At 45.7% G+C, this 69,553-nt stretch overlaps 2 protein-coding genes across 2 annotated transcripts; both read left to right on the top strand.

The window, feature by feature from the left end:
• The first annotated feature begins 17,530 nt into the window (after positions 1–17,530).
• On the top strand, positions 17,531–28,214 carry LOC135290102 (trichohyalin-like). Its single transcript, XM_064403997.1, has 9 exons — positions 17,531–17,563; positions 20,899–21,039; positions 21,100–21,234; positions 21,520–21,651; positions 24,473–24,607; positions 25,079–25,222; positions 25,665–25,832; positions 26,137–26,314; positions 27,917–28,214. The coding sequence occupies exons 1-9, from the start codon at positions 17,531–17,533 to the stop codon at positions 27,982–27,984; spliced, it is 1,134 nt and encodes a 377-aa protein (XP_064260067.1). The 3' UTR covers positions 27,985–28,214.
• Positions 28,215–28,279: 65 nt separating this feature from the next.
• LOC135290816 (serine/threonine-protein kinase PAK 3-like) lies at positions 28,280–53,185 on the top strand. The gene is made up of 7 exons (XM_064404787.1): positions 28,280–28,318; positions 29,082–29,194; positions 29,860–29,977; positions 30,805–30,904; positions 31,958–32,154; positions 51,503–51,640; positions 53,006–53,185. Exons 2-7 carry the CDS (start codon positions 29,145–29,147, stop codon positions 53,090–53,092), a joined length of 690 nt encoding a protein of 229 aa, XP_064260857.1. The 5' UTR covers positions 28,280–28,318; positions 29,082–29,144; the 3' UTR covers positions 53,093–53,185.
• Positions 53,186–69,553: the final 16,368 nt, after the last annotated feature.

Genomic DNA, 69,553 nt, shown 5'->3' with positions numbered 1-69,553 from the left:
GGAAAAAGCTGAGCCTGATGGCAGCTCCCAGTCACTTGCTCTGCATTTGTGTGTATAGAACATCAAGTCAGAGCCACAAGCAGAGCTGCCCGAAGCTCAGAGTGCCATCATGGCAGTGAAGAGGAGGAAGAAGGAAGACATGAGAAGAATTCAAGAGGAGATTCATCTCCACCAGCACAGGGGCGATCAACAAAAACATGTAAGTGAAAGAGTGGCAGCCACTCCACCCATGAAACAGCGTGTTTATTCTTGGTTACAGACCATCAAGGAAGATGTGCAGGCGGAGCTGCAGGAATCTGAGGATAGGAACAAGGAAAGGGTGAGGAGGCTGGAGGAAGAAATGAAAATCATCAGAGAGAAACTTAACCGCTTCCCTTGGGCTCTGAAAAAGCAAGTGAGTGAAGGATGGATAGCCACTGCAGACACCTCTCAAGAAATAAACTCTCCGTTTTGCAGAGACAAGGTTGCTTGCTGATAGCAGACAAGAAGGAAAATCAAATTTGTAGCTATATAGTGTTGTGTTGAATTGGCCAATTTTAATGGGGTTGGAGTGACTGAGAATCCCACTGCTAACACAGTTGACGGGTTCTCCTTACAAGATGTAGTTGTAAATGCCAGGAGAAATGAGGTTAGAAATGGTAGATAACGGCCTGTCTCTCATGCTTCTCTTTTGCCACAGGTGACAAAAGCAACAGCCATCTCTCCCCTGACTCCCTCTGCTCCTGGAGAAGACGCCAAAAAGGAGCAAAATGAGCAGGATAACCACGACACTCCAGCCGTGGTTACAGCCCAGCCTGATCATCCCAAGAGAGTAAGTGCCAGTTGTGGGTGGCGCTGTCTTTAGTGCAAGGCAGAGGTGCAAGCTGCTGAGCAGCCAGCACTTGCTGTTGCTGGCCGAGGAGGCAGAGTGCTGGAGTCCTGCAGGACGCAGCCATTTCCTGCAGGCAGTGACAGCTGGAAATTGGCCTTTGGCCTGTCATGTTGAGGCACTGAAGAGCTGGGGGCTCTGGGTGAGCTTTTGGCTGCCTGGCTGAGTGCAGCTCTATGTCTGGGCTTCTGCAGTGCATTGGCCAAGGGCACACGTGGTGGTGCTGGCAGTCCCAGGGCTTTGTTCCTTTGATTTTGCCTCGTGGAAAGGTGTGTTTGGCTTGTGGAAGCGTTCTGCAGTTTTCTTGAGCAGTTCTTCATTTGTACAGCCTCTTTTGGCCCAGCTGTCTGTTGGCTTTTGATAAGCTGCAGGGCGATGAGTGTGCTGTGCGTGAAGCTGTGGGGGGCCATTCTTGTCCCCTGTGGCCAAAGAAAGGAAGCGCGTAGTTGTGAAGGCTTCTTGTGAGGCAAAAGGCAGAAGCGGGGAGTTTCTGTGGCTCCCTTTTGCGGTGAAGTCTGCAGCTTTGGCAAGTGCACTGGAGCCTGGAGTGTGGGTGAAGCTGCAAGTCCTTGAGTGCTGTCTTGCGTTGTAGAGAAGAGGAAGGAGATGTTGAAATGGAGGATGCAGTATTTGAAGTCAGATGGGCAAGAGTGTGGCTGGCGAGCTGCGTGGGCCAAAAGGAGGCAGGGCTGCTGGTGGTGAAGAGCAGCTGCACGTGAGGCAGCGTGTGGGCAGGCGGCCAAGAAGGACAAGGGCATGGTGGGCTGTGTCAGCAGCAGAGGGGCAGCAGGAGCAGGGCAGTGAGCGTCGGGCTGTGCTGGGCAGCGCTGCGGCCGCAGCTGCAGTGAGTGCTGTGTGCAGATGTGGGCCCTGTGAAGCAGCAAGTCCTTGAGGGGCTGGAGCGTGTGCACAGAAGGAGACGGGAGGTGGGCAAGGGTGTGGAGCATAAGGCCAGGGAGGAGGTGCTGAGGGAGCTTTAGCCTGGACAAGGGGAGTCTCATGAGGAACCTTCAGCTTTTCCTCAGTGCTTCCAAATGTTTTAGTCACTTTCAGGTGTGACTTTTTGCCTCTTTTTTTTTTTAATTTCTTTTTTTTTTTTTTGCTTGTAATACGAGTCTTTTCTCATGTTCTTTTTCTCCCCTCTAAGGCACTTTTCCTCATTATTTCTTGCTCTTTTATTGTACTGGGACTGTGTCTGCTAGAATTCTGATTTCCTAGGTGTCACTTTTGGAGCATAGAATGTTTTTGCTTGTGACATCATCCTTCGGTGCAGGCACCTTGGTGCAGAAGAAGCTGTTGTGCTTCCAGGGTAGACAGTATGGCATTACAGACCACTTTGAGGTTATCAGTGCCTGTGCCTTTTTGCAGCCCAGTGAATCAGTGTGTGTTGTTTTTGGGAATTTAGCAGGATATCAATGCCTTTGAATTCCAGCTGGTCCTCAGAAATCAGAGGAGCTGGAAGCGGCTGGGCTTTATGTCTTATTACAGCCACTTTAGAATTGTCAGTGTGGTCGAGTCCAAGAGAAGAACTTGCTCCGGCACAGATGCACAAGGAATGCAGCTCCCAGTGCAATGCTCTGGATCAGATAACTTTCCATAAGGACGTACGCACTCCAGATTCCCCAAGAGTGTGGTTTATTGAAGCAACACAACAGCAATCTCAGGATTGCTGCTGAGCAGGGCACTGGCTACCAAGTGTTGATGTGTGCAGCAGCAGAGAGGACAGTAAAGAGAGATTGTATCAGTGAGATCTATATGTTTATGTTTCTGTGTTTCTGTCTGTCTATCTATGTAACATTTACATAATTGAATTTTCCCAGCTCTGGCACAAAGGAGTTGGAGGCGCAAAGCTCACCTAAAGCATCCCTTTTGGGAGAGGATTAGAGACATGTTCTCTTGACCAATTCCCAGCAGGCAGAGATGTTTCCCCCTCCGGATACGGTGGTTTTTTTCCCCTCAGAGCTGTTTTCCTCCTCTGGCCTCTTCGGCCCAGAAGTCCCCAGTTAAATCTTCAAATTTCTGCCTGTCCTAGAGAGGTGGAACAATTCCATGGTTCAGTGGTGTTTGGTGACTCTGCTCATACATGCATTACATGACACATGGTTTCCTTCACTGGCATCCCCAGGGGTGTGTAAGTGCATTCGTTATTGGGGCCTTATGAGAGTCTCTGTTACTGCTGGTCAGAATTCTCAGCTGACAAAAGAGGGAGAAGAAACACTTTGATCCTCTTCCATATAACTGAGGTGGCCATAGAGGCTCTTTGACATCCATCAGAGGATCTTTGCATGCATCCTTATCTCCTGAATGACCAGGATTTCTAACAAGAGTGTAGATGTCAGAAAGGCAGGAATGCTGGTGCAGGCCTGAGGAGAACGTGAACTGCAGAAGTGTCTCTCCCAAGGGGTGAGCTCAGCCAGGAAGCCACCTGCAGAGCCAGGATGGAGCTGTGGGACAGGTCTGGGTGTCAGTCACTACTGAAAGACAAAGAGGACACGGCAGAAGCAGAGGGAGGCCCTCACCAGAGCCTTGAGGAATGCCACACCTTCCCTGTTAGCTGCCTGACAGGCTGTTGGAGCTTCAGTGCCAGATGGCCCCTGATTGTAGTGCCAGGCTCACTTTGGAATCTGTGCCTCCCCATGGGCAGAGAGTGACCCAGGAGATAAGCACAGAGCTTTGGGAATGTGTGAGCCCATCAGCCTTTGAGTCTTGGCCCTCAAATATCGTATGGCAAGTCAAAACCCATCTTCTCTTGCTTTCTGTGCAGGTCCTTGTAGAGAAAGAGCAGGAGCAGATTGCTTTATCAGAGATACCATGCCAGGCTCAGGGAGAGCTGTTCCCAGCCCGAGAGCAGGAAGAGCAGCTCAGGCAGCAGGTGGAAGAGCCACAGCAGAATGGCCAGGTAAGCCTGACTGGCCAGGTGCCAGAGGGAAGGGCAGGAAGAGGGGCATAAAACAGAGCTCTTGGGCCTGAGGAGGCCAGGAGTCCCACAGGCACTGAAAGCACAGAGCCTTGGAATCTGCAGAGATCAGCACAGGGACAGGAGGTTTGCAGTGGAAGCAGAGGTGGGTAGGGAAGCAGAAAGAAGTGACTGAATAGATGTGCTTTTGAAGCTGCAAGAGGAAAAAGCTGAGCCTGATGGCAGCTCCCAGTCACTTGCTGTGCATTTGTGTGTATAGAACATCAAGGCAGAGCCCCAAGCAGAGCTGCCCGAAGCTCAGAGTGCCATCATGGCAGTGGAGAGGAGGAAGAAGGAAGACATGAGAAGAATTCAAGAGGAGATTCATCTCCATCAGCACAGGGGCGATCAACAAAACCAGAAATAGTGGCAGCCACTCCACTCATGAGACATCCTCTCTCTTGTTCTCTACAGAACATTTACAAACAGATGCCGGCAGAGCTGCAGGAAACTGAGGCTAGGAACAAGGCAAGGAAGAAGAGGCCAGAAGAAATTCTTGAAATCATCATAAAGAAATTTAAACTCCTCCTTCAGGAGAAAATGGCTCTAGATGCGAAAGTGAGTGAAATAGCAATAGCCTCTGCAGTCACCAAACTGGTGCTTCCTGCCATTCTTGCCTTTCCTCTGCCCAGCAGGGGAGGGGTGGGGTGATGCCTCTTAAATGCCACCCTGCTGAGGCCTCTATCACAGCTGCTCTGAAGGACACTTCCTGGTCTGCTGAATCTCAGCTGTTGACTTGGACAGTGGGATTAGTCCTTTTTACATCTTGCTCAGAAGTCATCCAAAAAAAGTCCTGGTGACTTCTTCCAGGTCCCCTTGTTTCTTGGGTTTTTGCAGGTGTACATGGCCACTCAGATAGATTTGGAATACAAGCCACAGGCTATCTGTATCCCTTGTGAATCTGCTCCTGTCCTGTTCTTTCCCTTTCCTCACAGTGGATGACTCCTGGCTGACAGGGAGAAGCTGTAGTCTCTGACTGCTTTGTTCTGTTTGACTTGAGGTGCATGTGTTGACATCCTACCTGGAAGCCTTTGAAGAGTTCCAGCAAATGACAGGAGACCAAGAGACCCAAGACTGGAGTGAGGCCCAGGAACCAAACCAACCAGAGATGCTGCAGGATAAGCACATCCCCAGGATGGTGCAGGAAAAGACAAATCAAGACCGGGAGGTAAAAACATTAGAACGAGGAGCTGCAATGTGCCTGCAGCCTAAGAGGGGGAAAGGAGTCCTTGGGAGGATGTAGAGCGGTCATTGTTTCAGTCATCCTTCCGAACATGAAACTGGCCATGAACTCGAGTTAAACCAACCTTTGGTTTTGACCATTTGGTTTCACAAGCGGACAGCCAAACCAATCCAGTTGAAGAGCTCTGCATGTGGCTGACAGCACTTTCCTAAGGGCTTGCATTTGAAATGGGATCTCAGGGAAATCTCTGCCAGCCACTTTCCTGAGACAAACTCATTTCTTGTCTCAGATCTGCAGTGGCCTTCTCACTGAAGCAGCTGCTTCAGCAGCAGCAGCAGCAGCACCATCCCAAGGAGCCTTTGCTCTCCAGCTGGAGAAGTGGAGCTGGGGCACTTGGTTCACCTCCTGTGCTGACCCAGCTGCCGCTCAGCAACAGCGGATCGAGGATGACTCCCTGCAGCAATGGAGTACGTCTTCTGTCTTGTCTGAGCAACAGTGTATTGTGTGCACGTGTCAGCATAGCTGTACCAAAGGGTCCTCCTCAGTTTGGTGTCACAAGGACATTTAGGACTGCCCACGGGAAGTGCTGGCAGTGCTCTGAGGCAGCGAGAGAGCGCCTGGCTGTTCCTGCTGCCTCTGAGGGCAGCTTAGACTGGGCTTCCCTCTGGACTGAAGACAGAAGCAGGGATTGTTCCTGCATCAGCAGAAGGCTGTGACTGCTTGAGTGACTAGCCATTGGCCCAAGCCCTGCTCAGATCAGTCTCTCGGAAAACACATCAAGTCCTTTGTGATTCTGCAGCACAAGGCATTTAATCTGCTTCTTGTCCATAACAGCTGCCAGTGCTGTGCTCTCAGATAAGACCTGGTGGGGCTGAGAGCAGAGCCCAGTGGATTCAGGGTCTACTATCACCTGTTGGGACAAAAAGGCCATTGATCTGCACCTCGCTGTGTCTGATCTCAAAGCCCATCCTGTTGTGTCCTGAATGGGGGCAACAGCTTGTACAGGGCTCAGGCTGCCTGTGGCTTCTTCCCACTGCTTGTCAGTGCTCCTGCTTGGGCTTTGCCAGCCTTGTTGTGGTAGCTGCCCTGTCCCTGAGGGCTGGTGGGACTGCAGAGGCTGGAACCTTCCTTAGCTGGGAGAGTCCTGCTGCTGCCCAGCACTGCAGCACGGAGCTGCCTGGGGCAGCAGCCCCTCGTCTGGGCCGGCTTCTGCATCGCACGGCCTGGCCTCAGGAGAGGGTCAGCATCTCCTCTGGCAGCTGTCTGTGTCACGCTGGCGCCTCAGGAGCACTGCTGTCCTCTCTGCCCGTGCCCGCCGTGCCGAGCTGGGAAGATGGGGATGTGTGCAGTGCCGAGAGGGGGAGTGCAATGGGAGCGACTGATCCGCGCTGTCAGGGTGAAGAGAAGCAGTGTGGTTCTTCACAGGGGCACAGGCCAGGGCGATTTTGAGCTCAGCCTGCTCATAAAGGGTGAGGGTGCTGATGCTGAAAGTCCCATCGGGATTGGTTATAGCACGAGCTGCTCTGGTTTACAAACACAGAGGCATTCTTCTGGTAAACTGCTGCAAGGTGGAAAAGATGAGAACACTTGCAATATTCCTCCTGTTCTGAAATTGGCATCTGTTCAGAGGAATTGATTCTAGATGTCAAGGTGCATTTAATCTTAGCAAGTAGGAAATCTTTTGTTGAACCTCACAGTGCTTTTTCTCAAGCAAACAAAGGCACTATTAGTTCAAAGTCTCCTTAATGTTTGTAGATGACAAACTTTCTTGCCTTGGTATCAGTTTTCTTCTGGTCTCTGTCTCCTCTGAATCTGTCTCCCTGTGCTTCCCTGTGTGTCCGCTATCAAGAGGTCTCTCTCTTCAAAGGATGCTAGAAAATCAGTGTCTGTGCCAGCCACTTGTGCTGCAGAACATCTGCTTTCTTGTTGTTGTTCCTGTTCCTGTTCTTGTTAGCCTTTATTAAGAAGAATCAGCTCAGGTGGGGAGAAATCGACGGGTTGCGCCCACACCGCCGTTGCTCCCAGGCGTGGCACGGAGAAGGAGGATGATGATGCAGCTTTGTCCACTGGTCTGCAGACAGAGCTGGGGACTCTGTCCTCACGGGAGAGTTGTGGAGTCCTTACTTGTTTGTTTAACACTCCAGGATGTCTTCTTAATCAGTATCTTTTCAGGTTAGGGTGAGAAGCAAAAAGGTTCAAGCAGGTACGGGACTATGCTCCCATCCTTAGACGTTACTTAAGTCACTTTTTGGCTTGTGATTTTAGGGGTTCTTCTTGTAAAAACTGTAAAACTGTAAAAAAGCCAGGGTGCAATGCGTTTCTCATTTGCATGTTGGCTTTGGTGTCACTGGCCATTCTCTTTACCCTGGAGGGTTTCTCTTGGTGTCTTCTTGGCAAGCGGCCAGCATCAGGGAAACAATAGTTAATTACTGGCCATTAACGGGTGATTAAAGACTTTTTCTTTGCCAGCACACCCAAAGAAGTCTGACCTGGTTTGACTTGGTTTTTTTTTTTAACTCTGAAACTTAAAAAAAATTACAACTTTCTATTCATAACACCAAGCAGCCGCGGCCATGGAGACACAGGCGGGAGCTCTGCCCGAGGCCGGCAGCGGCCAGGCCCAGCTCGCAGCTGCGAGGACGCCGGCAGCCTGTGCCTGAGCCGAGGCTGTGGCGGGGGGTTTGCGGGCAGGGCTTTTGCGAGCCGGCCGGAATGTGCCGCCTCCCGTGTGGGCCCGGCTGTGGCAGAGGCAGCGGGAGCGCGGTGGGGCCGGCAGCGGCGGGCAGAGGCCGCGGAGAGCAGCAGCCTGGCCGGGCCCGCTGCGGACTGGCAGGGAGCTCCCGGGCAGCCCTCGGCCGTGTCTGTGCCCGCCGGGCAGGAGCCGCGGCAGGAGCCGGCCATAGCGGCAGCTCGCCGTGCCCGGGGCCGCGGCCGCAGCTCTCCCCGCCCGGCCGCAGCAGCAGCCGCTCGCCTCCGAGGCTCCGGCGCTTCCCGAAGAGGACGGGCCCGGCCCCCGGGACGCGCAGGAGCCCCGCAGCGAGAGGAGCCGCCGGCGCCGCAAACGGCAGCGCGGATGGCGCGGCCTGAGGAGGAGCAGATGAGGCTCTTGCTGGGCCACGCTGTGGCAGCTCTGCCCTCTCGCCTGCGCCTTGAGCCCTTTGCTGCTTTTCCCTGAGCCCTGATCCCCGTCCTTGGCCAAGGCCCCCGGAGCCCTTTCCTGGTCTCCAGGGAAAGCTCCCTCAGTCACAGAATCACAGAATCACTGGGCTGGAAGACACTTGCAAGATCATGGAGTCCAACCCATGCCCTAACAGCTCAACTAAACCACGGCACCTAGTGCCACATCCAGTCTTGTCTTAAACACTTGCAGGGATGGTGACTCCACCAGCTGCCTGGAGGGGTCTGTCCCAGGAAGAACCAAGATAGCACTGGGGCCTTCTACTCCCTGGTGCTTGGAGCTCTGGAAGTTTGTCTTTCTGCTTAGGGAAAGGCCATGGAGAAGTACTGGGAAAACTACTCACTAATAGAATAGGCTATAGAGCTACAAATATATGTGCAAAGAATACAGAAAACATAGAAAAGAAAAATTACAAAACCCAAACAGCATCAGCGAGGTCTTGGGCATGAACACATAGATTCAGATGGTCTTCTCAGCCCTATTTCTGTGTATTTATAAGAACCAAAGGAATCCTGCTGGAGCCTGTGGGGAGATGGGTTTGGGAGGTACAAGTTCATTCCATTTTTTCTCCTTGGGGCAGCTCCTGTTGCTAACGTCAGCTGAGCCTGTCTCCAGCCTGATGCCTCTGATGGTTGCAGGCAGAAGACAATGACACTTCCAGGGACATGACTTTCTCCAGTGCTAGCTGTGTGTCAGAATAAAAACTCCAGAAATCACAACACCACTGGAAAATTCCCCATTTTTCATTCTGTAAAAAAGCTCTGTATCCACTTCTGAATTGTCAATTGTTTGTTAAGGATGGGAAGTTCTCGTTTATTATTTTTTTATGTGGTGTGGAAGTGGGTAAGCGTCTCCTTCCTTCACAAACTCCAGCCCAAGTTGCCTTTGGAATATGGCCCACTGGCAGTTTTTGCACAGCCATGGTACTTCTGGATGAGAAAGCAAGGGCAATGGTATTTGCAGCCAAAAGCCAACAAAGCCTGGGAGAGCCAAAGCATCCTGTGGAGATCCAGGCCTCCAGCTGTAACTAGAAATCAGCAGAGTTCCAGCCAAATGGTTCTGTGTCACTAAGTGCAATCTCTTTGCCTGGATCAGAGCCTTGCTCAACAGAAAAAGCAGAAAGATCAACAAGGATGCTCCCAAAGGCCCATGACATTGTTTTTACTTTGCTCATCTTGTTTAAGTTTGCAATAAACATTGTGCTGATGACAGGGGGGAAAAAAAAAGAAAAGAGGTTTATGACAGGTCCATGACATTCCACAAGAGGAATCACTGATGTGCATTTCATATACCTGTCTCAATCCTATTAAAGAATTGTAGCCCTGATTTAAAACAGACAGGTGTGAAACAACCTTTGAGAGACAGAAGCTAAAATGGCTTGTGGGTTTTTTTTAAGAATGCAGAAAATTACCCAAAGGGTGTTGTTTTGTGACATTTGAAAATACACTACATAAAAATTACCAACTGCAATAAATTAAGAGTTAAAAAAGAAGTACTTTGGTATATGAATAATTAGAAACACAAAATTATGGAGATGAGAATGCATGTTTTCATAAAAACAATGAAATTACAGACAAAAAAACACAGGACTGTTGACTTTTACCTCTCCTCCTGTGGTATTGTTGAGTGCTCTAACCACATCTCCAAAAGACCTAGAAACAAAACAGAGGCAGAAAAAGGAGAAGCTGTTTAGCTCTTGGAGTGAAAGCCAGCCCACACAGCAGATGTCTCCTGTAAATGCCCAAAACCTGCAGGATGCAGGAGGGCTCTGCCAGAAGGCAGATGATGCATTTTCCTCTCAAGTGCATGGGCACTGGGCCTGTTCCTGAAGCACTGGGGTTCACTGCCTCAGCTCCTAAAGGGAGGTTGTTCTTTCATCTTGGGTTTCAGTTTCTAAACTGTGTGGTTCCTCTCCTGACCACAGAGTATTTCCTTCCGCAAACCATCTGGAAGAAATGTTCCTGAGAACTGTTACCTGACAGCTTTCATAGCGAGTAGGTTGCTCTTTCAGGCCAGCAAGATTATTCTTTCTTAATTAGTGTGTCGGTATGATTTTGAGACATACAAAAATGCTAAAGAAATTAATACAGAGCTGTCCCACACTTGAGAGACAAGGAGATCTTCCAGGTTCTGTTCCTTGATGCAGGCAAGACCTCGGCAGCATGGAGATCTCTCTGACAAAGCCTTCTGAGCACACTCCCAAATTCTGAGCAGCACTGAGAGATGGGACAATCTATCCCCAGGGTGTGAACATATTTCCATCTGGCCTGACTTCATGCTGGATAGACATTCCACCAGAAAAACTCCTGGCCCATGGCTGTGCAGAAGTAACTGCAGTTGGACTCACCCGCTGCCAATGTGTTCCAGTTCTGTGTATTTCATTACGGGACTTTCCACATTCATCATTCTCCCTGAGGGAAACAAAATGCAAGATGCTCACTTTAAAGCAGAGATGCCAGCTTCCAGGAGATACAGAAGGCAGCCCCACTGTCTGGGGCTCTGAGTCCTTTGTGGTCAGCTGGGTAACAATAATAATGACCACAATAGCAAAAAACACCAAACCAAACCAAACTAAAAAAATCACTAAAAATAAGCAAAATAAAACAACAACAAACCTTCCCCCACCCCCCACCAAAAAAAAAAAATCCTCAACCAAAAAAAACAAAACTTCAAAACCAGTGAATTTGTGTGAGGTTTATTTGCTCTGATGTCTAGTTGGAAGTCAGGAGTCTACGGAGAATCTAGGAAGCTAAAGATTCTGTTCTGTTTGGCCACTGGCACACAGGACTTGTCCAGATGATTTGCTAGCTCACAGACTTCATCTGGTTCAAGAACAATCGCTGCTTCAGCCTTCAGCAGAGAGGGAAGCTCAGGCAAAGCCAAGCCAGTCCAAGCTGCCCTCAGAGGCAGCAGGAACACCCAGAGCGCTCTCTTAATGCCTCGGAGCACAGCACTTCCTCTGGGGAGTCCTGAATGTCCCCAGTGGGACACCAAAGTCAGGAGGAGCATTTGGTACAGCTCTGCTGACACCTGCACAGAGTGCACTGTCCCTCAGGCAAGAAATAAACCAGACAAACCCACAATCTCCAGGTACCCCTTCTCAATCTCTGGTTTTGGAGCAGCCATGCTGCTGTCAGAACTGGTGATGAACGAACCGTTGGAACTTGACTTCCAAGATTCAACAGTATATCTTCCTCCAGGTAATGCTGCTGCAGCAGCAGGTTTAATGCCAGAGCCCATGATGTGCTGAACCTGTCGCACTTCTGGTGGGGACAGTTCCTGTGCCTCACACCAACCTTGGGGCCCTTCATTGCCCATTGTTTGCTGGAAGTCTTTGCAGGCTGCCAGGTGAGATGTCGACACTTGCACCTCAAGTCAAAGAGAACAAAGCAGTCAGAGACTACAGCTTGTCCCTGTCAGCCAAGAGTCATTGACTGTGAAGAAAGGGAAAGAACTGATTTTCAAGGGACACAGATAGGGATTCAATCCTCCATCTTGGTCACCATGTTCCACTGTAAAGAAACAGGGAGAGCAGCAACAGGCCAGCAGGAATCAATTTGGATGACTGCTGGCCAAAAAGCCAAAGGACAAGTCCCACTGTCCAGGGCAGCAGCTGAGATTCAGCACAGCAGGAAATGTCCTTCAGAGTGACTGTGATCCACACTAGAGCAGGATGGCACTCAGAGGCATGGCCCCACTCCCTGCTGCTCTGCAGTGGCGTCATGGTTTGGCCAGGAAGTGTGTTTCTGGAAAAGTTGTGGTCAAACCAATCAGTGGCCAGATTTGAAATTTGTACCTGTGGTGGCCACTGAGGATTTGGATACGCCTCTGAGAACACACAGGGGTTCAAAGCAGAAGATTCCCAGAGAACTTCCTTATTTGGATCTGGCGGTGAGTGGAGTCTGACCTCTCGCCTGCCCAGCTGCGTCTGGGTGGGGGAGGGGGAGGCCATGTGGCCTGTGGGGAGGGAGGGTGGAGGAGCCCTGCAAGGTGCAGGGGTGGAGGAGATCTGGGATGTTGGGCAGCCCCCTCAGGAGAGAGTGATAGAGACTGTGCTGGCAGCACAGCCGGCCAGAAGTGGGGGATGTGGCGAGACAAGGTGCCCGGGAGCTGTGGGAGTTCTGGGCAGACAGAAGCGAAGATTTTAACCCCTTGGTAGAATAATGGAAACCTTACAAATACTGATCCTCCTGAATCAGAATGAGGAGAGAGAGATGATGGACTGATGAAATGGGCAAGTGTGAGGAAATTTGGAAGAGGTGAGAAGAATCCTAAGTGGGAAGAGATAATGGAGTGGCCTTGAGCTGGACTCTTTCTTGTATGACCATGGACAGACCCATGTTTTTTCCTGTGACCCAGAGACTGTATTTAGGGGGAGGCAGTACCTTGGAGTCAAGAGTGAAGCAGTGGCATGAACAGAGATGGCCGAGGAGGGTGTGGGATGCCCTCTGTCTCCGTGGAGAGGAAGATCTCTGTTCACGAGGCTCCTGGGCCTGGGGGGTGAAATTTGGGGGGGATTGGTGTCCTGAAGTTGAGAGACTGCTGCTTTTTTGGAACTGGGTGGGGCATCCTTAAATGGGGAACCCTAAAAGCAGTCCTGGCCCACGTGCAGTGGTGAGAGCACTGGACATGGCGGGGGAGAAATCACGAGGGCAGATGTTCTCTGAACAGTGCCACGAGTGACACGGAAACACAAGAGGTTTCAGTTGTGTTTCTGGGGGAAGCCTATGGTGCAAGGGGGGACTCCTCTCTCCCTGATGGATTTGAGGGTTGATTATTTGAAGGGTGATGATGGACTGAAAGTTGATTATGTGAGAGATGGTGACAGGGTGGAAATCTGTGGTGTTCTTTCATTCTGTGGAGAAAATGGAGGGGGGAGGATAACAGAGCGACCACTCCCAGGAGAGACTCTGAATTTGTCATCCTTTTCAGATCGGTGAAAGAATGCTGTCATCCGATATTGTTCAATTTGTGTGCTGGGGGTGTTTTGCCTGTTAAATAAACAGGTTCTTTCCACTTCTCTCCAAGGAATCCTTCCTGTACCAGTAGGATCATTGCAGTGAGCTGGGCCCCGGCATATGCTGATCGCACACTGCTAGATGCTCTAGGGCAGCAGACAGAGGAAGGGGAGCAGGGAGATGAATCAGCAGCTATCCCAGTCACTCAGGCTGCAGCCAACACCCCAGGCTCGAAGCCAGCAGTTAAACCACACAATAAGCCTCAACCAATGGCTGCTGCTACTAGCACTAGAACTGGAAAGTGCACAGACAAGGCTGATCGACCAGTGGATGATGATGATGAGGATGGTGATGATGATGATGCAGGAGAAGGACCCTCAACACTTCCTGACATAAAATCAGGCGCAAGATCAGAAGCCAATATTGAGTCCTTTTCCCTGAAGGACCTTTGTGGCCTAAGGAAGGATTACACCCAACGATCTGATGAATCCATAATTAGCTGGTTAGTCCGTCTTTGAGATGCTGCAGGCGAGGCTACAATTCTGGATGGCACTGAAGCGAGGCATTTGGGATCCCTGTCACAGGATCCTGTCATTAACCAAGGAATGATGAGGGCGGCTAACCCTCACAGCCTCTGGGCACATTTCTTGGACAGTGTAGCACAAAGATACCTGTGTGCAGCTGATCTCTGTAAGTAGCAAACCCAGTGGAAGACCATAGAACAAGGCATCCAACACCTGAGAGAAAGGCAGTGGCAGAGATTGTCTTCTCAGATGACATAACACCTAGGAATCCAGACCTGGTAGGTACCATGTACATCTGTGATGTGGCGAAAACTTGTACGACTTGGGCCACACAAATATGTTTCTGCTTTAGCAGTAATGAAGTGGGATGACAGGGATGAGACTGTGCTTGATATGGCAAAGAAGCTCTGAGCATATGCAGATGCTGTACAGGGTCCAACACATGCCAGAATTGCAGCAGTGGAAACACATCTACAGAAATTAGAGGGCAAGATAGAGAAGAATAGTAAGAAACTCAGGGAGGAGATTAAGGAAGACCTTCTCCAAATCTGGGCAGTACAGATCAGAGGTTCTGGTATACAGATGTTCCCTAGATGAGGGAGAGAAGGTACACCCCATGAGCTGAGCTGTGGTTCTTCCTGCGTGATTGTGGAGAAAACATGAGGAGATGGGATGCAAAATCTACTGCTGCTCTGGCCCAACAGGTGTGTGAATTGAAGGAAGGCAAGACTCCAAGAGGAAGTTCCACCAAAAGGAAAGCAGCTCCAGTTGCCCATAGCTGAACTGCCAGGTATGATGATGATGACATGTCCAATCCCCTAGAAGGAACCTCCAAGATACATGCCCAAGGAAAGAAGGATAACCAGGCTTAAAGGGGCCCTCCTCTAGCCAGGTAGGGGCTAGAGAAAAACGTGATTTTTGGACTGTATGGATTCCATTGGCCTGGCACATCTGAACCACAAGAATATAAAGCTTTGGTTGACACTAGTGCGCAGTGCACGTTAATCCCATCAAGACATGTGGGGAAAGAATCTGTCTCCATTTCTGGCGTGACAGGGGAATCACAGGATTTTACTTTGGTGGAAGCTGATGTGAGCCTACCTGGAAATGAGTGGAAGAATGTGACTGTTGTGACTGGCCTATTGTGACTGGCCCAGAGGCCCCATGTATGTTGGGCATAGATTACCTGCAAAGTGGGTATTTCAAAGACCCAAATGGACTCGGGGGCATTCAGGATAGTGGCTGTAGTGACACAGGGCATCCAGCAATTGAACCCCCTGCCTTGACTGTCTGAGAATCCATCTGCAATAGGACTTCTGAAGGGAAAAGAGCAACAGGTACCAAGCGCCACTTCAACAGTGTATCACCGACAGTACAGAACCACTCGAGGTGCTGTGGTTCCCATCCATAAAATGTTTCGAGAGCTGGAGAGCCAAGGGGTGGTCAGCAAAACCCACTCGCCCTTCAACAGCCCCATCTGTCCTGTGCGTAAATCTGAAGGAGGATGGAGACTGACGGTGGACTACTGTGCATTGAATGAAGTGACTCCACCACTGAACACTGCCGTGCCAGACATGTTAGAGCTGCAGTACGAGCTTGAGCCCAAGGCAGCGAAGTGGTATGCCACTATCGATATTGCCAATGCATTTTTCTCCATTCCTCTGGCAGCAGAATGCAGGCCTCAGTTTGCCTTCACATGGAGGGGAGTGCAGTACACCTGGAAGCGACTGCCCCAGGGGTGGAAGCACAGTCCTACCATCTGCCATGGACTGATCCAGACTGCACTAAAAAAGAGTGAGGCTCCAGAACACCTACAGTATACTGATGGCATCATTGTGTGAGGGAACACAGCCGCAGAAGTGTTTGAGAAAGGAGAGAAAATCATCCAAATGCTTCTGGAAGCTGGTTTTACCACCAAAAGATCAAATTTAAGGGACCAGCTTGTGAGATTCAGTTCCTAGGCGTAAAATGGCAAGGTGGATGGTGTCAGATTCCTGTGGATGTCGTCAACAAGATCACAGCTATGTCTCCACCAACCAAGAAGAGGGAAACACAAGTTTTCCTAGGTGCCATGGGCTTTTGGAGAATGCACATTCCTGAGTACAGTCAGATCGTGAGCCCTCTTTACCTGGTAACCTGCAAGAAGAATGACTTCCACTGGGGCCCTGAGCAGCAACAAGCTTTTGCCCAGATTAAGCAGGAGAACGCTCATGTGGTAGCCCTTGGCCCAGTCTTGGCCCAGTCTTGGCCCAGGACAGGACGGGATGAGAAGAACATATTCTATTCTGCAGCTGGGAACCGTGGCTTGTTCTGGAGCCTTTGGCAGAAGGTGCTTGGGGAGACTCGGGCTTGACCACTAGGATTTTGGAGTTGAAGCAAGGTTTGAAGCAAACTACACCCCAATAGAGAAAGAAATCTTGGCTGCCTATGAAAGAGTCCAGGCCACCTCAGAGGTGATTGGTACCGAAGCACAACTCCTCCTGGCACCCCGACTACCGGTGCTGGGGTGGATGTTCAAAGGCAAGGTTATATCCACCCACCATGCCACCGGTGCTACATGGAGCAAGTGGATTGTTCTTATCACACAGTGCGCCCAAACTGGTAAACTGAATCATGCTGGAAGTAAGTACAAATTGGCCCAAAGGTGAAAATTTTGGTGTCACAGATGAAGAAAAAGAACCAGTGACACGGCCTTAAGAAGCTGCACCATACAACCAACTGCCAGCAGAGGAAACACACTATGCTCTTTTCACTGACGGTTCCTGTCGCGTCGTAGGAATGAATCAGAAGTGGAAAGCAGCTGTATGGAGCCCCACACCACAGGTCGCAGAGGCCACTAAAGGAGAAGGTCGATCAAGCCAACTTGCTGAACTTAAAGCTGTTCAACTGGCCCTGCACATTGCAGAAACAGAGAAGTGGCCAAAGCTCTATCTCTACAGTGATTGATGGATGGTAGCCAATGCTCCATGAGGATGGCTGGAGAGGTGGAAGGAGGCTAACTGGCAGCATAGAGGAAAACCAGTTTGGGCTGCTGAAGAGTGGAAAGACATTGCTACCAGGGTAGGGAGGCTACCTGTGAAAGTTCATCAGGTAGATGCCCATTGCTGGGGTCACCTGTCAGTTGTCTCTGCCCCAGCACGGGAAAAGGTGGTTCTGGGCAGGCCGTGCTCTCGAAGAAGGAGTCTGGACTCTTGCTTTTGGTCTTCAGTTGAGTTTATTGTTCCTTATCTACAAAGTTTTTCTGTCTGTCCAGCTGAGGTCTGATCAGCAAGACAGCCAAGGGCACTCTCTCCCGCCCACAGGGCGGTTGTCTCTTTTATAGTAAAAACTTCGTATAAGATATTTACCTTTAATTTCCAATACTTTTCGCCCTTGTTGGCAAGTGCACTTTCCCTATTAAGCAATCCACACATGCCAACATCATCCTGAACATAGATGCCAAGGAGAAGAAAGAAGAAGGACAGGGCATGCCCAAATTCCTCCATCTTGGGACTCCCGACCCATGTACAGAATTCCAAACCCCCTGTACAACATATAATCCCCCCCTGTACAGTGCATTATAATTCAAGTTTTATCAAGTGAATATCATCCCCTCACCATTCAGGCCTGAAATTCTCTCATTTCCTCACATTCAGGTGTCTTTGGCTTCCTGCCAGGGTCTCCGAGCCCCTGCCAGGGCTTTGAGACATCCAGGGCATCCAGAGAGATGCTCTGGGTTCCGACAGCCCACGTCCCCAAGAGTAGAGCTAATGAGGAGCACAAAAACAATGAGCAGGTAGACCAGGCTGCAAAGATCGGGGTGTCCAAGACAGACCTAGATTGGGAACACAAGGGAGAGTTATTCCTAGCTTGATGGGCCCATGATGCCTCAGGCCATCAGGGTAGAGATGTCACCTGTAAGTGGGCACGAGACCAAGGGGTGGATTTAACCATGGACAGTTATGTCTCAGGTTATCCACGACTGTGTGACGTGTGCTGCCATCAAACAGGGCAAGCGAGTGAAGCCCCTGTGGTATGGTGGGCGGTGGTCCAAGTATAAGTATGGGGAGGCCTGGCAGATTGACCACATCACACTGCCCCAGGCACACCAAAGCAAGTGCTCACAATGGTAGAAGCCACCACGGGATGGTTGGAAACCTACCCTGTGTCTCACGCTACTGCCCGTAACACCATCCTGGGCCTTGAAAAGCAGGTCCTGTGGAGGCATGGTACCCCTGAGAGGATTGAGTCAGACAATGGGACTCATTTCAAGAACAGTCTTATTAACACCTGGGCTAGGGAACATGGCACTGAGTGGGTGTACCATATCCTCTACCTTGCACCAGCTGCAGGCAAAGTGGAGAGGTACAATGGACTATAAAAACCCAGTGGAAAGCCTTGGGTGGGGGATCTTTCAAAAACTGGGAGCAGCATTTAGCAAAGGTCACCTGGTTAGTTAATATCCGAGGTTCCAACAACTGAGCAGGTCCTGCCCAGTCTGAGTCCCTGGATATAACAGATGAAGTCCCAGTGGTAAATGTCAGAGACTTGTTAGGGAAGACGGTGTGGATCAATTCTGCCTCAAGTAGACAAACCCATTTGCGGGATTGTCTTTGATCAGGGACCAGGTTGCACATGGCGGATAATGCAGAGAGATGGAACAACACAATGTGTACCTCAGGGAGATCTGATTGTGGGGTGAAAATCATATGCAAATATCACTGTTTGCTGGATGTTCCTGCCATTGTCTGTACATTAAACCATACAGATGTGAAACAGAAAAAAACGTGTAATTGTCAAGGGTCCGAGCAAGTGAAAGATGGAGTTTTGAGTCAGCAAAATGGAAGTGAGGAATCCTGCAGCTCTGTACTCTGGGACCTGGATTGAGTGCTCCGGTGTGGTTACATGACAGGGGCACGACGGGGATTGCTTGTAATGTTTTGGGGGAAGCAGATGGAAGTTTTTACTTGAATAAAATGCATGAGGTTTGGTAGTAAGTTGACGATATGGGGATAAGGGGTGGAATGTCCTAAGGTGATGTTATGATGGTCAGAAATCAGAGGAGCTGGGAGGGGGTAGGCAGCATTTCTGATCACAACCACTTTAGCAGTGTCAGTGGGGTTGAGTCCAAGAGAAGAACTTGCTCCAGCACAGATGCACAAAGAGTGAGGTTTCCAGTGCAATGCTCTGGGCCACATCACTTTCCGTAAGGACCTACACACTCCAGATTCCCCAAGAGTGTGGTTTATTGAAGCAACAAGACAGCAATCTCGGGATTGCTGCTGACTGGGGGCACTGGCTACCAAGTGCTGATGTGTGTAGCAACAGAGAGAACAGTAAAGACAGATTATAGTAGATGTATCTATCTATCTATCTGTCAGTCTGCCTGTCTGTCTGTCTTTGTAACATTTACATAATTGAATCTTCCTGGATCTGGTCCAATGATGTTGGAGGTGAAAAGCTCACCTAAAGCATCCCTTTCAGGAGAGGATTAGTGACATGTTCTGTCAACTGATTCTGAGCAGGCAGAGACGTTTCCCCCTTCAGACATGGGTTTTTTTCCCCTCAGAGCTGTTTTTCTCCTCCAGCCTCTTCTGTCCTGAAGTCCGCAGTTTAAATTTCTGCCTGTCCTAGGAAAGTGGAACACTTCCATGGTTCGGTGGTGTTTGGTGACTTTGCTCATACAGGCATTACATGACACATTGGTATGAGTTTCATTTTAATAAAGTTAGGGAAGAATGGGGGGTTTGTTCGTTGTGGGGGAAGGGAAGTGTCCAGAACTTGGTGGGGGCTGGAGGTGGAAAGTGATTGGACCAGGGCACTGACCAATCACTCGACGCTCTGGGGAAATGATTGGTCCAAAATGAACATCAGTAAGGACCAATCAAAGCGCCCAAATTCCACCAATCGGTGCGCGGATCCAAAGCCCACCAATCCTGGACCAGGGACTGTTATGAAAAGGGGGGCTTTGAGTTCTTCGGGGTGCTTTCGGGTTTATTCCTGTTTGTGTGCGGTTTGTTTGCGGAAGAACCCAACGTGTGCCTAACATGTTGTTCTAGATTTTGAGCTGTTGTGTGTGGATTCTGAGCTTATCTCAGGTCCTCTGACCTCTCTGGTTGTTTTAATAAACGAGAGCCTTTTTCAACCACTTTCTGAAAATTGGCCTTGTTCGATTTTTAACAACATGGTTTCCTTCACTGGCATCCCCAGGGGTGTGTAAATGCGTTCATTAATGGGGTCTTATGAGAGTCTCTGTTACTGCTGGTCACAATTCTCAGCTGACAAAAGACAGGAGAAGAAACACCTTGGTCCTCTTCCATATACTGAGATTCAGAGAACCATAAATGTTGTCTGATGTCAGAGGATCTTTGCACGCATTCTTATCTCCCGAATGACGGGATTTCTAACAAGAGTGTAGATGTCAGAAAGGCAGGCCTGAGGAGAACGTGAACTGCAGAAGTGTCTCTCCCAAGGGCTGAGCTCAGCCAGGAAGCCACCTGCAGAGCCAGGATGGAGCTGTGGGACAGGGCTGGGTGTCAGTCACTACTGAAAGACAAAGAGGACATGGCAGGAGCAGAGGGAGGCCCTCACCAGAGCCTTGAGGAATGCCACACCTTCCCTGTCAGCTGCCTGACAGGCTGTTGGAGCTTCAGTGCCAGATGGCCCCCGATTGTAGTGCCAGGCTCACTTTGGAATCTGTGCCTCCCCTTGGGCAGGGAATGACCCAGGAGAGCAGCAGCACAGAGCTTTGGGAATGTGTGAGCCCATCAGCCTTTGAGTCTTGGCCCTCAAATATCGTATGGCATGTCGAAACCCATCTTCTTTTGCTTTCTCTGCCGGTTCTTGTAGAGAAAAAGCAGGAGCAGATTGCTTTATCAGAGATGCCATGCCAGGCTCAGGGAGAGCTGTTCCCAGCCTGAGAGCAGGAAGAGCAGCTCAGGCAGCAGGTGGAAGGGCCAGAGCAGAATGGCCAGGTAAGCCTGACTGGCCAGGGGCCAGAGGGAAAGGCAGGAAGAGGGGTGTAAAACAGAGCTCTTGGGCCTGAGGAGGCCAGGAGTCCCACCAGGCACTGAAAGCACAGAGCCTTGGAATCTGCAGAGATCAGCACTGGGACAGGAGGTTTGCAGTGGAAGCAGAGGTGGGTAGGGAAGCAGAAAGAAGTGACTGAATAGATGTGCTTTTGAGGCAGCAAGAGGAAAAAGCTGAGCCTGATGGCAGCTCCCAGTCACTTGCTCTGCATTTGTGTGTATAGAACATCAAGTCAGAGCCACAAGCAGAGCTGCCCGAAGCTCAGAGTGCCATCATGGCAGTGAAGAGGAGGAAGAAGGAAGACATGAGAAGAATTCAAGAGGAGATTCATCTCCACCAGCACAGGGGCGATCAACAAAAACATGTAAGTGAAAGAGTGGCAGCCACTCCACCCATGAAACAGCGTGTTTATTCTTGGTTACAGACCATCAAGGAAGATGTGCAGGCGGAGCTGCAGGAATCTGAGGATAGGAACAAGGAAAGGGTGAGGAGGCTGGAGGAAGAAATGAAAATCATCAGAGAGAAACTTAACCGCTTCCCTTGGGCTCTGAAAAAGCAAGTGAGTGAAGGATGGATAGCCACTGCAGACACCTCTCAAGAAATAAACTCTCCGTTTTGCAGAGACAAGGTTGCTTGCTGATAGCAGACAAGAAGGAAAATCAAATTTGTAGCTATATAGTGTTGTGTTGAATTGGCCAATTTTAATGGGGTTGGAGTGACTGAGAATCCCACTGCTAACACAGTTGACGGGTTCTCCTTACAAGATGTAGTTGTAAATGCCAGGAGAAATGAGGTTAGAAATGGTAGATAACGGCCTGTCTCTCATGCTTCTCTTTTGCCACAGGTGACAAAAGCAACAGCCATCTCTCCCCTGACTCCCTCTGCTCCTGGAGAAGACGCCAAAAAGGAGCAAAATGAGCAGGATAACCACGACACTCCAGCCGTGGTTACAGCCCAGCCTGATCATCCCAAGAGAGTAAGTGCCAGTTGTGGGTGGCGCTGTCTTTAGTGCAAGGCAGAGGTGCAAGCTGCTGAGCAGCCAGCACTTGCTGTTGCTGGCCGAGGAGGCAGAGTGCTGGAGTCCTGCAGGACGCAGCCATTTCCTGCAGGCAGTGACAGCTGGAAATTGGCCTTTGGCCTGTCATGTTGAGGCACTGAAGAGCTGGGGGCTCTGGGTGAGCTTTTGGCTGCCTGGCTGAGTGCAGCTCTATGTCTGGGCTTCTGCAGTGCATTGGCCAAGGGCACACGTGGTGGTGCTGGCAGTCCCAGGGCTTTGTTCCTTTGATTTTGCCTCGTGGAAAGGTGTGTTTGGCTTGTGGAAGCGTTCTGCAGTTTTCTTGAGCAGTTCTTCATTTGTACAGCCTCTTTTGGCCCAGCTGTCTGTTGGCTTTTGATAAGCTGCAGGGCGATGAGTGTGCTGTGCGTGAAGCTGTGGGGGGCCATTCTTGTCCCCTGTGGCCAAAGAAAGGAAGCGCGTAGTTGTGAAGGCTTCTTGTGAGGCAAAAGGCAGAAGCGGGGAGTTTCTGTGGCTCCCTTTTGCGGTGAAGTCTGCAGCTTTGGCAAGTGCACTGGAGCCTGGAGTGTGGGTGAAGCTGGAAGTCCTTGAGTGCTGTCTTGCGTTGTAGAGAAGAGGAAGGAGATGTTGAAATGGAGGATGCAGTATTTGAAGTCAGATGGGCAAGAGTGTGGCTGGCGAGCTGCGTGGGCCAAAAGGAGGCAGGGCTGCTGGTGGTGAAGAGCAGCTGCACGTGAGGCAGCGTGTGGGCAGGCGGCCAAGAAGGACAAGGGCATGGTGGGCTGTGTCAGCAGCAGAGGGGCAGCAGGAGCAGGGCAGTGAGCTTCGGGCTGTGCTGGGCAGCGCTGCGGCCGCAGCTGCAGTGAGTGCTGTGTGCAGTTGTGGGCCCTGTGAAGCAGCAAGTCCTTGAGGGGCTGGAGCGTGTGCACAGAAGGAGACGGGAGGTGGGCAAGGGTGTGGAGCATAAGGCCAGGGAGGAGGTGCTGAGGGAGCTTTAGCCTGGACAAGGGGAGTCTCATGAGGAACCTTCAGCTTTTCCTCAGTGCTTCCAAATGTTTTAGTCACTTTCAGGTGTGACTTTTTGCCTCTTTTTTTTTTTAATTTCTTTTTTTTTTTTTTGCTTGTAATACGAGTCTTTTCTCATGTTCTTTTTCTCCCCTCTAAGGCACTTTTCCTCATTATTTCTTGCTCTTTTATTGTACTGGGACTGTGTCTGCTAGAATTCTGATTTCCTAGGTGTCACTTTTGGAGCATAGAATGTTTTTGCTTGTGACATCATCCTTCGGTGCAGGCACCTTGGTGCAGAAGAAGCTGTTGTGCTTCCAGGGTAGACAGTATGGCATTACAGACCACTTTGAGGTTATCAGTGCCTGTGCCTTTTTGCAGCCCAGTGAATCAGTGTGTGTTGTTTTTGGGAATTTAGCAGGATATCAATGCCTTTGAATTCCAGCTGGTCCTCAGAAATCAGAGGAGCTGGAAGCGGCTGGGCTTTATGTCTTATTACAGCCACTTTAGAATTGTCAGTGTGGTCGAGTCCAAGAGAAGAACTTGCTCCGGCACAGATGCACAAGGAATGCAGCTCCCAGTGCAATGCTCTGGATCAGATAACTTTCCATAAGGACGTACGCACTCCAGATTCCCCAAGAGTGTGGTTTATTGAAGCAACACAACAGCAATCTCAGGATTGCTGCTGAGCAGGGCACTGGCTACCAAGTGTTGATGTGTGCAGCAGCAGAGAGGACAGTAAAGAGAGATTGTATCAGTGAGATCTATATGTTTATGTTTCTGTGTTTCTGTCTGTCTATCTATGTAACATTTACATAATTGAATTTTCCCAGCTCTGGCACAAAGGAGTTGGAGGCGCAAAGCTCACCTAAAGCATCCCTTTTGGGAGAGGATTAGAGACATGTTCTCTTGACCAATTCCCAGCAGGCAGAGATGTTTCCCCCTCCGGATACGGTGGTTTTTTTCCCCTCAGAGCTGTTTTCCTCCTCTGGCCTCTTCGGCCCAGAAGTCCCCAGTTAAATCTTCAAATTTCTGCCTGTCCTAGAGAGGTGGAACAATTCCATGGTTCAGTGGTGTTTGGTGACTCTGCTCATACATGCATTACATGACACATGGTTTCCTTCACTGGCATCCCCAGGGGTGTGTAAGTGCATTCGTTATTGGGGCCTTATGAGAGTCTCTGTTACTGCTGGTCAGAATTCTCAGCTGACAAAAGAGGGAGAAGAAACACTTTGATCCTCTTCCATATAACTGAGGTGGCCATAGAGGCTCTTTGACATCCATCAGAGGATCTTTGCATGCATCCTTATCTCCTGAATGACCAGGATTTCTAACAAGAGTGTAGATGTCAGAAAGGCAGGAATGCTGGTGCAGGCCTGAGGAGAACGTGAACTGCAGAAGTGTCTCTCCCAAGGGGTGAGCTCAGCCAGGAAGCCACCTGCAGAGCCAGGATGGAGCTGTGGGACAGGTCTGGGTGTCAGTCACTACTGAAAGACAAAGAGGACACGGCAGAAGCAGAGGGAGGCCCTCACCAGAGCCTTGAGGAATGCCACACCTTCCCTGTTAGCTGCCTGACAGGCTGTTGGAGCTTCAGTGCCAGATGGCCCCTGATTGTAGTGCCAGGCTCACTTTGGAATCTGTGCCTCCCCATGGGCAGAGAGTGACCCAGGAGATAAGCACAGAGCTTTGGGAATGTGTGAGCCCATCAGCCTTTGAGTCTTGGCCCTCAAATATCGTATGGCAAGTCAAAACCCATCTTCTCTTGCTTTCTGTGCAGGTCCTTGTAGAGAAAGAGCAGGAGCAGATTGCTTTATCAGAGATACCATGCCAGGCTCAGGGAGAGCTGTTCCCAGCCCGAGAGCAGGAAGAGCAGCTCAGGCAGCAGGTGGAAGAGCCACAGCAGAATGGCCAGGTAAGCCTGACTGGCCAGGTGCCAGAGGGAAGGGCAGGAAGAGGGGCATAAAACAGAGCTCTTGGGCCTGAGGAGGCCAGGAGTCCCACAGGCACTGAAAGCACAGAGCCTTGGAATCTGCAGAGATCAGCACAGGGACAGGAGGTTTGCAGTGGAAGCAGAGGTGGGTAGGGAAGCAGAAAGAAGTGACTGAATAGATGTGCTTTTGAAGCTGCAAGAGGAAAAAGCTGAGCCTGATGGCAGCTCCCAGTCACTTGCTGTGCATTTGTGTGTATAGAACATCAAGGCAGAGCCCCAAGCAGAGCTGCCCGAAGCTCAGAGTGCCATCATGGCAGTGGAGAGGAGGAAGAAGGAAGACATGAGAAGAATTCAAGAGGAGATTCATCTCCATCAGCACAGGGGCGATCAACAAAACCAGAAATAGTGGCAGCCACTCCACTCATGAGACATCCTCTCTCTTGTTCTCTACAGAACATTTACAAACAGATGCCGGCAGAGCTGCAGGAAACTGAGGCTAGGAACAAGGCAAGGAAGAAGAGGCCAGAAGAAATTCTTGAAATCATCATAAAGAAATTTAAACTCCTCCTTCAGGAGAAAATGGCTCTAGATGCGAAAGTGAGTGAAATAGCAATAGCCTCTGCAGTCACCAAACTGGTGCTTCCTGCCATTCTTGCCTTTCCTCTGCCCAGCAGGGGAGGGGTGGGGTGATGCCTCTTAAATGCCACCCTGCTGAGGCCTCTATCACAGCTGCTCTGAAGGACACTTCCTGGTCTGCTGAATCTCAGCTGTTGACTTGGACAGTGGGATTAGTCCTTTTTACATCTTGCTCAGAAGTCATCCAAAAAAAGTCCTGGTGACTTCTTCCAGGTCCCCTTGTTTCTTGGGTTTTTGCAGGTGTACATGGCCACTCAGATAGATTTGGAATACAAGCCACAGGCTATCTGTATCCCTTGTGAATCTGCTCCTGTCCTGTTCTTTCCCTTTCCTCACAGTGGATGACTCCTGGCTGACAGGGAGAAGCTGTAGTCTCTGACTGCTTTGTTCTGTTTGACTTGAGGTGCATGTGTTGACATCCTACCTGGAAGCCTTTGAAGAGTTCCAGCAAATGACAGGAGACCAAGAGACCCAAGACTGGAGTGAGGCCCAGGAACCAAACCAACCAGAGATGCTGCAGGATAAGCACATCCCCAGGATGGTGCAGGAAAAGACAAATCAAGACCGGGAGGTAAAAACATTAGAACGAGGAGCTGCAATGTGCCTGCAGCCTAAGAGGGGGAAAGGAGTCCTTGGGAGGATGTAGAGCGGTCATTGTTTCAGTCATCCTTCCGAACATGAAACTGGCCATGAACTCGAGTTAAACCAACCTTTGGTTTTGACCATTTGGTTTCACAAGCGGACAGCCAAACCAATCCAGTTGAAGAGCTCTGCATGTGGCTGACAGCACTTTCCTAAGGGCTTGCATTTGAAATGGGATCTCAGGGAAATCTCTGCCAGCCACTTTCCTGAGACAAACTCATTTCTTGTCTCAGATCTGCAGTGGCCTTCTCACTGAAGCAGCTGCTTCAGCAGCAGCAGCAGCAGCACCATCCCAAGGAGCCTTTGCTCTCCAGCTGGAGAAGTGGAGCTGGGGCACTTGGTTCACCTCCTGTGCTGACCCAGCTGCCGCTCAGCAACAGCGGATCGAGGATGACTCCCTGCAGCAATGGAGTACGTCTTCTGTCTTGTCTGAGCAACAGTGTATTGTGTGCACGTGTCAGCATAGCTGTACCAAAGGGTCCTCCTCAGTTTGGTGTCACAAGGACATTTAGGACTGCCCACGGGAAGTGCTGGCAGTGCTCTGAGGCAGCGAGAGAGCGCCTGGCTGTTCCTGCTGCCTCTGAGGGCAGCTTAGACTGGGCTTCCCTCTGGACTGAAGGCAGAAGCAGGGATTGTTCCTGGATCAGCAGAAGGCTGTGACTGCTTGAGTGACTAGCCATGGGCAGAAGCCCACCTCACATCAGTCTCTCAGAAAACACATCAAGTCCTTTGTGATTCTGCAGCACAAGGCATTTAATCTGCTTCTTGTCCATAACAGCTGCCAGTGCTGTGCTCTCAGATAAGACCTGGTGGGGCTGAGAGCAGAGCCCAGTGGATTCAGGGTCTACTATCACCTGTTGGGACAAAAAGGCCATTGATCTGCACCTCGCTGTGTCTGATCTCAAAGCCCATCCTGTTGTGTCCTGAATGGGGGCAACAGCTTGTACAGGGCTCAGGCTGCCTGTGGCTTCTTCCCACTGCTTGTCAGTGCTCCTGCTTGGGCTTTGCCAGCCTTGTTGTGGTAGCTGCCCTGTCCCTGAGGGCTGGTGGGACTGCAGAGGCTGGAACCTTCCTTAGCTGGGAGAGTCCTGCTGCTGCCCAGCACTGCAGCACGGAGCTGCCTGGGGCAGCAGCCCCTCGTCTGGGCCGGCTTCTGCATCGCACGGCCTGGCCTCAGGAGAGGGTCAGCATCTCCTCTGGCAGCTGTCTGTGTCACGCTGGCGCCTCAGGAGCACTGCTGTCCTCTCTGCCCGTGCCCGCCGTGCCGAGCTGGGAAGATGGGGATGTGTGCAGTGCCGAGAGGGGGAGTGCAATGGGAGCGACTGATCCGCGCTGTCAGGGTGAAGAGAAGCAGTGTGGTTCTTCACAGGGGCACAGGCCAGGGTGATTTTGAGCTCAGCCTGCTCATAAAGGGTGAGGGTGCTGATGCTGAAAGTCCCATCGGGATTGGTTATAGCACGAGCTGCTCTGGTTTACAAACACAGAGGCATTCTTCTGGTAAACTGCTGCAAGGTGGAAAAGATGAGAACACTTGCAATATTCCTCCTGTTCTGAAATTGGCATCTGTTCAGAGGAATTGATTCTAGATGTCAAGGTGCATTTAATCTTAGCAAGTAGGAAATCTTTTGTTGAACCTCACAGTGCTTTTTCTCAAGCAAACAAAGGCACTATTAGTTCAAAGTCTCCTTAATGTTTGTAGATGACAAACTTTCTTGCCTTGGTATCAGTTTTCTTCTGGTCTCTGTCTCCTCTGAATCTGTCTCCCTGTGCTTCCCTGTGTGTCCGCTATCAAGAGGTCTCTCTCTTCAAAGGATGCTAGAAAATCAGTGTCTGTGCCAGCCACTTGTGCTGCAGAACATCTGCTTTCTTGTTGTTGTTCCTGTTCCTGTTCTTGTTAGCCATCTGTCCACAAAGGGAGGGCTCAGAGCCCCAGGCAGTGGGACTACATTTTGTATCCCCTAGAAAGCAGGATCTCTGCTTTCAAGTGAGCATTTTGCATTTTGTTTCCCCCAGGGAGAATGGTGAAGATGGAAAATCCCATGATGAAATACACTAATCTGGAATATATTGGCAGGGGGTGAGTCCAAGCAATGTTGATTTTACAAAACTATGCACCAGGTTTTTTGCTGGTGGAATAGCTATCATGTGTGAATTCAGACAAGCTACCAATGTGTTCAGACACTGGGCATAGATTGTCAGTGCTGATCAGAATTTGTAAATGTGGTCAGAAGGCATTGTCAAAGACGTCTCCATGTTTCCAGCATCCTGCAGGTCTTAGGCATTTACAGCTGAGATCTCCTGTGTGGGCTGGCTTTCACTGCAAGATCTAAATGACTTCTCCTTTCCTTGCTGCTATTTTGTTTCTAGGACTTTGGAGATGTTTGTAAAGCACTGGACACTGCCACAGGAGGAGAGGTAAATGCCAACAGGTGCCGCAGACTCTGCTGCACTCGAGGGCTTTGCCCTCTGCTGTGAGCTGGGGCTGGAGCTTTGGGTAGAGCTGTGCTGAAAAGGCACAAGAAGCACAGACTGGTGCCAGCCTGCAAAATACATTTGGGGCTTTGTCTTTCTCAGCTGCCAGAAGGAAGGCACGGAGGGCAGCGGTTCCTTTCAGAGAAGGACACGCTCACTCGCCCTCCATGGCTAAAACACAGGTGGTGCCTTAGAGCACCTCACTGCCCTTTGGGGCTACAGCTTCAGAGTCCTGAATTCTCATTTCTGGCTGCCAGCAAATAGATCTGAAAGTTCCTGGTAGTTCCTTAGCCACCTGCAGTGCTGCACTTGGGAGCTGCACGTAGGGAGAGATCTGCAAGGCGTCCCTAAAAACCTAAGCTCTGCCCATAGCCCAGGATGTATCCACAGAGTATCAAGGCCTGGATTACTTCTTCTGAATCCCATCCAAAGTAGCAGAGAGTGTGGTCAGAGCTTTGTGGGTGATGGTTGAGACATAATTGTTACCAACTGGTCAAGGCAAAACATCAGTGGCCCCACATGTCCTGTAACTGGCCCCCAAGGCAGCAGAGACATGGGCTGTTGGAATGTCTGTTCCCATTAACATGTCTAATCACAAGGCAGTTTGGTGCAGTTTGGCTGAGTCATCCAAAATCACTTACTCCATGTGAGAAGTTGTTCTCATGAAACCAATTTTTACTGTTACTGATTTTCAACATCATTTTAGGTGGCCATAAAGAAAATAAATCTTCAAGAACTGATCAGAAGGGAAGTAACCTTTAAGGAACTCATGGTCATGAAAATTAATAAGCACCTAAACATTGTGAATTATTTAAAGAGGTGAGTGGTTGTTGTTTTATCCCTGCAACATTTGTTTACAGACTATTTTTGTTTACAGTTAAAAACCCACTTTGGTCACTGGCAGAAAATAGAGCTGTTAATTATTGTTTAATTATTATTGCTCTACTTATCTCCAGTGGATGGAAAGAGAGTCCATTTTGTCTGCATTAATCTACCCTGGCAAACACAGTTTGAAAATTTTTCAAAACATGGGTCAGCCCTACTTTATCAATTCAATACCCTGTATGTTCACTGCCTCCACATTCTTTTGAGGCTTAATTTTTTCAAATTTTTTTCAGCACCTTTTAAGTTCTGATAAACCATCTATAGAGGATTTCCCTTGGATTGTTGTCCCTTTTCCATTGCTGTGCATGCCAGGAAGACTAGGTGTTTATTTCCAGAAATAGCATGTGTGACAGGTTTTTTATCTGGGCTTTTACTAAACTGCACTTTTTGCTTGCTGGCCATCTAAGCCATCTCCTTTTTCACAGCTGTGCCTTTCTTCTTGAGACTGAACAGATTGCAAACAATGCAGAGCTGAGAGGGAATGTCTATTCCTTTTATTCTGTCCGCATCACAAAGGCACCTGGAAACAACCCTTGTTGTTTCCAAACAGCAACGTTGCCATGCATGTTTATCTCCATGCCCTTGTTTCCTTCTTTCAGCTACCTTCTGGATGATGAACTCTGGCTGGTTATGGAGTACATGGATGGAGGTGCCCTGAGCGATGTCATCAATGAGACTCACATGTCTGAAAGAGAGATTGCAGCCGTCAGTCGGGAGGTCAGCAATCCCATCTGTGCTGCCGAGGGCTTGGGCAGGATTGTCTGGGAAACAGGGGCTTGGAACAGGAGTGATTTCATGCATAATGCTTTGTTTGTGTGTTGCTGCTATGCGATGGGCAAGCAAAAGCATCTCAAGTGAAATGCCTGCCAGGGCCCCTACACTCACTGTATTGTGTTCCTGTACTCTTATCTCCTGCTGTTGTATGCTGGCTCTGTCTCATATTTGTATTTGCTGTTCTCCACCTTGCCTCTCTAAACCTTTACCTTGAGCCTGTCTGCACTGCATTTCTTGCCTGTAAAAGCAAAGGTGCTGGGGGCAGGATTTGAAACTAATGGCTAAGAAAAAGAGACTAATTTCTCACAGTCCTCAACTGAAAAGTATAGTAGTCACACAAATTAGTGTTTGCTGCAGGAAGGTGACTGATGTGATACTTCCAAGTCTGTGCTGAGGCCAGCAATAAAACCTTTGTCATGTAGCCTCCCACCCAAAAGTGATCCACTTCACACCCCAGGGGTTTTTTATTTCTTGGCAAACCCTTGTCTGGAGAGAGCACATCCCCTGCAGCAGCAGTCATCCTGGCTGGTTTGCAGGGGACAGTCTACAACAGCAGGTGCTGTTGCTCTTTCAAAAGCTGACATGCCTTTCTTTAGAAAGGTCCAGCTCTGCAAACGTTACAGCAGCAAGCTCTTCCTCTCAGTGGCACTGTCTTCTGCCATTACTCCCCATTCCCCTGGGGAAAGGGAATCTTTTAGAGCGGTTTCCTTTCTTTTGTGATGAAATCACATCACTTAGTTTTGCTCTCCTGTTTCTGTTTTCTCTCTCAGTGCCTGCGAGGACTGGATTTTCTTCACTCCAACCACATGATCCACCGAGGTCTGAAGAGCAGCAACATCCTTCTCAGAACCGACGGCTCTGTCAAGCTGGGTCAGTGTATTCTTGGTCAGGTGCAGCATTCCAGGGATGTGGGTGTGGGGCTGCTTGGAGTGACTGCCAGCTCCCCAGAAATGGTGCTGGTGACAGTGCAGGGACCCCTCTGTGAGCTGGTGACATGGTTGCAATGTGCACAGAGGCATGACAAGGAACCACAAGCAGTCAACAGTGGCATTGGCTTGTGTGTCCTTTCAAGAGGGAGGGAGCTACAAGTCTAAAGCTTCAGATAAAAAGGCCACTGCTGGAGGTAGTGTAAAAAAATAATGAGTTTTTTTTGAAATGGACAATTCCTTATTTCCTTGTGTTATAAATGAAAAATAGCCAATTTTGATAAAAAAATTAAAAATAAAATTTATTTCGCGACCGTAATACATTCCCGACAGCCACCAATGAATCGGACAGCGTACCACCCCCGGGAGGTGAGCCGCGTGGACGTGAGATTGGTCTCGCTAGCACCAAATTCTCCTCGTCCACACTGGCTGCTCTGAGGTAGCAGTTCTTATACGATTTATTTTGCCCGCGGCAGAGTCTCTTTGTCTCCTTCTAAAGTTCTGCATATTCAAGCTGGTTTCATTCTTCGGTTCAGGCTGCACAAAACCTTCATCTGGGAATAGAATAATACGTTTCCTTGATTCCTGGAGTCTGGCATTCAGATGGAATGTGTTGATGGCTTTGGTCATCTCAGATAGGTACCTCGTCCGGGCCGTCATCGCTTGGGCGTCACTGGGTGCATGCTTCTGTGAATGCCCATCTCCTGTGCAGCCCAGGTTGTATTTCGCATGTAAATGTGGTGACACCACTCTGCCCATCTGCCGTGGTTTCGCCATCCTGGGGAAGATGTGTACCGGTCGTATATATATTTCATACATCTTTTATTTCCACAAATTACTAACCATATTTCTAACACTTGGCTAAAGCCCTGAGGAAATAGAGCAGGGACAGATTTCCAGCAGATGACACAGTGCATTCTTAGACTGAGAGTGGGGAATTTTTTTGCTTAGTTTCCTAAATGGAGCTGGCTTTGATGGTTTTTTGTTTTCTCCACAGCTGACTTTGGCCTCTTTGCTCAGCTCACTCCTGAGCAGAGTAGACAGAGCTCCGTGGCCAGCACTTCTGGGTGGATGGCGCCTGAAGTGGTGACAGGTCAACCATATGGCCCCAAAGTGGACATATGGTCTTTTGGAATCGTGGGCATTGAAATGGTGGAAGGAGAAGCTCCTTACTGGAAAGAAACTTCTGGCATGGTAAGGAGCAAATACTGACTGATCCCTCTGTCTTTCTCACCTGTCCCATGTTCTGTGTGCCACTGGAAAAAATCCCGTTGCCATCTGCTGGCACCACTTCCACCAAGATCCCCTCCTAAAAATGTCCCTGCAGCACATCAGCATCTGCTGTAGCTTTGATTGCATCAGAAGGGAAGTGGCAGTTCAGAAACCTAAGCAGTTCAGACACCTAACCAGTTCAGAAACCTGCCATTTAGGCCTCCAGGCATGCCTGATATTTCTCATTTGCTTTTTGAACAGAGTTGGAGCTCTGTCTCTGAAGGACAAAAATTTTTCAGTGGAATGGTTGGATGTGTGATAAATATCCTTCAAAATGGAGGTTCAATCATCCTAGTTTCAATTGTATGGAAAAAGATAAAAAGAAAAAGAAAACTGGAAATGGAAAAGGAAGAGAAAATGGATAAGAAAAAAAGGAAAAGGAAGAGAAAAAAAGAAAAGGAAAAGGAAAAGGAAAAGGAAAAGAAAAAGAAAAAGAAAAAGAAAAAGAAAAAGAAAAAGAAAAGAAAAAGAAAAAGAAAAAGAAAAAAAGAAAAAGAAAATGAGAAGGAAAAAGAAAGAAAAAAAAGAGAAAAAGAAAAAGAAAGAGAAAAAGAAAGAGAAAGAGAAAATGAAAAAGAAAAACAAAAAGAAAGAGAAAAAGAAAATGAAAGAGAAAAAGAGAAAAGAAAATGAAAAAGAAAAAGAAAAAGTAAGAGAAAGAGAAAAAGAAAATGAAAAAGAAAAAGAAAGAAAAAAGTAAGAGAAAGAGAAAAAGAAACTGAAAAAGAAAAAGAAAAACAAAGAGAAAAAGAAAAAGAAAGAGAAAGAGAAAAAGAAAATGAAAAAGAAAAAGAAAAAGGAAAAGAAAAAAGTGAAAGAGAAAGAGAAAAAGAAAAACAAAGAGAAAAAAAGGGAAAGAGAAAGAGAAAAAGGAAAAGAAAAAAAGGAAAAGAAAAAGAAAAAGAAAAAGAAAAAGAAAAAGAAAAAGAAAAAGAAAAAGAAAAAGAAAAAGAAAGAGAAAAAGAAAAGGAAAGAGAAAAAGATAAAGAGAAAAAGAAAAAGATAAAGAGAAAAATAAAAAGAAAAAGAAAAAAAAAGAGAATTATGAAAGAGGAAAAGAAAGAGAAAAAGAAAAAGAAAAAGAAAAAGAAAAAGAAAAAAGAAAGAAAATTAAAAAGAAAAAGAAAGACAAAGAGAAAAAGAAAGTGAAAGAGAAAAAGAAAATGAAAAAGAAAAAGAAAGAAAGAGAACGAGAAAAAGAAAGAGAAAAAAGAGAAAAAGAAAAAGAAAGAGAAAGAGAAAAAGAAAGAGAATGAGAAAAAGAAAATTAAAAAGAGAAAAATAAAAAGAGAAAAAGAAAAGGGAAAAGGAAAAGAAAAAGAAAAAGAAAAAGAAAAAGAAAAAGAAAAAGAAAAAGAAAAAGAAAAAGAAAAAGAAAAAGAAAAAGAATGAGAAAGAGAAAGAGAAAGATAAAAAGAAAATGAAAGAGAAAAAGAAAATGAAAAAGAAAATTAAAAAGAAAAAGAAAAAGAAAGTGAAAGAGAAAGAGAAAGAGAAAGAGAAAGAGAAAGAGAAAGAGAAAGAGAAAGAGAAAGAGAAAGAGAAAGAGAAAGAGAAAGAGAAAGAGAAAAAGAAAACCAAGGAGAAAAAAGCGAAAGAGAAAAAGAAAGAGAAGGAGAAAAAGGAAAAGAGAGAAAAAAGAAAAGAGAGAAAAAAGGGAAAGAAAAAGAAAGAGAAGGAGAAAAAGGAAAAGAAAAAGAGAAAAAGAAAAAGAAAAAGAAAAAGAGAAAAAGAAAAGGAAAAAGAAAAAGAAAGAGAAAAAGAAAAAGAAAAAGAAAAAGAAAAAGAAAAAGAAAGAGAAAAAGAAAAGGAAAGAGAAAAAGATAAAGAGAAAAAGAAAAAGATAAAGAGAAAAATAAAAAGAAAAAGAAAAAAAAAGAGAATTATGAAAGAGGAAAAGAAAGAGAAAAAGAAAAAGAAAAAGAAAAAGAAAAAGAAAAAAGAAAGAAAATTAAAAAGAAAAAGAAAGACAAAGAGAAAAAGAAAGTGAAAGAGAAAAAGAAAATGAAAAAGAAAAAGAAAGAAAGAGAACGAGAAAAAGAAAGAGAAAAAAGAGAAAAAGAAAAAGAAAGAGAAAGAGAAAAAGAAAGAGAATGAGAAAAAGAAAATTAAAAAGAGAAAAATAAAAAGAGAAAAAGAAAAGGAAAAAGGAAAAGGAAAAGAAAAAGAAAAAGAATGAGAAAGAGAAAGAGAAAGATAAAAAGAAAATGAAAGAGAAAAAGAAAATGAAAAAGAAAATTAAAAAGAAAAAGAAAAAGAAAGTGAAAGAGAAAGAGAAAGAGAAAGAGAAAAAGAAAACCAAGGAGAAAAAAGCGAAAGAGAAAAAGAAAGAGAAGGAGAAAAAGGAAAAGAGAGAAAAAAGGGAAAGAAAAAGAAAGAGAAGGAGAAAAAGGAAAAGAAAAAGAGAAAAAGAAAAAGAAAAAGAAAAAGAGAAAAAGAAAAGGAAAAAGAAAAAGAAAGAGAAAAAGAAAAAGAAAGAGAAAAAGAAAATGAGAAGGAAAAAGAGAAAAAAGAGAAAGAGAAAGAGAAAAAGAAAGAGAAAAAGAAAATGAAAAAGAAAAAGAAAGAGAAAGAGAAAACGAAAACAAAAGAGAAAAAGAAAGAAAGAGAAAAAGAAAGAGAAAGAGAAAAAGAAAGAGAAAGAGCAAAAGAAAATTAAAAAGAAAACGAAAGAGAAAGAGAAAAAGAAAATGAAAAAGAAAATGAAAAAAAGAGAAAAAGAAGCAGAAAGAGAAAGAGAAAAAGAAAAAGAGAAAAAGAAAGAGAAAAAGAAAGAGAAAGAGAAAAAGAAAATGAAAAAGAAAAAGTAAGAGAAAGAGAAAAACAAAGAGAAAAATAAACAGAAAGAGAAAACAAAAAAGAAAAAGAAAAAGAGAAAAAGAAAAGGAAAAAGAAAGAGAAAAAGAAAAAGAAAGAGAAAAAGAAAATGAGAAGGAAAAAGAAAGAGAAAAAAGAGAAAAAGAAAAAAAAAAGAAAAAGAAAAAGAAAAAGAAAAAGAAAAAGAAAAAGAAAAAGAAAAAGAAAAAGAAAAAGAAAAGGAAAAAGAAAAGGAAATAGAAAAAGAGAAAAAGAAAAAGAGAAAATGAAAGAGAAAAAGAAAAAGAAAGAGAAAAAGAAAAAGAAAGAGAAAAAGAAAATGAGAAGGAAAAAGAAAGAGAAAAAAAGAGAAAAAGAAAAAGAAAAAGAAAGAGAAAAAGAAAGAGAAAGAGAAAAATATAGGGAAAGAGAAAAAGAGAAAAAGAAAATGAAAAAGAAAAAGACAAAGAAAAAGAAAGAGAAAAAGAAAAAGAAAGATAAAGAGAAAAAGAAAAGGAAAAAGATAAAGAGAAAAATAAAAAGATAAAACAAAAAGAAATAGAAAAAGAAAGAAAAGTATGAAAGAGGAAAAGAAATAGAAAAAGAAAAAAAAAGAAAAAGAAAAAGAAAAAGAAGAAAGAAAATTAAAAAGAAAAAAAAGAGAAAGAGAAAAAGAAAATGAAAAAGAAAATGAAAAAGAAAAAGAGAAAAAGAAAAAGAAAAAGAGAAAGAGAAAGAGAAAGAGAAAGAGAAGGAGAAAACGAAAACAAAAGAGAAAAAGAAAGAGAAAGAGAAAAAGAAAATGAAAGAGAAAAAGAAAGAGAAAGACAAAAAGGGAAAGAGAAAGAGAAAGAGAAAGAGAAAGAGAAAGAGAAAGAGAAAGAGAAAGAGAAAGAGAAAGAGAAAGAGAAAGAGAAAATAAAAAAGAAAAAGAAGGAGAAAAAGAAAGACAAAAAGAAAATGAAAAAGAAAAAGAAAAAAGAGAAAGAGAACAAGAATATTAAAAAAGAAAAAGAAAAACAAAGAGTAAAAGAAAAAGAACGAGAACGAGAAAAAGAAAGAGAAAGAGAAAAAGAAAATGAAAAAGAAAGAAAAAAAGAAAGAGGAAAGGAAAATGATAAAGAAAAAGAAAGAGAAATAGAAAGAGAAAGAGAAAAGAAAGAGAAAAAGAAAAAGAGAAAAAGAAAAAGAAAGTGAAAAAGAAAAAGAGAAAAAGAAAAAGAAAGTGAAAAAGAAAAAGAAAATAAAAGAAAAAGAAAAAGAAAAAGAAAAAGAAAAAGAAAAAGAAAAAGAAAAAGAAAAAAAAAAGAAAAAGAGAGGAAAAAAAAGAGAAAGAGAAAGAGAAAAAGAAAGAGAAAGAGAAAAAGAAAGAGAAAGAGAAAGAGAAAGAGAAAAAGAAAGAGAAAAAGAAAAAGAAAAAGAAAAAGAAAAAGAAAAAGAAAAAGAAAAAGAAAAAGAAAGGGAAAGAGAAAAAGAAAAGAAAAAGAAAGGAAAGAGAAAATGAAAAAGAAAAAGAAAAAAGAAAAAGAAAATGTAGAGTAAAAGAAAGAAAAAGAGAAAAGAAAAAGAAAGAGAAAAAGAAAGAGAAAGAGAAAATGAAAAAGAAAAAGAAAAGAAGAGAAAAGAATGAAGAGAAAGAGAAAAGAAAATGAAAAGAAAAGAAAAAGTAGAAGAATGAAAGAAAGTAAGAGAAAGAGAAAAAGAAACTGAAAAAGAAAAAGAAAAACAAAGAGAAAAAGAAAAAGAAAGAGAAAGAGAAAAAGAAAATGAAAAAGAAAAAGAAAAAGGAAAAGAAAAAAGTGAAAGAGAAAGAGAAAAAGAAAAACAAAGAGAAAAAAAGGGAAAGAGAAAGAGAAAAAGGAAAAGAAAAAAAAGGAAAAGAAAAAGAAAAAGAAAAAGAAAAAGAAAAAGAAAAAGAAAAAGAAAAAGAAAAAGAAAAAGAAAAAGAAAAAGAAAAGGAAAGAGAAAAAGATAAAGAGAAAAAGAAAAAGATAAAGAGAAAAATAAAAAGAAAAAGAAAAAAAAAGAGAATTATGAAAGAGGAAAAGAAAGAGAAAAAGAAAAAGAAAAAGAAAAAGAAAAAGAAAAAGAAAAAAGAAAGAAAATTAAAAAGAAAAAGAAAGACAAAGAGAAAAAGAAAGTGAAAGAGAAAAAGAAAATGAAAAAGAAAAAGAAAGAAAGAGAACGAGAAAAAGAAAGAGAAAAAAGAGAAAAGAAAAAGAAAGAGAAAGAGAAAAAGAAAGAGAATGAGAAAAAGAAAATTAAAAAGAGAAAAATAAAAAGAGAAAAAGAAAAGGAAAAAGGAAAAGAAAAAGAAAAAGAAAAAGAAAAAGAAAAAGGAAAAAGAAAAAGAAAAAGAAAAAGAATGAGAAAGAGAAAGAGAAAGATAAAAAGAAAATGAAAGAGAAAAAGAAAATGAAAAAGAAAATTAAAAAGAAAAAGAAAAAGAAAGAGAAAGAGAAAGAGAAAGAGAAAGAGAAAGAGAAAGAGAAAGAGAAAGAGAAAGAGAAAGAGAAAGAGAAAGAGAAAAAGAAAACCAAGGAGAAAAAAGCGAAAGAGAAAAAGAAAGAGAAGGAGAAAAAGGAAAAGAGAGAAAAAAGGGAAAGAAAAAGAAAGAGAAGGAGAAAAAGGAAAAGAAAAAGAGAAAAAGAAAAAGAAAAAGAAAAAGAGAAAAAGAAAAGGAAAAAGAAAAAGAAAGAGAAAAAGAAAAAGAAAAAGAAAAAGAAAAAGAAAGAGAAAAAGAAAAGGAAAGAGAAAAAGATAAAGAGAAAAAGAAAAAGATAAAGAGAAAAATAAAAAGAAAAAGAAAAAAAAAGAGAATTATGAAAGAGGAAAAGAAAGAGAAAAAGAAAAGAAAAAGAAAAAGAAAAAGAAAAAAGAAAGAAAATTAAAAAGAAAAAGAAAGACAAAGAGAAAAAGAAAGTGAAAGAGAAAAAGAAAATGAAAAAGAAAAAGAAAGAAAGAGAACGAGAAAAAGAAAGAGAAAAAAGAGAAAAAGAAAAAGAAAGAGAAAGAGAAAAAGAAAGAGAATGAGAAAAAGAAAATTAAAAAGAGAAAAAGAAAAGGAAAAAGGAAAAGGAAAAGAAAAAGAAAAAGAAAAAGAAAAAGAAAAAGAAAAAGAAAAAGAAAAAGAAAAAGAAAAAGAAAAAGAATGAGAAAGAGAAAGATAAAAAGAAAATGAAAGAGAAAAAGAAAATGAAAAAGAAAATTAAAAAGAAAAAGAAAAAGAAAGTGAAAGAGAAAGAGAAAGAGAAAGAGGAAAGAGAAAGAGAAAGAGAAAAAGAAAACCAAGGAGAAAAAAGCGAAAGAGAAAAAGAAAGAGAAGGAGAAAAAGGAAAAGAGAGAAAAAAGGGAAAGAAAAAGAAAGAGAAGGAGAAAAAGGAAAAGAAAAAGAGAAAAAGAAAAAGAAAAAGAAAAAGAGAAAAAGAAAAGGAAAAAGAAAAAGAAAGAGAAAAAGAAAAAGAAAGAGAAAAAGAAAATGAGAAGGAAAAAGAGAAAAAAGAGAAAGAGAAAGAGAAAAAGAAAGAGAAAAAGAAAATGAAAAAGAAAAAGAAAGAGAAAGAGAAAACGAAAACAAAAGAGAAAAAGAAAGAAAGAGAAAAAGAAAGAGAAAGAGAAAAGAAAGAGAAAGAGCAAAAGAAAATTAAAAAGAAAACGAAAGAGAAAGAGAAAAAGAAAATGAAAAAGAAAATGAAAAAAAGAGAAAAAGAAGCAGAAAGAGAAAGAGAAAAAGAAAAAGAGAAAAAGAAAGAGAAAAAGAAAGAGAAAGAGAAAAAGAAAATGAAAAAGAAAAAGTAAGAGAAAGAGAAAAACAAAGAGAAAAATAAACAGAAAGAGAAAACAAAAAAGAAAAAGAAAAAGAGAAAAAGAAAAGGAAAAAGAAAGAGAAAAAGAAAAAGAAAGAGAAAAAGAAAATGAGAAGGAAAAAGAAAGAGAAAAAAGAGAAAAAGAAAAAAAAAGAAAAAGAAAAAGAAAAAGAAAAAGAAAAAGAAAAAGAAAAAGAAAAAGAAAAAGAAAAAGAAAAAGAAAAGGAAAAAGAAAAGGAAATAGAAAAAGAGAAAAAGAAAAAGAGAAAATGAAAGAGAAAAAGAAAAAGAAAGAGAAAAAGAAAAAGAAAGAGAAAAAGAAAATGAGAAGGAAAAAGAAAGAGAAAAAAAGAGAAAAAGAAAAAGAAAAAGAAAGAGAAAAAGAAAGAGAAAGAGAAAAATATAGGGAAAGAGAAAAAGAGAAAAAGAAAATGAAAAAGAAAAAGACAAAGAAAAAGAAAGAGAAAAAGAAAAAGAAAGATAAAGAGAAAAAGAAAAGGAAAAAGATAAAGAGAAAAATAAAAAGATAAAACAAAAAGAAATAGAAAAAGAAAGAAAAGTATGAAAGAGGAAAAGAAATAGAAAAAGAAAAAAAAAGAAAAAGAAAAAGAAAAAGAAAAAGAAGAAAGAAAATTAAAAAGAAAAAAAAGAGAAAGAGAAAAAGAAAATGAAAAAGAAAATGAAAAAGAAAAAGAGAAAAAGAAAAAGAAAAAGAGAAAGAGAAAGAGAAGGAGAAAACGAAAACAAAAGAGAAAAAGAAAGAGAAAGAGAAAAAGAAAATGAAAGAGAAAAAGAAAGAGAAAGACAAAAAGGGAAAGAGAAAGAGAAAGAGAAAGAGAAAGAGAAAGAGAAAGAGAAAGAGAAAGAGAAAGAGAAAATAAAAAAGAAAAAGAAGGAGAAAAAGAAAGACAAAAAGAAAATGAAAAAGAAAAAGAAAAAAGAGAAAGAGAACAAGAATATTAAAAAAGAAAAAGAAAAACAAAGAGTAAAAGAAAAAGAACGAGAACGAGAAAAAGAAAGAGAAAGAGAAAAAGAAAATGAAAAAGAAAGAAAAAAAGAAAGAGGAAAGGAAAATGATAAAGAAAAAGAAAGAGAAATAGAAAGAGAAAGAGAAAAGAAAGAGAAAAAGAAAAAGAGAAAAAGAAAAAGAAAGTGAAAAAGAAAAAGAGAAAAAGAAAAAGAAAGTGAAAAAGAAAAAGAAAATAAAAGAAAAAGAAAAAGAAAAAGAAAAAGAAAAAGAAAAAGAAAAAGAAAAAGAAAAAGAAAAAGAAAAAGAAAAAAAAAGAAAAAGAGAGGAAAAAAAAGAGAAAGAGAAAGAGAAAAAGAAAGAGAAAGAGAAAAAGAAAGAGAAAAAGAAAGAGAAAGAGAAAAAGAAAGAGAAAAAGAAAAAGAAAAAGAAAAAGAAAAAGAAAAAGAAAAAGAAAAAGAAAAAGAAAGGGAAAGAGAAAAAGAAAATGAAAAAGAAAAAGAAAGAGAAAGAGAAAAATGAAAAAGAAACAAAGAGAAAAAGAAAAAGAAAAAGAAAAAGAAGAAGAAAAAGAAAAAGAAAAAGAAAAATAAAAAGAAAAAGAAAAAGAAAAAGAAAAAGAAAAAGATGAGAAAAAAACACCAAAGCAATGCCCAAGCAGTTCTGCTTGCTTTTCCCTTTATTAACCAAAGCACATCAATTTTCCTCCATTCTGTAGTATCTTTTCCAAATCCTGCAGGTCTTCAAAACTTTCAGGCTTTCAAATCGTCTGTACATTGTGGGTGGCCTGGAGAAGTTTAGGATGTGTTTTGCTCTGACTGCAGTTGGAATTGTATGCCAACCCTTGGCTGTTTCTTGGTGCTTTAACAAGTTGATGAGCTTGCAGCCAGGTGCCTGGGCTGGGATCCACCGTGGGCAGTCGGCTCCGGTGCTGTGTTTCTGCAGCACAGGAGCAGGGCCATCCCTGGGCTGCACAGTTCTAATGGCAGTGAGGACTCCAGCTCCCCACCGTGTCCAGTGGCTGAGCTCAGCTGCAGAGGGACAGGATAAAACCCTCTTTGTGACCTCTGGTGGTGTGGGAAAAGTGAAGGAAATTTTCCTCTGGGTTGAACAAGAAAGTCACAAAGTCTCTTTGGTCACCATCTGTTTCAGTGCCACCAGCACAGAGCTCTTACTATGGTGGCAGGCACTTTCATGGAGACTCCAAGGCCTCTTTCCATTGTTATTGCTGTTATAAATGAGCGCAATGGGCCAATCGGGTCAATTATATAGCCAATTTATTAATACAGGAAAGAGAAAGCAAATCGCAGCGCTGGGCGGCGGGGGAGTCCTTGCTCCACCAACTGCCGCGCCGAAAACTGTTCCGTTCCCCTTTTTGTACCCTCCCGCGCTCCTAGCCCCGTCGCATTTCCGGTGCTTCTCCGCGCAGGTCCACCCGGTTGTTAGAGGGTCTCCTTCTGCCTCCTGGTGGTCGTCGAATAGGGCCTCTGGTACTTTTCCTCGGCGCCCCCCCTCTGGGAATCTGGGACTGGGAACAACTTATATTTTGGTTAGCTCAGCAATGTTTAGTCTCATATGTTATCGCATGCCAGTTGGCGGTTACTTATTTACATTATGTTTCCTCCTGTTTTTAGTGAACAAGAAGGTCACATTCCCATCACAACCTTATGCTTTCTCCTGTTTTCAGTGAACAAGAAGGTCATATTCCCATCACAAACCCCCCTTTTTTTCTATGTCACTCTTTTTGTTCACTGAATCTGGCAAGCTCCTTTCTGCTGAGCTCTAAGTAGTCCTCTGTGTTCCCATCGCTTAGAGGTTCATACCTCGCCTTAATGAGCATGAGGTGGGCGGCTTCCAATCTTCCCTTTACCACATTAATCAATTTATTAAATATGCAAGGCCCGAAAGTGATTGTTAGGATAAACAATATGAGAGGTCCCGCTATAGTGGACAGGAGTGTGGTGAGCCAAGGGGAGTGGTTGAACCATGATTCATACCAGTTTTGTTGTGCTTCCCTTTCCCTTTTTCGCTTTTCCAATTGTTTTCTGAGCTCGGCCATGGTATCTATCACTATTCCAGCGTGGTCTGCATATGTGCAACATTCCTCTCGTAATGCTACGCACAACCCTCCTTGTTGTAGAAACAGTATATCCAATCCCCGTCTGTTCTGGAGTACTACTTCCGATAAAGATCTTACTGATTTGACTAGTCCATCTATTGCTTTTTCGATTCTACTTAGATCTTCATCTACTGAGGCTCTCAAGTCTTTCATACCCCTCTGCTGATTTATTAGGGCAGTTGCCCCTGTTCCTACTCCTGCTCCTCCTAAGCCCAATAGGACGGCTACTGTAAGAGCTGTGGCCGTAAAGGGTTCTCGTTTCACTAAATGATGTTCAGGAGTGATCTGATGTTCGTATACATATTCCTTTGGATGGTATATAATTCGGGGAACTATCACAACCTGTATGCAATATTCGAATGTCTCATTGAAATGAGGTATAGATATACATGGAGTGACTCCCAGTGTATTGCATACCCATTTGGCATTTACTGCAGGGAGAAGCCACTTAGCCGATTTTTCAGACTTGACGGTTGTCATATCTATTTCACACAGATGTTTTTTGTCTGATGGAATTTTTCCTACGCACCTCCCTTTCCCTGTTACCTGAACTATTGATATCCCTGGGGTTCTGTCCTGGCCTCTCTTCCAAAGGCACTCCCGTGGATTGGTTCCGTTAATCCTCCTAGGTTTTGCTGTAGTTCCTAAAGCTTCATAAAAAGGCGGGTTAACAGTATAGCACAACCAGCATTCATTGGTTAAATTTGGGTTCGTAGTATTGAGAACTCTGAATGTAGCTTGCATCACTTTCCACAGCATACTATACTCCCGAGCAGGTGGAGCTGTTAGTGGCCAATTTCCCGACTGAGTCGGCTTCCTTGTGAGATTTTCTACTAATGAATAATTGCCCCTTTCTCTCTTTCTCCCTTCTTCAGTAAGTACGGGGTTCGGCCCCACAGGTTCCGGGTCATGAGGGACTGGCTCTTTTCTTATTAGAAAATGCCCCCCTCGATCCTTTCCTGGTTCCCATAATCTTGCCCCCCAGGTTTTTCCTGTGACCCAAACTGGATCGTTAATTTTGTCATTGGTCACGTTTATCTGAATGGACTGGCAGTTCCCCCCCGTTGTCACTCCACCGGCAAAATCAAATCGGGGAGGGGTACAGCCCCATGGGTACCATCCGACTCTTATATATGAGTCCCTCCCTCCTCCTGGGGTAAAGCCATGAGCTATAGTTTCACATCCCCAATATCCACAATAAAAGTGTCCAGGATAGTTGCAGTATGGTTTCCCTGGATTCGACGCTGGGCACATATAAAACCCTATCCTGTTTAAACAGGGTTTAGCCTGGATAATGTCACATAGCTGACACCTAAAGGAGGGGACTCCTGAAGTTGTAGTTGTTGCTATGACTCGTTGATCTTCCCACCTAATAAGTGACCATTTGAAGGGTTCATGGCGTACGCTGTCCCCTAATGTTTCCCTAATCAATAACCATGTCATCAATATTCGCATTAAAGTTGAGTAACATCCACTGCCAGTATGGGTATGAATAATCAGCCTGTCCAGTTTCACCCTTTCTTCAACTTGAGTCCCTTGGCCCTTTTGATCCCTGCCTGTAAGCTCTATTGGTGCTCCCATTTTGTGAAATTCCATCCTTCCGCTAAGTATCCCTCCGCCTCGCTCGTCAACTAGTTTGCGACTAGTTACGAGGGCTGTTATCTTCTCGGCGGCAAGGATCTTCTGAGGGATGGGGTTTGCACCTCCTTCGCCTCTTAAGAGGGTTAACAGGGAGTCGCACCTGTAGCTGTTATTTTGCTTGCGAGTTTTACCCTTGTAAGGACCAAGAGACTGGTTAGGACACTCTAGAGTCCTTTCCCTAGTTATCCCTCCCAACGAGGTTGGTAAGTATTTTCTGGGAGCCCTCCCTCTCTGGCAGTGGACTCACCACAACCTTTTACAAAGTTTATGACAGGGACGGATTGGCCCGGCTTTTCTTGATATGTAGACGTTCAAATTTAGCAATCCAATTATTTAAAGCTGTGTCTGGGTCTGTGTCTTTTCCTAGGGGTCCAACTATTGAGGTCCTTAAGTGTGGTACCATATGTCGGCACCTTGCAGTTAGAATACGGGAATTGGCGATCTGTCGGCACTTTTTCAACCAACATTTAATTTGCCACCTTGCCCATGCTAACAAGAGCTGTTCTGGGGTCTCATACACACTCCGAAATTGAGTATAAGGTATTCCGTTCTCTCTCTCTAATGCTAGAGCCCAATCTCCCCTCCTAATGTCCTTGCCTGCATACCTCCCGCACCACAAGTGATATATTAACCTTTGTTCTTTCCAATAAACCTTATTACAACCACCGCATTTAAAGGCTACCCATGCCTCACAAAGTTCTTTTCCACAGCTACAGCAGGGACTGCGTTTAAGAGGTCGGAACGAGGGTTCCTCTTGGGGTCCGTAAGTTTCAATCCACCAGACCCAATTGTCTGGAGGATTCGTTAAGGCTTCTCGAGCTGCTGAGTTGAAGCGTGCTAAACTTAGTAGATACGGCTGCAAAGTTAATGACAGCTTCTGTTGGACCCTCCTTTGGTCCGCTGGTCCTAGCCTTTCCCATTGCTCAGTCATCGGAATGACGGCCCATTTCTGGTGTTTTGGTGAATGTCAGTCTTAGGCCGTCTGGGGGTCCTTTTATTCTCCACTGACAGTTCTGTGAATGCTCAGGAAAGTCGGAAGGGTTCACTGGTCCTTTTACTCGACTGGCGTGAGTCCACCCTTTTTCGGCAGTTCTCACAGCAGTGTCTGTGGTGAGCAGGGTAAGATATGGGCCTTCCCACCTTGGGGGTTAAAGGATTTTCCTTCCAACTCTTGATTAACACCCAGTCTCCTGGCTGAACCTGGTGTAATACAAGATTCAAAGGAGGTCGTTGAACCCACATTCCCTTTTCCCACAGTTTCTTTCTGTATTTTTCCAAGGTAACCAAATAACTGTTCAGACTCTTATTACTGATATTGGGGTTTATCTGTACTTTTTCCAAGTGGTAGGGCATTCCATATAGCATCTCAATGGGGGATAGCCCTGTGTCCGCCCGGGGTTGTGTCCTAATGTTTAGTAATGCCAGGGGTATACACTTTACCCAGGACAACTTAGTTTCTAATACTAATTTGGTTAGCTGTTTTTTTATTTCCCCGTTCATTCTTTCCACCCTTCCCGAACTCTGGGGATGATAAGGGGTATGTTGCTCCCACCTTATTCCTAGGGAGTCGGCTAGATCTTGGGTTACCTTTGAGGTGAAATGCGGCCCTTTGTCTGAGTCTATGGTTTCAGGTACTCCATATCTTGGCACTATTTCCTCTAATAGGATTCTTACTACAGTATGGGTGGTTTCTCTGGTAGTTGGGAATGCTTCTACATAATGGGTAAGGTGGTCCACCATTACCAAGAGGTATCGTGTCCGCCCTACCTTTGGAAGTTCAGTAAAGTCAATTTGTATATGTGAAAATGGTCTTTTTGCCAACGGCCGACCCCCTGGGGGCAACTTCCTCAGGTTGCTTCGATTAATCCGTAAGCATGTTGGGCAACTCTTGGTAATGTATTTGGCGATATCATGTAGCCCTATAGTCATATATTGGGTTGCGAAGTGGTCTGCTAACCCTTGTGCTCCCCAATGTGCACCTTGGTGTAGTTTATATAGGACTCTTTGGGCTACGGCTTTTGGCAATATTTTCCGCTTATCCCGAGTTACCCATTCCCCATTAAGTTTAGACAGTCCCATTTTCTTCAATTTGTCCTCCTCTTCGGGAGTGAAGACCAATGCTGGATCTTCCTGACTATCCTGCTCCCTTGGTTTTTCTCTCAAGAGCATTTCTCTAGCCGCTGCTCGTTTAGCCTCTTGATCTGCTGCATTATTACCCCTAGTCTTGAGGTCTGTTCCTACTTGGTGGCCTTTCAAATGTACTACCGCTATTCTTTTTGGTCCCCTCAGGACTTGCAGTACCTCAGTTATCAATTGTTGATGAACTAATCCCTTCGCTTGTGAGTTTACTAATCCCCTTTCTTCCCATAATTTTCCAAAGGTATGTACCACCCCAAACCCATATCTAGAATCGGTATATATCGTTCCCTCTTTCCCTTTCAAGAGCTTCAAAGCTCTTAGAATAGCATATAGTTCACAGGCTTGTGCTGACCAGGATTTATCTAAAGCCCCTGATTCCACTACTTGTAAGTCGGTGCCCCCAATAATAGCGTATCCTGATTGGCGTTTCCCATTGTCCTGGGTTGACTATATGATGCTTTTATCCCCAATCGTCTTGTTCTGTTTATACTGAATAATAAGTTTTACACCTTTAAGACTCTCTTCCAGACAGTGAGGAGGGGAGGGAAGAAGCGCGCAGTTTGTTTTCAGACTGCTCTCACTCCTCCACATTCCTGCTCCTGGACTGTGTTGTCTGCGGATGGACAGACAGCCGGACAGAGCTCCTTTTTTCCCTTTTTCTTGCTTTTAGTTAGTTTTAGCTAGCTGAGGCAAAGAAGTTCTCTGCATTGTGATTTTTTTCCTTTTTTTCTTGGACCTGTTCAAGCCTGCTCTGGACTGAACACCCAGAAGAGCACCGGCAGCTCCACCTGTGGCCCCCCTGGCCGGGCCTGGGCCACGGCGTTTCCAGCACCAGAGAGACTGATCAGAGACTGAGTGAGCCGAGCTGCAACCTGGGGAGGGGACTGTTCTGAGTTTGCTTTCTTTGGAGCAGTGAGAAGTTTTATTGTTAATATTGTTTGGTTTCTATTGTTTAATAAACAGGTTTCTTTCCACTTTTCTCCAAGGAGATATTTTCTCCCGAACCGGTTGGAGGGGGGAGGGGCAATTGAATCTGCTTTTGTAGAGAAGCCCCTTTGGGGGTTATCTCCCAAACTTGCCCTAAACCAGGACACCCATCTACCACCCGGGAGGACCCATCTATGAACAACTTTTCTCCCTCGTCTAGCTCTTCTTCCTCCAGGTCAGGCCTAATCTTGGTTTGTTCTTCAATAGTTATTAAGCAATCATGTATTAGAGGTGCTTCTTCTACATTCCCGAACAAAAAGGTAGCCGGATTTTGAATAGCAGTTGTTTCTAAGGTAAAATTTGGTGCTTCTAGTAAAATCCCCTCATATTTCAGGAGCCTAGCATCTGATATCCATTTATCTGCTTTTTGCTGCATTACGCTCCTGATATTATGGGGGGAGAAAACCTTAAGACTACTGTTAAAGGTAATTTTCCTAGCTTCTTCAACTAATAAAGCACATCCGGCTAACATTTGTAAACACGTAGGCCATCCCCTGCTCACGGGGTCCAAAAGTTTCGATAAGTACGCTACAGGTTTCCTTTTGTCTGCCCATTCTTGGGTTAGTACTCCAAAGGCAATTCCCCCTTCTATATTAACGAATAAATAAAAGGGTCTTTTTAAGTCAGGGAGACTTAGAACTGGAGCATGCACCAAGCTCTCCTTTAATTCTTTCAGGTTTTCTGTATCCTCCTGAGTCCATTTCATCCACCCATCCTGAGTCAATTTTTGGTATAAAAACCTGGCCTTACTACTGTAATTCTCTATCCACTGTCTACAGTATCCTGTTAAACCTAAGATTTGTCTGATTTGTCTCTTGTTCCTGGGGGTTGGCAATGATAGAATAGCCTGCACCCTTTCCGGATCTATTCTTTTCTCACCTCGTCTTAGATAGTGTCCTAAGTACTTTACCTCTTCCTCTACAAACTGCAGCTTAGCCTTCGAAACCTTTAGTCCTTTAAGCCCCAGGAAATTCAAAAGTTTTATACTTTCTCTTCGTACTCCTTCCTCATCTTTCCCTGCTAACAATAGATCGTCTACATATTGTATCAGGGTTATCCCCGGTTTGGTTTGGTAATCCTCCAAAATTTGTTCCAAAGCTTGTCCAAATAAATTAGGGGATTCTGTAAAGCCCTGGGGTAACACCGTCCATCTAAGCTGTTGTTTTCTCCCTGTCTCTGGGTCTTCCCATTCGAAGGCGAAATAATCCCTGCTCGCTTCATCTAAGGGGCAAGCCCAAAAGGCATCCTTCAGGTCGATTACACTGTACCAGTGGTTATCCGGGCTTAGTTTGCTCAATAATGTGTAAGGGTTAGCCACCACGGGGAACCTAGCTATCGTCCTCTTGTTTATTTCTCTCAGGTCATGTACTAAACGATAAGACCCGTTTGATTTCTTTACTGGTAAAATTGGGGTATTATAAGGGGACATACAGGGTTCTAATAATCCTTGTTTGATTAGTCTATCGATTTCCGGTTTCAACCCTTTGCTCCCTTCCAAAGACATCGGGTATTGTTTTATTCTTACTGAAATCTCCGGATTTCTAATGGTTACCTTGAAGGGGGTAATTTCTAATCTGCCAGCACTATCTGGATTATACCATACTTCAGGGTTGATTTTTCTCTCATCTTCTAATCTTAGGGGACACAACTTAATCTGAATCTCCTGTTCTACCACCTTGATTTGAATACCTAATTCTACAATCATATCTCTACCTAATAGGTTATAATCTGATTCTGGTACTAATAGAAAATTCCCAATACCCATCTTGGAGTCCGATTCTACTACTACCTCTTTTATAACTTTAACTTCGAACGGTTCCCCTTTTGCTCCCACTACTGTAACGGTTTCCCTAGATAACTTGCACCCTCTAGGTAATGACTGGAGTGTGGACCTCTCAGCTCCAGTATCAACCAGGAAGGTAATATCCTGGCCCTGGGGACCTACCTTCAATTTTACCAAGGGCTCCCTTTGATGTTTCTGGGTCCCCAAGAGATAGAGCCCCTGACCCCCCTAGTCCTCCTTAAACTCCTTCTCGTCCCGAATCCGCGTCCGACATTCCCTCTTAAAGTGTCCTCTCCGTCCGCAGTAAAAGCACACCTTCAGTTCCTGTTTATCCCATGGGCTTTTCTGCCCACTTCGCCTCAATTCCCTTCTGTCCTGTTCGGGTCTCCTATCCGTTCCCTGGCTTTCACGTACTGCCGCCATCATTAGTCGAGCTTGTTTCTTATCTCGCTCTTCCTCTCTCCTCACATACACTCTCTGAGCTTCTCTTAGCAACTCGTCTAACCCTCTATCTTGCCAATCCTCTAATTTCTGTATTTTCCTTCTGATGTCCTCCCAGGATTTGGAAACGAAGTGTACCTTTAGCACTGCCTGTCCCATCTGTCCATCTGGATCCATTCCTGAATACAACTGAAAATTCTTCCTTAATCTTTCTAGCCATTCAGTGGGGGTCTCATCCTTTTTCTGTCTTTCGTTAAAGGCTTTATTAATATTCTGTCCTCTTGGGACAGACTCCCTGATTCCCTGCACAATTATTGTTCTGAGGTCTTGCATGTGCACTCTATGGGCCGGGTCCTGATGATCCCAATTAGGATTTTGTAATGGCCATTTTATATCTGCTGCCGGCCCCTGCGCGTGCTGCGCATCCCAGATGCGCATTCCCTCTCTTCTAATCATATTTTTTTCCTCTGCCGTGAATAGGATATTCAGTATGGATTGTAATTCCTCCCAGGTGTACATATTAGGTCCTAAGAATTGATCTACCCGCTCGGCCACTCCAAGCGGGTCCTCCAAGAGGTGTCCCATTTCTTTCTTAAATTCCCTAACATCTCCTGAGCTTAGGGGCACCGACACAAACCCTATACCGGCCTGGGGTCCCCCCATGGGCATTTCCCTTAAGGGGTATAAGCCTTTCTTGGTTCGACTTCGAGTCATTGGCCCTGTATATTCGGGCCCATCCGAATCCGAGTCTGTCCCTGCTGGTGCATTCGGAGGAGCCTCCGCTTCCTGTGCTTGGGGTGGGAGTACATAAGGAGGGGGTGGCACCAAAGTGTCTTCTGGTTTATTCCCCTTTTTCTTACTCTTATTCCCTTTCGGTGTTTCAGAAAGTTTGAAGAGAAACACCTCGGGTCTCTCTACCCAAACTTTAGCATAATTACTCTCCTCCTGAGCACAGGGGGGTTCTCTACTATTTACCCAGATGTTTAAGGTTTGCCTTACCCAATCTTCTGAAGAGCCAAATACAGGCCAAAACACCCTCTTGGAGATTTCTTTCCCTCCCCATACTTCCATGCAATAGTGAATCATTTTAGCCTTATCCTTGTCCCGTGTGCCTGGAAAATGTCGCCAGTTTTCTATCATAAATCCTAAAGGGCTTTCCCTAGGTATTGGAGGGAGTTTCACCTCGGCAGGGGGCTTACTCTTCCCCTGTCCCATTCTTCCGGAGTGCCTTCTTTCACACAGTCAACTTTCGCTTCCCCTGGTTCGTGGCCCAAGCCCTCGCGGGTCTGTGGGAAACGCACTACTGGGGGTCCGCACTCACTTGGAAAGTCTGGCTGCCAGCTCTCCTCTCACGCACCACACACTCGCCGCACTCCGGGATCCCAACCCCACCTGGACGGATCCCGTAATACTTACGCGTCCCGCGTCTTCGTCCGGACTTTGTGCACAAATCTTTTAAGGGGTCTCCTTGGGCCCGCAACCTCCCTTTGCTTTCTCCTTTCCTCTTTTCGGGGTTCGTCGGTCGGGGCCGGGAGCGGGTCCCTCAGGTCCCGGGGCCTCCGAATCGGAGGGGCGCCCGCCCCAGTATTGAGAGACCTCTCCGACGACCACCGATCCGAGTCACGGCACCAAGTTGTTATAAATGAGCGCAATGGGCCAATCGGGTCAATTATATAGCCAATTTATTAATACAGGAAAGAGAAAGCAAATCGCAGCGCTGGGCGGCGGGGGAGTCCTTGCTCCACCAACTGCCGCGCCGAAAGCTGTTCCGTTCCCCTTTTTGTACCCTCCCGCGCTCCTAGCCCCGTCGCATTTCCGGTGCTTCTCCGCGCAGGTCCACCCGGTTGTTAGAGGGTCTCCTTCTGCCTCCTGGTGGTCGTCGAATAGGGCCTCTGGTACTTTTCCTCGGCGCCCCCCCCTCTGGGAATCTGGGACTGGGAACAACTTATATTTTGGTTAGCTCAGCAATGTTTAGTCTCATATGTTATCGCATGCCAGTTGGCGGTTACTTATTTACATTATGTTTCCTCCTGTTTTTAGTGAACAAGAAGGTCACATTCCCATCACAACCTTATGCTTTCTCCTGTTTTCAGTGAACAAGAAGGTCATATTCCCATCACAATTGCTGTCTATTTTAGATGGATTCTGCTTCTGCATTTTTTATAAGAGGAGAAAAAAAAACCTTGATGATTTTTGTTTTATGGCAGCTGTGCTTAAGGGACCAACAAGCACTGCAGAGATTATTTTCATGTAATAATCCTTGGAAATAGTATAGATAGAGCAAACTTCCCCTTCCAAATTGCCTGTCAGGTGTGTGTGAACCCTCAGAGAAACAAAACATGCTTTTGTTGATGTAGTTCCCACTGAGTAGGTCAGTCAATGAAATCAGCTGCCAAGGCAAGATCTGCTGAATGTTGGAAAAGCTGTGGCTGCATCAGGGTTTCGGTGTTTGGTTGGTGAAGGAAAGGCATCTCTGGGTCTCTGCCAGGGCAGAAACTGCCACTGAAGAACAGGGGTTAAACAGTGGGATCTGGGAGAGCAGTTACAGATGTGAAAGCAGCAGGTGGAGACTCGTGTTTCCTTTTCCCCAGCCTCAACTCATGATAGCCAGACGAGGGATACCAAAGCTGCTGCAGCCCAACCTGTTTTCACCTTGGCTGTGTGACTTCCTGAGCTGCTGCCTGCAGACAGACAAGGAGCAGCGCTGGTCTGCCAAGGAGCTCCTGCAGGTAAAATGCAAAGGGGCCGCAGGTGAAACAGGGTGCGAGGGATGGGCTCCTCCTCCACGGAAGTCCAAGGGCATCAGATGAGCCCCCTTCCTCCTCACCTCCACTCTTGGTGCTCTTCAAATGAAAATGGCGAGGAGTCCTAGACTGGGCTGGGCTGGCAGGGCCCTGTAAAGGTCATCAGGTGCAAGTGTCCTGCAATGCGCAGGGACATCTTTAAAGAGATCAGGTTGCTCAGAGCCCCTTCCCACCTACCATGGAATGTTTGCCCCATCCCTGCCCAGGGATGGGGCACCTGCCATCTGTAAGGGCAACCTGTGTCAGGGTTGCATCATGTTCCAAGTAAACAAGATCTTCCTTAGACCTAATCTGACTCAATCCCCATTATATATTATAAATATATATATCTCATGTCCTATTGCAACTGTTAAAAAAGGTGCCACCTACTTCCTGAGAATCCCCTTTGAAATACTGGAACATAGCAATGAAGTCTCCCTGGGGCCTGTTCTCCTCTAGGCTGAATAACTCCAGGTGTCTCAGCTTGTCCTCAGAAGAGATGTGCTCTGTCCTCTGACTGCTTCTGTTGCCCTGTTTTGTAATTTGGTGGTGTGCTCCATTTTATCCAATGGCAAAAGAATTGAAGTAGAGCAATGCAGGGTACAGAGACATGCAAAGGTGGTGCAGGAACCCAAGGAATCCAGGCTGGCTGAGTGGTCAGAGATTTGGCTGTGGGCAGGAGGGGCTGTGGGGGGCTCACTGTGAGCCTCTGAGGGGCCCTGGTTGTGCCCCCAGCCCACCCTTCGAGGCTTCTGGCACGCAAACAGGGAGAGCTGAGAGGGACTTGTCCCAGCCCCATCTGCTGCCTGGCACGCTCAAGCAGACAGGAACTGCCCCAGGGTTACTGCCAGGTTGTGTGGCAGAGAGGGAAGTGCAGCAGCCAGTGCCACTGGGCTGTCCCTGCTGGGAAGGAAGGTGCCATCCAGCACAGGAGGGGCAGGGCAGGGCATGGAAAGGTAGACACTGCTCTGTCTCCCTGTGGGAATCAGCCCAGTGCCTGTTGTTCAAAGAGAGGGACCAATGTGAGGCTTTGGAGTTTCCTGAAAAGAAGAAACTCCAAGGACTGAAAGCACCATTTCTAGAGCACTGGCAGGGCAAAAATCCCAGCAAGATGAAGACACCTGGTTAAATGGATGAGTGGGAGTCTGGGCCAGGTTTGCCTGTGATGGCAAGGTCCTGCACATAAAGATGGAGGTGCAGATGGTCCATCTTTCTGGATCTTTCTAGGAGCCAGAGGAATCCTGTGAAGCACTGAGCTCGGAAAGTCATGGTTCATTGATTTTTGTTGATTTTCTTTTTTCCTTTGGGCAGCATCCATTTGTAAGATTTGCTGAGCCTGTGTCCAGCCTGGTGCCACTGATTGTTTCAGTGAAGAAGAGGAAGGACCAAAGAAACTGAAAATCACATCAGGACCATTTCCTTCTCAACCGGCACAGGGCAGGATTGTAGGTTCGGACAAGGGTTAGGGTTAGGGTTAGAGTTGGAGTTAGGGTTAGGGTTGGGATTAGGGTTAGGGTCAGGGTCAGGGTTAGGGTTAGGACTAGAGTTAGGACGAGGGTTAGGACTAGGATTAAGGTTCAGGTTAGGGTTTAGGACTAGGCTTAGGTTTCGGTTATGATTGTCTAATAGGCCTGCTGAGTAGGATTAGAAATTAATAAAGTTTCTGAAACCAAAACTCTCCCTGAAATTTCCTTCCTTCTCACTCTCTGAATAAGCTCTTGATTTCCTTGTAAATTTTCTTTTGTTTCTTAAAGGTGGAAGTCACCCATACAGTGTCTTTGGTATGGTGTCAAATTGGGGAATGCTCATCCTCATTTATGCTCTCCAGACCATGCTGCTTTTGGAATGTAACCCACTGGCTGGAAGGAGGCCCTTGGAGCTGCAGGAGGCAGCAGCTGGGCCCTGGGTGCCTCTTCCTGGCAGCGGGCGAATCCTCCGCTCTCAGAGCCCAGGTGGCAGCTGGCTGCTCCCGAGGGGAAGCGTAGCCGTGCTGGGCACAGCCCAGACTGGAGGCATTGGCCGTCTGGAGTCTGCCCAGGAGCAGAGAAAGGCCAGGGGCAGCCCAGGGCCGCTGGCCTGGCTGAGGATTCCTACTCTTGTGCCGGCTGCCCTGTGACTCCTGGCAAAGGGCAGCAGTGTGTGCAGCACTCTGGGCAGCGGCGCAGGGAGCCGGGCTGCTGGGCAGGCTGGAGCACAGGGCAGCGTCCTTCAGGCACGGCACTTCTGCCAGGGCAAGCCAGGCCAGCCTGAGGCACTGACAGCTTGGCAGCTCACATCTGCAGGAGCCAGTGCCTCCCACAGCTCTGCCAGGAAGCGCCTGCAGGCCTGCAGTTCTGCCCTGAGCCACAGCAAAGGTGTGAAATGCGGAGTGCTTTGCAGAAATATTCAGGGCCACCAGGCCAGCCTGCTTTGTGCTCTCTGGAGCACAGCAAGCGCTGCGCAATGCAGCTCTGAGCTGCTGGGAGAGAGGTGTTAGAAATAAACAAACTCTTAGTTACCATTAAGTGGAGACAAAGTCATTAAAGCAAACGAGAACCTTCTTCTTAAATAAGGATTCAACTGAGCCGGCTGTGTATCTCTGTCTCCTGAGAGCTGAACATACACACACACCAACACAATGCTGTTTTTGATTGCTTTTCACAGCCTTGGGTGATCCCTGTCCCCTTCCCCTTTGGCTGGGTGCTAGGCAACTTCTATTCTCTCCTGACAGCCTACTTTTCTGTCCCCTCTCCTCTTCTCCTACTTCTCTTTTGTTCTGGTGTTCACCCCTGCCCCTTTTCCAGCTTCAGCAACACCCAAGAAATTAACTGGAACAAATGCAAACCAGAACTAACACCACCTAGCACCAAAAACTTTCGTACTTTTTTCTAATAACCTTTTGGCTGCAGCAAAATATGACCTCCTAGCTCCCTGAGGGAATCACGAGCCTAATTTCAATATGTTTTTGGGATGATGATGCATCTTCAGTGAATAGGTTTTCTTTTGGGAAGGGTATAAGCACATGAGTTCAAGGCTGCAGGGCAAACCAGTTTTTGTTAGTTAGAAATTTTCGTCATGACCTTCCCATGCATAGTTTTTTAACCTTTCTGTAATATCAAATGACCTCAGTTCTGTGATGATTACATCTGCAAAGGCCAAGAGTGTTGAAACACACAGACCCTGGGGGAGGCATCAGGGTATTTATTGTAGCAGCTTCTCCCTGTAAATAACCCCCTGCCAGGCTCAACTTGAGAGAAATTCTCAAATAATAGCCAACCATCAGCTTCTTTTTGGGTGGGATGAGGAACACCCATTAGCCCACTCCAGCACTGGAAATATTTCAATGCAATGAAGAAGCAGTGCCTACAGGAGAGAGACTCTTTGGCTCTGGGCTCTCTCTGGCACTTCTGCTGCAAGGACATTCCCCTCTGGAGCATTCCCACCCACAGCAGCCCACAGGGGCTGGGGGGCAGAGGCACAGGCTGGGGGTGCTCCCCTCTGGCCAGCCCTGCGGGAAGTAGGCATGGGAAAGGCCCAAACCCAACCAACTGCTGGTTCTGGAGGTGCTGGGAGCAGCCAGGGAGGCGGCACCAAACGGACACATCTGAAGGTCTCTTCTGCCCCGGATGAATCTGGGACTCAGGAATTGCTCCGGGCCAGGTGCAGCACCTGGCACTTGGCCTTGTGGGACCTCATGAAGCTGTCAGATGAGGTTGTCTCCCACTTCTCAAGCTTGTCCAGGTTCCTGTGCATGGCCATATCCTGCCATGGTGCCCCTGCCCGTCTCAGCTCCCCCATCCCCTGCAAACGTGCTGAGGGGGAGATTGATCCACTGCCTGTGCCATTGGGGAAGCCACAAAAGAGCCCCAGGGCCAAGGCAGAGCCCTGAGGGACACCCCCCATCCCCAGCCTGCAGCTGCACATGGAGCCACTGCCCACAAGTCCCTGGCTGTGTCCATCTGGCCAATGGCTGGTGCCCAGAGTAGCCCACTCTCCAAAGCCAGGGCTCTGCAGGGGGCACGTCAGGCTGTCAAGTGGGACCATTGCACAGTGGGCACACTGTGGGACTGCGGGAGGGGCCTGGGCACACCAAGGACTACAAGTGCCCAAGTCCGGGGGCTCCTCCATGCAGTTTCCAGTGGGCTCCGCTGCGGATGGGGCGCTGGGTGTGGCCCTTTGTGACACAGGGCCCTTGATGATGCGGGACATGACAGTGCCCACAGACCATTGTGACATCAGAGGACCCTTGATGATGCAGGACATGACGGTGCCCACAGACCTTTGTGACATCAGAGGGCCCCACCATAGCTGGGGGTATATAAGGGGTGCAGAGCCCTGGGGTGCCCAGTCCCGTGAGAGCCACTCTTGCAGAAGGAAGCGGCTCCCGGAATCTGTCCATGCTACAGGACTGCAGAGATGGAAGTGAACAAGATAAACCTCAACTGCTTCCCATCACCCAGCCCCCTGCCCAGCTGGGGGCAAGACCAGGCCCTCAGCGGGCACCTGGTGGGGGCAGTGGGTGCCTCAGCCTGGCCACAGTCAGGCACTGAGGAGGAGGAGAAGCCCTTTGTCATCATGGAAGACGAGAACAAACCTGACACAGATGACAAGTGGGGAGACACTGGGGCTCGAGAGTATCGCCTTTGGGAAGGAGCGACAGGCTGTGAATTGTACCAGCTGGTACAAGTAATGGCAGCGAAGGCGGCGTCGCCACACAGAGCTGGGAGTCCCCAAGAGTTGCACCAGTGGGAGGGGGCTGTGAGGGCGGCCTGGGGAGACAGGGCACAGCAAGAGCTGTACCAGCTGGCTCAGAGAGAGAGTGAGGACTGGACCTCAGCTGGGCATGATGAAGACTGGGAATACTACCCCCAGACTGAGCTTTCCCAAGAATATCAAGGTGGGGCAGAGCCAGAGCTGTCCCAAGGAGAGGTCAGCAGCTCTTCCAAGTGGGAAGACTGTAGCGAGCCAGAGCTCAAAGCCCTCCAAGATGTTTCCACGGAGGAAGACAACAGCAGTGGCGCAGACCTCACCCAGGACAGCCATGAAAGCACGAGCAACTTTAGCTTCAGGCCCACTCCCTTTCTGAGGGAGGACTACAAGGACGACTGGGACGAAGTCAGCGTCCTCAAGCTGTACGAAGCAGAAGGCAGTGCCCAAAGGCTGTCAGCTCCTGAGGCAGACGAGCTGCCAGTGCCCCTCCCTCTGGAGGCCTGGGTTGAGAGCCAGGCACCGGAGTCACCGTGCGCCTCGCTTCCCTCCCTGCACAGCGAAGCCTCCGAGGGCCAGCAGGGCTCCGAGGCAGGGCCGCAGAGCCCGGAGCCTGCCCCGCTCAGCCCTCTCGAGGCCTCAGCTCCCCAGCCGGGAGCGCAGGCCCCCAGGCAGCAGCCGGCTGCCCTCAGCAAGCGGCCCGGCCGCCTCAGGCGGGCGCTGCGGGCGCTGTTCCGCTGCCGCTGCCTGGCGCCGCAGCCGCAGGAGTAGCGCCCGCGCCTGCCCAGCCCGGGCCTGCAGATGGCGGCCGGCCCGGGGCCCAGGGAGCCCTGGACATGGCCCCGCAGCCTCAGCTGCCCCGGCAGCCCTGGAGCGGCCCGGGGGCATCTCCCCAACACCCACAGTCACCACAGTGGCCAGCCCCACACAGCACGCGTGGGACACGACTGGAGCCAGGGCGCTCAGCAGTGAATCCCACAGAGTCATCAAGGTGGGAAGAGACCCTGACGGTCACCCAGGGCCACTGGCACCCTGGCAGCACCACCATCACCGCAAAACCACGTCCCCAAGGGCCACATCTGCACAACTCTTCAACGCCTCAGAGACAGTGACTCCTCCGCCTCCCTGGGCAGCTTCTTCCAATGCCCCTCTGTCAGAGAAAAATTGCTTCAGATATTGAATCGGAACCTCCCCTGGAAATCAACGGCCATTTCCTCTCACCCTGAAAGGACTCCATGCTGGTCTTTTGGGATTGTATCCCTGAAGAATGGCACAGATGAGAGGTGTTGCTCCATGGATGTGACTGCAGGACTTGGACTCATACCATTATTCCCACTTAAGAAATAATTCAAGAGTTTAAGAAATAGTAATAGTAAAAAAAAAAAATAAAATAGGAATAAGAAGATGAAGAAGAAGTAGTAGTAGTAGATAAGAGGAAGACACAAGAACAAGATAAAAATAATATGTTTAATAAGAATAATAAGAATGAGAATAGGAATAAGAAGATGAAGATGAAAAAATAGTAATCAATATAAGAATATCAAAACATAAGAATTATAGTAAGCATAAGAAGTGAATAAGATTAATTAGAATAAGAAGAATATTATAAAGAAGAAGAAGAAGAAAGAAGAGTGGTAGCGTTTAAGAAGAAGGGAAAGAAGAAAGAAGGTAAAGAAGAAGAAGGAATAGTAATAAGAATATTAAATAAATATATACATCCGCACGTCTTCTAGAATCCCAGAAGGCAGGAGAGGACTTTAAAAAGTATCTACTTCCAACTGATCATCTTCTCAGCTCTCACTCTCCAAGACCTCTTTCCTATTTCTAGCTCCCTAACTCCCATTTCTTGTTCAATAAAATCCATGTCAAATAAAATCTGGTTTTGTTCTCCTATGGTCTCATTTGTGCCTTCACTGGGGCACAGGCACCTCTCCCTCATGGCATCTTAACCCTGGATGGAACCACGGGCAGGGTCCCTTCCAGCCACAAGCCTTCCCAAATTCAGGGACTCCCTTCCCTTCTTCCCTCTGCTTCCAGCTGGAGAATGTGCAGCAAAGCCACCTTTCCTTTGCTGTCTGCTCTGGGAGCCCCCTGCTGCTGGAGCTTGACTCTGCCAAAATGCACAGACCCACCTGGGGATGCTGCTGTCAGCCCCCTCTTCTACCCATTTCAGGCTTCAATATTAAACACTAAGCAAAAGCAAATGTGTCAGATACTGCAAAGGCCATCTCCTGCAATTTCTCCTTGGCTGACGTTTGTGCAGGTGCTTCATCCTGGTGGAGGGGAGGCTTTTGCTGAGTATTCTTCCTCCTGAGCCCCTCAAGTGACAGGAATTTCAGTTGGGTTCACAGCTGTTCACAGCTACCAAATCGGCTGTCACAGACCTGACAAAGTATTGGGGCAGGACACAGCAAGTTTCACACAAAAGACATTACAATCTCACAACATAAGAAGCCAATATGGACAAGGAGGAAGGTTTGTTTTATGCAATTTGCAAAAAAAAAAAAAATAAAAAATCAAATTTAAACACTGTAATGAGCTTTAAAATAACAAGGTTGCAACAGATGCTCATTTAATGAAATAGCAGCAAACTTGCACATTTTCAAGTGTCTATTTAATCATAACACAGGTTCATCCTCACCACCATCCACTAGATTTCCACAGACATATTGCAGCTTCCTGCAAACGTCATCTGATCACTTCCTCCTCAATTCCAATTAATGTGCCATAGCAAAGCACGAGGAAGCTGTGGCTGCTGCTTTGTTTGCTGAAGTTCAAGTGTATCCAACTCTGCCCATGGTTACAGGTGTTGTTTGTCACTGAATTACAGAACCAGGGACTGGGTTAGGGGGACCTTAAAGCCCATCCCGTGCCACCCCTGTCATGGCAGGGACACCTTCCACTGTCCCAGGTTGCTCCAAGCCCCATGCAAACTGGCCTTGGACACTGCCAGGGATCCAGGGATAGCCACAGCTTCTCTGGACAAAGCATAAGGAAAGTGGTTGTGCTTCTCCACAGATGTAAGTCAACCACAGTGGCAATAAAACCCTGGGCATAAGGATATACTTAAAAACATCACAGATGGTCCTGGTGCTTTTATAGGTAAAAGAAATCAAATGTTATATGAAAACAGTCAGGACTTCAATGCATTCACAAAGGCCTTTCATGAATGTTAGGCAAGAGGACAGGAATTAGAAAATACCTTCAGCCAAGTAAAACTGGCTTCATTCAGTGAAATGATAGTAACCATTGGCTTTTTGTTGCCTCTGTGCTCTTACAATACTGTCCAGAATGACCATGTTCAGAGAAAGTGAACACAGAGCGGGCAGAAAAAAAGAATTATTTACAGCAGTTCTACAGCCCTCCTTTTACTTTAATGCTCTATTTAAATAATCTGGCTGTTTCAAGGGCTTGGTAAAACTGGCTTTTGTAGACTGAACACAAAAAACAAACAGGAGAAAAATGCAGCATTTTCCCTCCTCAGCCAGAATACAGTCAAAGCACAGTGGTTAAGCAAAAGCATAGTAAGCTAATTACCAAGTATACAACTGCTTCTACCAGGCAGAAAGCAAAGGAAAAAACATCCTATCAGTCATCAAATGCAGTTCCTAAATCTGGAAAAGCCTTACAAAAATAAACTTCCACGAAGAAGGGACCAGCTTCAGAGGAAAAAAGAATGATGCAGATAATAAAGATCATTATTTCAGAACAAAAAACTATTTCCAGTTTGAAAGGAAAAAAAAATTTTTGGCAAGGCAACTACTAAATATGTCATCTAGTTAAAAACAGCTTCTCTTCTTGTGGTTTGTTGGGGCAGAAGGAGCAAAGAGATCTTCTACCAGATTCTTTTTTGATATCAAACACTGAAAGGGGGTGGGAAGGAGTCATTTCTAACCCCAATTTAGAACAACTTTATTCCTCTGCATGATCATCAGCACTTCTTATATCCACTGTCAACACATACAGAGGTCCAGATATTGACTAAGAACTCAGGGTAAGTTTTATGTCTGCTTGAAACAGGCATGATAATCCTGACTCCCCAGTTTTGCAGACACACAGGGATACAAATACACAACTGTTGATGCTTTGGCAGAACTTCCATTTTGCAAAGCCCTTACTTGTGTAGTTTCTCATATATTTTAAAAAACAGCAAATGAGTCTCTAAATTACTAGTAGCAAAACAAGAGAATTTGTAGTAAGCATTGCTTGAAATTTTTATTTTTCAGTTTTGTGGCTAACTTTAAAGTTTCCCTGAGTTCTTTTGGGAGTTCTTTCTTACACTCATGCATGGCTACTGCTGAAATTATATTACATTGGCCAATACATTTAAAGATATTTAAATTTTAAAATTAAATTTAAAAAGAGAGGAGCTGTAAACTTCAAATCAGTGAGCTGATGGGGAAGAAGGGTGTTGTGAGCTTTCTGTGTGTTGGGTGCCAGAGGAAGCAAGTTCTGATCCACCTGTACTCACACACTAAATGAGCACTAATTAACACAAGAGACACTGCTGCCCACACATTCCCCCACCAAACTCAGGAAGCCAAAACTGCATTTCCTTCAGTTTTCCAAATAGATTTTTTGATTCAAAATTTAAACAGCTTAATTAAAATTATTTTTGAGAAATGCATCAGCTTCACAACCTGATCCCATGAGCTGTTCCATTATAAGCTGCAAAATATCCTGATCTCAGAAGTCTTTTTCAGCCTAAATTGTTGAGATCAGAAGAAGAAATGCGGCACTCAATATGAGTGATCAGCAAATCTCAAAACTTTATTGATAGGCACACACATTTATATTGGTGTTAATGAGGCCAATACATATTGCAAAAGGCGAGGTCATTATTGGTTAGTTACTTATCAGCTAACTACGCCTACCTTAGCATTCTTGTGGCTACTATGTTGCAGCTGTTCTCATCTTTCCTTCATATTTCTAACTAACGATCCTCTCCCCCATCCTGACGTTGTACCAAGGGCACAGTGTCCTTGCCTTATTTAGACACTGACTGCTGGCTCCTGTACCTGTCTCCTTCTTCCTTAACTAACGCTATTATGTCAGTGTGACCTTTGTCAGCTAGCTAACTGTCCACAAAATCCTCCACACTTCCCCTGTTTTTCTGTTGCACAAGCATGGTCTGATTAGATGTAGCAAATATCATCCTGAACATGGATGCCAGGGAGAAGAAAGAAGAAGGACAGGGCATGCCCAAATCCTTCCATCTTGGAACTCCTAACCCCCACATACAGAATTCCAAACCCCCCTGTACAAGGTTCAAAACCCCCCTGTACAGTGCTCCAAAATTTTTCCCTTCACCCTGTGATTGCTACTTAAATTTTGTGACCTGTAATTCTTCATATAAGGTTGGCAATTTGCTCCATGAATTAAGATTGAATTTCCAGGGGTCTTTGCCTTCCTGCCAGGGTCTCTGAGCTCCTGCAAGGGCTTTGAGACATCCAGGGCATCCAGAGAGATGTCCTGGGCTCCGACAGCACGGGAGACTGGCTCTGTCCAAGCGCCCATTCCACATTTCCTGCACTGCAGAACCAGGAGGACTGGCTCTCTGGCTCTGAGAGGAGCTAGAGCTTGCAAATCGTTCTGTGCAGAAACAAGTGCAGAGCTTTCTCTCCAAGTGGTGGCATTCATCCTGCCCCCTTTCTCAATTGTCTGGTGCCCAATAATGTCACTTGATGTTTTCCCTATTTTGGCCTGCTGAGCTGGTCTCTCACCTCAACACTCCTTCCCTGAAACTTGGAGAAACGGGATGTTTCTCAGGGCAGCTGATGGGGACACACACACTGGGGCAGTGCACCAGCATTGCTGTAGTCAACAGGTCATGCAGAATTTCTAGGTCTCTCTTCCAGCTCCCTTGAAGAAGGGAGAATGTTCATCTCTACTACTCTGGCATTCCTTTAAGGAAGGAACTCCAAGAAAATTTATTTTCCACGCTAATGGCCTTCAGCTTTGTTTGAATACTTAGGTGCCAGATATGGCAAAACCCAGCCACTTGTACTGCTTCCCTGCCTAAGGTTTAAGCAAAAGCAAATCTTGCTTCCTTCCCAGCCTGCATGTTCCACCCACGTCAGCCACCTGCTGGGAAAACATCTGGAACAAGGCCCACTGCAAGGCAGATACTTTTAGGCTCCAGATCCCACCTGCACTGGCTCCATCAGGCAAGGGCAAGCTTTGGTCGCTTCCCAGAAGCAGCCTGGCCATTCCCCCCTGCCTCGCCCCCTCGCCATCCTCCACAGCCCCTGCTGCCAAAGCCTTGCTAGGCAGAGCCATTTGCTGGGCTCGGTAAAAGAGTGACTTGGATTCTTCTTTGGCGCAAATACCAAAGCTGTGAGAAGTGAGAGGATCAGGTTCACAGCCGTTCTGCTTTAGCTAAGGACATTACTGGAGGCTCACAGCCTGCTCCTTTAAAGACAAACTGAATCTGAGCTACTGGTGTTTTCCTGGTGCATGTGGATATTTATTTTCTACAATCTCAAGATGATCCTGAGGTGTTCTAAAAAGTCTCTTTTCCCCAACTCAGCTGTCAAAAAAGGAGTCAGAAGTCTTCTGTTTTGTTCTCAAGTCTGTTTATTATTTCTTATCTAAAACATTCTCTGTCTGGCTTGCAGAGGTCTGTTCTGTACGTCAGTCTGAGGCACACTGCCCTCCCCCAGGGCTGGTGTTGTCTTTTATACTATAAACTACGTATTCAATATTTACAGTTATGTCCCAATACCTATCACCTGTGTTAGACAGTGACTTTCTACTCTAAACCAATCCCAAAGTGCCACCATCACCAAGAAGATGGAGGCTAGGAAGAAGAAGGGAGAAGAACAGGACAATGCCCAAATTCCTCCATCTTGTGCCCCTAGACCCCCATAGTCAAATTCTTCAAAATTCCACCTTTCACCCTGTGACAACTACTTTTATGCTACTTAAACTTTTGTGACTTGTAATTCTTCATGTAAAGTTGGTAATTTGCTCCCATGGGTTGAGATTGAATTCCCAAGTGTCTTTGGCTTCCTGCCAGGGTCTCCAAGCCCCTGACAGGATTTTGAGCCGTCCAGGGCATCCAGAGGGATGTCCTGGGTTCTGACAGAAGAAAAGACTACATATGACACTTATCCTTTATGTGATATGAAACAGTTTTCAACAGAAATCGGGGAAAAAAGCCGTTGAACACATCTTTACTTTGAAGAAAGGTGGCTGCTGCAGCAAATACTTACCAGGACAAATAGGCATGAGCTGTCATTCTTTATGTTATTATGTGTGCGTGAAATACTGTCACTAAGCCTCTATAAAACACACAGTGCCATGGGAATCTCTATTTAATCTCCTCATCAGTACAACTTATGCTGGATTCTGAGAGACCTATTTAATTACTTTAATGCTTCGACCATTCCTGTGAATGTTCAAAAGCCATTAACCATGGCACTCAGACTCTGGCAGATATTTGGTCTTGAAGGAAAACTTTTTACTGATTTTTTTTCTTATGTCTTTTAAAACACACTGTGATCAGTTAATATCATGAGTTAGAAAGCCATAGCATGTCGAAAAGCACTATTGTAGCAAACATCTATGTAGTCAGAAAATGTCCTTTAGATAAAATCAGAATGTCCAAGGACTCTATCCTCTCCCTCTCTCTTTCCCTTGCCTCTTTTTTCTACCTTTCCCTTCCCTTTTCCCATTCCCTCTTCACTCCTACAGTCTCTTATATTCACAGAGAGAGGTTTCTATAACCTGTCCCCTTTAAAGAGATTTACCACCCCTTCATTAACTCTGCCAGATGCTGTTTGAAGGTGTTCTCTCTGTTCTCTGAGAGGCATCTCTACACCATCCTGCCCCTGCAGACACTCTGCCTTGGTGGCAGAGGCTGTCACAGCACTGCCAACAGCAACTGTGCAGCCAGAGCTGCAGAATCTGTCACTGCTGGCCTGAAAGTGCCAGCCCTGGATGGAAATATCAGCAGGAGCTCATGCTCTGCCTCCCCGTGCTGACAAATCCCTGCAATCCCTCCTGCTGTGCTCTGTGGCAGCACTGGCAGAGGAGGCAGAGGATGTGACACATCCTCAGGGACACCTCGGGCTGGCTCAGGGCAGCAGGACCTTCCCTTGGCCCATGCTCACTTCTGCAGACAGCTATGGCCATGAGCCTCACACACTCCTTGCTTTTTGGGGCAAATCCCTTCAGCTTTGCTCATTTAAGGCTCTGCAAGGGGCCAAAGACTCAACCCTCTTTTTCTGAAAAAGCAGATGGTGGGCAGTTCTTCAGCCCACGCAATTAAAAATAAATTCTTTTGACCCAAGTAGCCTCCAAGCACATATTTTGGGAAGGAATTACTTTCCCACACATAGTGCACTTTCCCTCTTTTCCTGCTAACAAAATCCCAGTGTTTGATGCAAACAGCCCCAGGATATGTTCATGAATAGCTCATCAAATAGCTCACAACCAGCCCCTTGAGAAAAGCAAAGTGTGCTTTCTAATGTAACCAGTTAGTTTGAGTTTTGAATGTTTTGCATTTGCAACTGAGGCCCTGTAAGCAATTCTAATTGTTGTCAGTAGGTGAGATACTTCTGAACAAAGAAATCAGTTTTACCTGGCATTTACCTGGTCATACAAAAGAATGGATGTTTGGAGAGTGTGTTTTTATAATGTCATATGTTTAAGGTGGGACACACACAGTGTACAACATCTCTCCTTTATACTTTCTTTTATAAATACATAGTTCTAAGAATTTATAACTTTTATTTGGCTTAAAAGGTCAAGGACTCAGTAGTAAACACCTGTCAAGCCTCCTGGACCTCCGTTCTGGCCACCCAGGGCCATAGGGTGCTACTGCAAAAGTTATTTTTCAGGCAACAGTAGCAAACATAGGCCCCAAGGACCAACCTGCCCCCTTTCTGTATCATCAGCAATAGAAATTGGTTTTAAATTATCAGAATTTCCAACTCCCAAATGTCAAAATATGTATTTTCACATGCAAACTATGATGGCTTTTGCTGATGTTTATAACATTTCACAGGGCCAAAGATGACTCAGATTTCTGAAGTTTTACAAAATAGAGATGCAAATGTCACAGGAAGCACAGCAAGGATGAAGGTTTAATCACCATGAGAAAACCTCTCTTGCTGAAGTGTCCATAGAATCACAGCTTGATGCAGAGGGCACCGACAGCACCTTACCCTGTCCATGAGCCATCCTGGAAATGCAGAGCATGCCAGCCCCAAGTCTGGTTCTAGTGCCCATTCTTATGCACAATTGTCTCCAAAATCTGCAGCAGCAAAAGCCAAGGTGAGGGCAAAGCCCATTCTGAGGCTGCCTTGGGGACCCTCCACGCCTGTTCCGAGAGCAGGGGACAGCAGGTTCTGCCACAGCAGCAGAAATTACATTACATGTTAGTAAATGCAGCATTTAGAGTAGCAACTAAATAGTCCTATCTCAGAGTTAAATGTTCAATTCTTCATAAATGCAGTACCTAAACCAGTTAAATCCCACCTACACGCCAGACATCCACCTATACCTGCCTGTGTAAATTGTATTTTCCACTCCACTCCCTGGCCCTTCTCTCACCACAGTCCTCAAGCCCTCAACCAGGCACAAGCCAACTTCTCACCATGCTGTTAGTAATCACCTGCCCCACCCACAGCAGCTGTGCAGGTCCCTGACTGCTGGGAGAACAGGCTTGAAATGCAGACCCCAACCTCCACAAAAACAAAAAAAAAAAAAAAAAAAACAAAAAAAAAAAAAAAAAAAAAATCAAATTTTTCTAAATAATTTCAGACTAGTGAAAGATCAGGACATTGAGAGACTTGTTTATTCCCTTCAGGCCAATCAAGATAAAGTTTATGTCCTTCTGTGTCAAGGGAAGTCATGGCTTCATTTTGAAGCCCAGTTTTATGTTTTATGAGCCCACTTTCCTTCCTCGTTTGTCCCTGCTCCCCAGGAGGCCACTCACTAGGCATATATAGAAATACCTGTGTCTGAAAACACATCTACATGAGTGCATGACTTGCACTGCAGCAGTTGAAGGCATTGTTTTCATTGCACAAAGATCACAAACCTCTTCGAGAAGAACTGCAGGGTTCTTACTAAGGAGCTGTAAGAACCCTGCCAGCACATCTGCTGCTAAAGCAACAATTCCAGCTTTGCAGTGGCTTAAGCGGGCTGAGACAGAAGTGTTGCTCCATCAATGCATAAACCACAACAAAGCAGTGGGGACAAGCCTTTGTTCCAAGTGTGACTGAAGCTTTGGGAAGCAGCTTTGCCTGCAGAGGGCACACAGAAGCATGACACCTTTGCCTCCTGTGCACCTACAATTTCTACACCATCATTATCACTGCTCGGGTGACTGAGCAAGCTGACAGTGTATGACAGATTGTCTGTCGTGTACAGAAAGTCACAGACAGAAGAAGGGAGGGAGAAAACAGGGAAGATGACAATGCAAAAGATGTTGAAGGAGTGTGGCAAGGATTGAGGATTAAGAACAGAAATAAGAAGAGACCATACCCCTTAGCTGTCAAGTGCTGAGGGGAAACTGCAAGTACTTGCATATTTGAGCTCACCACCTGGACTTGCATGCCTTGTCCACATTACCATTATTTCAATAATTTTTCTTCCTGGAGAAGCTGCCAGGTCCCCAGTACCAGTCCTACCTCCCTTCCAGCAGTCTCTGTCTGGGCAGAATTGAAAATAGATCAGGGATTATCTTTTAGTCCATAAGCATTCAAGACAGCCAGAGAGGTTCCAGGAAAAGGCCATAGTGAGTGCCCAGGACAAAGAGATTTTAAGCAAGTGGAAGAAGGGAGTATTAATTGAGGATCACAGTTATATGGTGGGGTATAACCTTTCAAATATTTGTTGCTTTTGAAATAGAGATTTTTGGAGTCCACTTGAGTTAGCAATATGAATTAAGCATTTAAATTTTAGCTTGTAGAATTAAGTGTTGATTTTTTTCCTTTTACTTAAGAAATCATGGATGTAATTATCATGCCAGGCAAGAACAGGCGGGGCCAGGGGTTGGATATGCATGAAAAGGTTGAGCAATGTCATCTATATGGAGCACCTTTGTGAATAAAAGATTGGGCTCAGACCAGGGCTCAGGGCACAAGTTTTCAGGAGAGCAATCTCGCTTGTGCCGGGTGCTGACAATACAGACCCACTTCATAACTACATCAGGTTGTGGAGTCTATTTATTCCACCTATGGCTTCACTTTTCTACTGAAAACTGCAGGTGAGAAAGCCCAGGCAGAAAAGGGAAGGAGAAGCCATGTAAACAAACCCATAGCTCTATACAAGGACAGAAGCAGATTTCATCTTCACCAAACTGAAAAGAGTGGTTTTATTAGAGAAAAAAAAAAAGCAAAAATACCCTAACATCATATATATTCTCCCACCACATTCAGACATTACAACAATAAAAGTGCACTCTAAAACCACTGCAGTAAATTGGTGAGTTAGGAAAAATAAACAGGGCACAGGTTAATCTATATAGATCTTTGGAAAGATGAGCAATTACAATCTGCACCCCAGCTCATGCTCAGTATTTACTATAATCTTAAATAACAATAAAGTCAAACACAATAGAAGACTGATGTTCCTACCTTCTGCTTCCAAACACAGCCAAGGGTGGCAGCAGCTACAGCTCCATTCTCCTGAGCTCACAGTGCAGCGCAGCTGTTCCAGCCACACCAGCACGGGACTGGCCGCAGTTGTACAGCCCGTGCCTGAGCCAGGATCAGAGCGCGTTTCCTCTCAGGTAAGGGGAGCCCCGTGCTCTTCCACAGCTTCTCCACCTTCTCCAGGAGCAAAGCAAACCCCACCACAGCTACAAAAGCCGATGCTTATCAAAGTTTTCCCTTAGCAGCTTGGAAGAGCCAACTCCCGCAGACTCCGCAGAGCGTCCGTCCCGGAGAGCCAGCTGCAGCTGCCCTGCTCTCCTTTCACCAGATCCGGGTGACACCCACCCACAGCCATTGAAAAGGGTCATTCCCAGCCTGGGAGCCAGGCGGGTCTAAGCAGTGAACAGTGATGATCATTAGAATCACCTGAGTAACAGCTGAGGTGACTTAGCTCCCTGCTTTGGACAGGCCCCTTTGGTGTCCTTGTGCAGTGGGGCAGTCCCTGCCCCGGCACTGGCAGGGCTGGAGGGCAGCTGGGAGCCTTTCCCAGCGCCTGGCAGCTTCTGCAGCTTTGGCAGCTGGGGCATGTCTTGTGTCTTCTGGAAACCTGGCAGCCCAGGCGGGATTCTCAGGTAGCCTCGGGCTGGCATCTCTGATTTTTTTTGCAGTTCTTTTGTTTGTCTTAGGTCTGAGATCAACAAAAGGGCTTTTCCCACAACTTCCAAGCAGCTAAGTGAAAAAATCTCGTTCATTCACCAAACACAATATTGCTGCCCCAAAGCAAGAACACACAGGCCAGAAATATGTCCATGCATGTGAAAAACACATGTGAAAACTGATAAAGTTTAATAAAGGACAACAGGAGACAAGGACCATAGCGCAAAGGTTATTATGGCTGGATGCATCTGGGCACTCAGCCAAGTCCACGCTGTGTGTTGCACAAAGATTGCTGCATATGCATAGACCCTTATGCATAGCAAACTTTAGTTTACATGTTCCAAGAATTGTTCTGCATGGCTCCTCCTGTGTCTTAGAGCATGCATATTCCTTGGCTGTGGTTTTAGTCCATTCTTACCACCTCCAATTTTTGGACCTTGGTCCGCACCATCTTCAGACAGTGAGTGCTGACAGTGGGCACATCTGTAGCAGGTGTCTTCTTTCTATGTTCATTGGATGTTATCCCATTTAAGTAGGCATTTGAACACAAGCATACTTCTATCAGCTATTTCACTACTATGTCTAAGCCTAATTAAGAACTGAAATAAAAACTATATCTTTATAAGAAAGTTACTTTAACATCACACATATAAAATCCATTTTAATATTTGCAAAAAGCCAATATTAGAATATTATAATATGTATCTATAACAATCTATTGATAATATTGCTGAAAGAAGGAAAACTTTTCTAAATACCTAGTGCCTTTGGTAATCGCTAAAGGTAATGTAGCTTGGGCTCTACTACTGTTTACTCATCTTTCTATTGCACAGAAATCTTGGATACTTTAGTGTGTAGATCTGTATTTATGACATTCTCTGAAATGAAAGTGAGAGGAGAAATGGGCTAC

The sequence above is a fragment of the Passer domesticus genome, chromosome Z (genome assembly GCF_036417665.1).
Source record: "Passer domesticus isolate bPasDom1 chromosome Z, bPasDom1.hap1, whole genome shotgun sequence".
NCBI lineage: Eukaryota > Metazoa > Chordata > Aves > Passeriformes > Passeridae > Passer > Passer domesticus.
The sequence above is the reverse complement of the archived record's forward strand: the minus strand, read 5'-3'. Positions and strand labels throughout refer to the sequence as shown.

Bases quoted from the DNA above. Each gene is read 5' to 3' on its own strand.
- LOC135290102 (XM_064403997.1), top strand. From the start codon at position 17,531: ATGCCTCAGGCCATCAGGGTAGAGATGTCACCT. The intron at 21,040-21,099 runs GTAAGTGAAAGA...TCTTGGTTACAG, and splicing joins GGGGCGATCAACAAAAACAT to ACCATCAAGGAAGATGTGCA. The intron at 25,223-25,664 runs GTGAGTGAAATA...GTTTGACTTGAG, and splicing joins AAATGGCTCTAGATGCGAAA to GTGCATGTGTTGACATCCTA.
- LOC135290816 (XM_064404787.1), top strand. From the start codon at position 29,145: ATGGTCATGAAAATTAATAAGCACCTAAACATTGTGAATTATTTAAAG. The intron at 32,155-51,502 runs GTAAGGAGCAAA...CCTTTTCCCCAG, and splicing joins GGAAAGAAACTTCTGGCATG to CCTCAACTCATGATAGCCAG. The intron at 51,641-53,005 runs GTAAAATGCAAA...TCCTTTGGGCAG, and splicing joins CTGCCAAGGAGCTCCTGCAG to CATCCATTTGTAAGATTTGC.